Consider the following 63469-nt stretch of genomic DNA (forward strand, 5'->3'; position numbering starts at 1 on the left):
GACAAGCCGCGCTGTGTGGGCTCTGCCCGGCCTTTCCAGGAGCCCCTGGTGCCAGGCCGCCCCGGGGCCGCATTCCGCCCGTCCCCGGCCATAGTGGCGCTTTGTCACGGGCCGGACACCGCGGCGGGCCCGAGCAGGCCGTGCCCACAGCCTGGCCATGCCCACGGCCCGGAGCCCGTGCCAGCAGCCCGGTTGTCGCCGCCATGGCACGGCCCCGCCAGGCCCCGCGTGGGCAGCGGCCACGGGGGAGCCGAGACCCCGCCGTGCCTGGGAAAGAAATGCCCACGGGTCTGAATGGAATCCCAGCCGCGGGCTGGCAGCGTGTCCCTGGCATTTATTGTTCCAGCACAAGGGCTCTTTGGGGAGAGGAGCTCCGGGGAGGCCTCTGCGGAGAGATTAGATCTGTTCCCTGCTCTGCTCTGAGATAAAACTGCCCCTGGCGCCGCCTTTGTGTGCTCCGGCCCCCACAGCAGGGAAAACGAGCCCACAGTTTGCAAAAAGGGACATTCTCCTCACGGGTGACAGCCAGGCTGCGGCTCTGGGGTGGCACCAAGCAGTCGTGGGTCAGTTAGAGCAAGGGTGACAGCAGTGATGACATCTGAACCATCTGGGAATCCCTCCTGGGAGAGGGGGCAGGAGCTGCTGGGAGAATGCTGCAGCCCACCCTGCTGCTTATGGGGATGGTGATTCCAGAGGGGATTGCTCAGGAACATCAAGGTTTAGTTACTTTGGACCAGTCACAGGGGTAGTGGAGCTGGGTAGCTCCTACTCAGCATATCAACCTTTGTCCTTGCCACGGGTCACTAACAAGCCAGTGATAAACTTAAATTCCAACCATTTCTTCTGTAAAACAAGCACATCACTGATCTCCTCCATGGAGATCAATCGTAAAACCCTCTTGGGAGATATTTTTTGGCTCTGCTCCCCAAATGACCCTGTATTTAGCACACACTGATGGAATAGAGCACGCATCATCTGGGAGACACCAGCCCCACACCACCAGTTCAACTCCAAGCCCTTGGCCCACAGAGGCAGAAGGACACGAGGTGAGACCAAGAGCAGCAAGTCCATAGAGCAGAGCCCTGCCAGGAACCTGCAAGATCCGTCTTGCTGCCACCCACCCCAGCACTTATTTTCTCCTTTCATGGTTTTGCCATTAAAAGCAATTACAGCCCAGTCATATTCACAGAGCACCCGATGAATTCATCAAAGCCGGGGCTCCACACAAGCCCAGCTCAAAGCCACGACACTTCCCTGGGTTGCTGGGGTGAACCACGGGGAGCTTGGATGTCTGCAGAACAAAAGCCCTGCACAAAGAATTCCTGCCCGACTTGAACGGCGGCCCCGGGTGCTGATACAGTCTCAAACGCAGTAATTATTGCTGGCTTTGAAGCCTAACGTGTGCAGAGTGCACTTTCCACACCTATTTCACCCAAACGACAGCACTTACCTCATCCCCAGGTACCTGCTCCTCCGGAGCCCTTTGTAGTCCTGCCAGGGCCTCTCACTTCTGCTCTCAAGCGCTGCTGCTGCTTCTGGAACAGGAGACAGGGGGAAATGCAAAATGAAAAAAAGCTGCCCTGAATTACAGCTTGCATCTCCATGAGAAAGCCTTTATTACATTATTTTGACCTGCTTGATGAGGGGAAATTAAAGGATTAAGTTTCCAAATGGGTGTCTATTGTGCACAACTCCCACATGTCCAGCCTGGCTTATCCTTGACCTCCACCCTGAAGGACCTTTCTCTCCCAGGCCTTCTCCCATGTCCTCTCCAGCCAAACCCTCTGTTTGCTTTGTCAGTGCCACTCTGATAAATCCAACCCAAGTCCTCGTGGAGATGGAGACCTCTTGCCATTTTACCACGGAAGAGCAAAGCTGTAAATCCAAGGTGGGCTTTCCCAACATCAGCCTTGCAAGACAGCAGCCAGACACAGAAATCCCCCTCTGCTAAACCCCCGAGGCGATAAGGAAGGTAAACTAACTCAGAGATAACATCAGAAAGCCCAAATAGCTCCAAGCTGGTGAAGACGAAAAGCCTGTTTGCCCAAGAAAATGTTCCAAGGATACCCTAAAGATGGCCTCAGCCGCGTGGGGCTGAGTGTCAGCAGTGGAAATCAGCTCTGCAGGGCAGGCACACTGCACCAGAGCAGGGCTCAGCACAGCAGCACAACCCAAATTCCCTGCCCAGAGCCTGCTCAGGGCCAGCTCATCCCACCACACTCTGCTCATCCTCATCCCCACCCAGAGCACGTTCACACACCGGGGGTGGCCTCAACAGACAAGGTACAAGAGATAAAGTTCCTTCATCAGATAAAACAGGACAGATATATTTGGTATATCTTGTCCTCCAGGAGCTGGAAGAGTCCTTCACAAAAGGCTTGGCACCCACACACAGAAAGAGCAGGAGGTGACACACAGACCCTCAGGGAAGGAGAATTTTGGGATTCTGGTTAAAAAAGAGCATCACACTGCCCACAGCTGGTGCTGGCAGAGGAGCTGCAGTGCCCACCTGGCACGGGTGCAATGAACAACGTTGTGTCTGTAAAGCTCTGACAGCACTGGTGACAAAGGAACCACACAACCCCTGCAAGCATTTCAGATTTGTTCTGGCCCCACAGAGCCCTGGTTAGGAAATAAATCCCACAGGGGTTTTCCCTATCCAGGCTGATGTCTGGCAGAGCTAAGAGGTGCCCAAAGGCTGCTTTGGGGCTGCACCAGCTGCTCTGGTTGTGAGCACAGCAAACGTGCCAGGGCAGCTGTGCTCAGAGGGCCATGACCCTGCAGGGCTCAGACAAGCACAGAGGGAGGGCACAACACTCTTTCCAAACACCAGAAAGGGAATTTGGGAGAAAAGCCCATAAATCCCTATTTAAATGGAAAACATTCCATACAGTTTGTTGTTTTTTACACTGAATTTTTTGAAAATATTCAGAAGGGCAGAATCAATTGGGTTGGAAGGGACCTTAAAACTCTTCTCATTCCAGCCCCTGCCAGGGGCAGAGACACCTTCCATAAGCCCAGGTTGTTCCACACCCCACCAACTCCCACAAATTATAAAGAATAAAACAAAACAGATGCTCTTCAATATCATCATCTGTCCCCAGCATTAACAGCTGCTGGCACATTAATGAGTCTAACTAACAGAAATGCTGCCCATCCACCACTACTTGGCTCTACATTTTCAAGTCCTCATTGATGTTTGGATTTTAGAGCATATTTAAAACCCCCTCCTAACCCCATACACCAAGCACAAAGTGACTTATTGCAAGTAGAAAAATAGCTCTGAGGCATAGCTTGGTTTAACATTTTAGGGATGACACCTTGAGCTCTCAGAAGTCATCTCTGCTCCCCAAAGCAGCTCCTATCCCTGCAGGTCTAATCCACACCGACCAAAAATATCCTCTAGGTGTCTATCAATAAATTTCAGCCTTAATTACAGAGCACTGTTAAGTAACACCATTGTTCCCTGACAAAGCCTGTCGAGTTATTTATTAGGGGAGGATTTGGCAAATTGAGCCAAACTGCCAAAGCTTTGATAAATGGAACAATTCAGCTTCTTTGAACACTTTCAGTTATAAATTTCTCCCACCCCACCAGGGCAGAAATGCCTTTCCCCCTCAGCCAGTGCTGGGATGACGATGACATTCCTGAATGGAATCACTGGTGGTTGATGCAGGCAGCATCCCATGAGGAATCCTGCAGTAACTGGCTGGATTTCCCTCCCTGCACTGCCCAGGACAGGGTGGACCCTGATGGGCAGCTCTGCTTCCACCCAAGGAGCTGCTCTGCACTGCCAACAGCTAATTCCTAAGCAAATTCTTTTCAAATGTTAATTACAGTCCAACATGCTTGAATTTTACTGACCCCATCAAATTTGACAGGCAACTTCTCATGTTACCCAGAGCCACTTAAAAGCAAAATCAAGCTGAATATATCTTCAGGCTAAAATATTTGTTAGTCTAAAACCCTGCAAGCTTCAACCATAACCTTGCAATTTCCCTTGCATGTATCTCTGTTGATAACAGGTTCAGGACAGCAATTACTGGGCTTGTAAACACAGGCAAATCTCAGGTCTCAGGGCCAAAGGCTGGAACCAGAGCATGTCTGGTGCTCAGAACACTGGAACTGATTGTGCTCACTGACACACAGACAAAGGATTTCCCTCCTAGATCAAGGCAAAGTACGAGATAAGAAGTTGCCTGAAGATCAGGCAATAATATTTATAAGAGGGTGCTCTTGGAGTCAAATCTTTGCTCTTTTAGGAGCCAAAACCCCACAGGGTCAGGGCACCTTCCCTTGAGGGCATGGAAGGGGCTGACAGAGCATCCTTTTGGGGCTGTATTTTTTAAACAAAAAAGTACAGGTAAAGCTCCAGCCACCTGCCCAATTACCACCAGCACCTCACTGGGCTGTGAAGATTCCATGGGACAAATCCTGCAGGAAATACAGAAGGTAACCAGGACCTAACAGTTCTGAGATTTAAATCCATTAGCCTGCCCCAGGGACACTCCAGTGCTGTACAAACAGGACATGAAGTCTCTCCCAGCCTGACAGCAGCAGGTGGCCCAGTCCAAACTGGGCCAGATGGGCCCTTCCCATTCCTCAGCACTGGCCACACAGGCAGCTCTCCCACCCCAAGCTTAGCATCACCCTACAAACCTCAAAATGCCTCCAGGAATCCACTCACATGCCCACATTTGACATTCCTCCCACCTGCCAAGCTGAGTGCCAGAATTTCCCTCGTCCTTCCCCCATCTTTGGAAGAAGCTGCTCTGTGCAACCACCCCAAAGCCACCCTGTGACCCCGAGGCTCACCCAGAGTCCCCACACTTCTGGGGTGCCTCCAAAGCCTCCCCCCTGCTCAGGGTGCCAGATCAAACCCCAAAATCCCAACTGCAGACATGCCCTGTGCTTCACCCACATCTTTCACCCTTCCACAGGACAAAGGTCCCTGCTGCTCCCCCCGACCCCCACAATTCTGACAGATGCAATAAAACCCTGCCCAGTAAATCTGCCCCAGAGCAGCCCTGCAGCTGAAGTGAAGCGACACTTCCTCATGGAAATCCACAGCTGACAGAGGTTTGGGAGCAAACAGGTCAGGATATCCCTGGAAACAGCTCCTCTGACTGCCAGCTGCAGCTCCCTCCATTCCCAGTTCTCCATCCCTGGGGTTCCATGTGAGGCCAGCACGAGCTGCTGCCCCATTCCCAGGGCTCTCCCACCCCGAGGGCAGCACAGGGAAGCTTTTCCTGCTGCATCCATCCCCACTTCTCTTCACTCCCATCTTTTGGGAGGTAAGAGCTGCAGGTTGCTCCATGACCTTCATCAGCCAGGCTTCTCCTGGAGATGGGCAGAGCCCCAGCAAAGCTCCTGATCCCAGAGCCCAGGAATGCCCCTTTCCCAAAGGGAAAAGCACCAGCTTTTGTGAAATGGAGATTATTTTTTCCCCCAGCATCCCATAAGGCTGGTGACCAACATCTGTCAGGAATCCCACCAGCTCCAGGCTCTGCAGCACAGCTCCAGGCAGGGCTCCCATCTCACCCTCCCCATCTGATCAGCAAGAATTCAAACCATCTGCACAGTCACCGGCTGAGTGCTAATGGCAACTGGCAGAACACGTTCCTGTTTTATCTCAGAGGCTTCTGGTCTCAATGTGAGTGTTGGATCCATCACCAGAACTTCCCACCAGGCTTCCTGCACTGCCTGTCACTGCACAGAAAAGCTTTTCCCACCAAAAGGGCATCCCAGCCCCTCCTCTGCACATCCCCCAGCCAGGCTTTGCTCTGCCCCTCCACAGGGAGATGTTTGGAAGCGTCAGGCACTCACTGCTTTGCCTTCTGATATCCCCAAAACCCAATCCCAGCCTCAAATCCCTCCAGGCCCTAAAGGACAACTGATGACATCAGCCCAAACTGATTTAAGTAAGTTATTGCAACTTGCACAGGGAGGCGTGGCCTGATAACGGCATTTTTGGCTTTCTGACAGGAAAAGGGAAATGCAAACCATGAGATGCCTTTTTTTTGAAGCTTGATAGGAACGAATTTGGGAGTGGTTTATCAGACATATGCACGGCACGTGGCCTCTGGGTTTCCCCGTGGCTGAATTCTTTCTTGAGGTTTCTGGTTTGGGCTGAGCAGCCTTTGAAGCTGCTGGCTGAGGCTGCTCAGCAGGAGGAAACGTTCAGGACCCAGAACCTGGGGGAGCTGAGCCCACTCTGTCAGGGGAAGCCACATCAGACACATCCCAAATGCCACTTCCATCATCCCTCAGTGCTTCAGCACAGGATGTCTCTGCCCCCAGCACAGGAGCACTGTCCTTGTGCCAGAGTCCCTCTCGTGCACTCCATGCCTTGATCCAAGCCTCCCCAAAGACAGCAGGGTTTCCTCAAGTTCATTTCCAAAAGGCTTTTCAGTGCTGACCACAAGTGAAACAGGCCAAGAACTCCCCAGATTTATTCTGGCTGGTTTCAGTGTGAGAAGTAAGAAATTTTCCAGTTTCCAAGCTGTCCCTGCTCACCTACTGAGCTAAACAGGTTTGTAAAGGAAAAAAAAGATTAAAAATCAGGATTTCAAGCCCAGCACTGCCACAGCTCAGGAGGAGTGATCCCAGCTCTCCTGCCCACACCCAAGAGCTCCATCAAAGCAGAGCTGACGGGTGATGGGCAATAACCACGGGGCTTTTCACCAACCCTGCCCTGAACCACATCAGTCTCCTGCCTGTTTATTCCACACCCAGTCTGCAATCAAACACCTTCTGGCACTCCTGCTACTCAAGGGTTAACATATTTGCTGCTCACACACCTGATGAGGTTAAGACAGAGGCTTTGGTGCTGATTAATCATTAGCAGTTCCCTCAGCATTATTAAAAAAAAACCATTCACACCCAAGCAGCTGCTCTAAGAGCCTTTGTGGTGCTTTAAGTAGTGAAACATCACAAATGCAAAAGGAGCTTTTTTGGGAAAATTTAAACGGATTAAACCCCCTGCAGGGCCACCTCAGGTGCAGCACCTTGCAGCACAAGGCTGTTTGCTCCACAGGGACTTTGCAGATAGATTCTCACAGTGATTTCTGCAGAAAAATGCTGGGAAATATCTTTTTTTTTGTATTGATGTTGCTATCAATTGCTAGGAAATATTATTGCTATCAATAACAATATATGATATTGTTATGTATAGTAATATATATAGTATCAATAACAATAAATGATATTGTCAAATTGGTATTATCAATTTTACAATTGATATTTTCGAATGCTAGGAAATGCCTTTTTGTATTGTTATTATTTCGTCTTTTTTTGTATTGATATTGTTACCAAGGACATTCCTGGCCTCCAAGTACAAACCTTGGCTCCAAGGGGGACCTTCAGCATCCCTGGAGGGGCAAGAGCATCTCAGTGGATTAATTCTCATGATAAAGCTCCATCAGTGCTGGAGCTGAATTCCATGGGAGACTCTGCCATTTTTAGCAGACAGATGGTTCTAAAAAGAAAAATCCTTTTAAAATCTCTTTGGATCATTAATACAACTCTACACTTCCTGGAGGCTTTTCTGGGGCACCTTCAGAGAGCTCTGTGGGTACATTGCAAACAAATGGGCTGGAAAGTTGGGTGTAGCCTCCCTCCTGGCAGGGATGGGTCTAAAAAAGGGCACTTTGCCCCTCCAGTGCCACAGGCTGCACACCAGGACAGAGCTGGAACATTTACCTGTCCCTACAGGCACAGGGAAAAGGAGGTGACTGATCTTATGAAATCTGCTAATTAATGTTTGTGATGAGTCTGAGATGAGAGTCCCTAATTATTTCACAGCACACCCAGTTCCTTATCAAGGGACCTGCTCATAACCCCACAGCCCAGAACACTGCTCTGCTTTCATCCAGCCCTTTTCCAGCCCAGTTTGGGAGTGCCCAGCCCGGTGCAGTGCAGAACATTTCTTCTCCAAGCCAAGCCCTTGAAGAACAAATCAGGGTTTTAGAGGCCAGCCTAGGCAGGAAGGTAAAACCAGATTCAAAATGCAATGTATGCTCTCCATGAAGAGCACTGGGACCACTGATCCCATCTAAAGCCACCAAACCCCTGCACAGCCCTTTTGTCCCCAGCCTGGTGGGACTGGCAGCAATTCCATTGTGGTGTCTGCCCTGGCATCCCTGGAGAACCTGCCCAGCTCCAACCCCAGCTGTTCCAGCAGAGCCTGGAGCAGCTCCCGAGGGTCCCAGCGGGGACAGAGCCCATCCCGGCCTGGCATCTGCTGCAGCTGCCAAGGGGGGAGGGCCGTGAGCAGGGTCCTGCACAGGAGCATCACAGGTGGGCTCCCAACGTTCTCCATGCTCTGGGAACATGGGATGGACACCCTGGGATGGACACAGCAGCCAGGTGATTTTGAGGGGAAGGTGGTTGCTCAGGTGAAGTTCCTCACTCCCAATTAATTTTTCTTGCACTGCTCAGAACACCTCTCCCTCTGCTCTTGGGAAAAAGGCAGCATCAGATTTTCCAGCAGGACAAGCCCTGTGTGGCAGGAACATTTTCTTTCAGCAGTGTGCTAAGAAGTGCAAAGGGTCACGGGAGCTCTGGGATGACATCAGCCTCTTTACTATTAATCCTGTGTTGAATATTATCCAGGAGAGAGTAATTTTTAATGGGGCCCTGGTTCTTCTTGTTTAAACTTGCACATACCTGAGCTACTTTTAGGCCTAAACCCAGTGAAAAGAAAATAATGCAGCTTGGCTTTAGTGCAAGCAAGAGAAGTGCTAATTCCACCTTCTTTTATCTCCACATTTACTCAGTAGTACAGAGTAAATAGACCAAAATGGAGATTGTTACATTAAGGCACACCTAATAATACTACACCATCCTTAATGCCAATTAACTCTGGGGCCTTTCAACATTGCACTCCCTCAGAGCACCCTTCAGATAACACAGCTGATAGAGGAGGTGAAAAAAGTGGTCTGATCAGCAGCAGCGGGGAAAGCTGAGCTTCCAGGAGCAGAATGAAAGCCTTTCTCCTGGCAGCACACAGAATTTTTTGTCCTGCAGGTCTCCAGGGCTTTATCAATCTCTAACCCATTTCCAACCCCTCCACACTGTTATTGAATACAAGAGATGAGCCCCGAGCTGCAGGAAAGGGACTCAGGAACCCAGTGTTGGTGCTAATCCCAGATTTACCAATAAAGCTGGGTGTAAAGGAGCTGTGCTAGGCTTGCCCAGAGTCCCAGAATCACAGCCTGGTTTGGGGGGAGAGCACCTCAGGAATCAGCTCCTTGCACTCCCTGCCATGGCAGGGACACCTCCCACTGCCCAGCTGCTCCTGGCCAGCCTGGGCTCTCAGCTGGCAGTGGGGAGAGGGGGAATCAGGGATCCTGTCCCCAGCACAGCCCACAGTTCTCCTATTCCACGGGAGCAGAAACTGCCAAAGGAGACACAACCCTTTGTGTGAGCAAGGCACCAAACTCCAGACACCAGAAATGGGTTTTCCCTGCCAGGATGGAGGCACACCCAACTTTCCAGCCCATTTGTTTGCAATGTACCCACAGAGCTCTCTGAAGGTGACCCAGGAAAGCCTCCAGGAAGTGTAGAGTTGTATTAATGATCCAAAGAGATTTTAAAAGTAATTTTTTTTAGAACCATCTGTCTGCTAAAAATGGCCAAGCGTCTCCCATGGAATTCAGCTCCAGCACTGATGCCCAGTGACACAGCTGGACACCAGCAGCAGAGGAGACTCTGGTCCCCACGGCTCCTTCCACACATTCCTGCTCCCAGATAAGCCCAGGATGGCCAGAGCTGAGCAAGAGGAACCCCAGCCAAGAGGGGAAAGCAGAGCTGACAAGGAGGAGGCTGCAGGGCCTGAATGCTCCTCAGTCAGAGAGGGAGTTTTTAATTTTCATGCTCTAAATTAAGTCATCATTGGTTATTCCTGAGATGGAAGGTATGATCTCCCTTTCTAAATATACACCTGGAAGGCTGCCAGGGGAACACAGCCTCCAAAACCAACAGGCAATGCAGCCTGGAGGAGAGGAGAAGCCCTCAGAGACCTCGGGAGCTGCTGGAAAGGTTTTCCACAGCAGGGAGAGGAAACCTTGGCTGGGGTGTGGATCAGGAGAGCCTGTGGTCCTGAGCAGGGAGGAGCTGAGGAGGCAGAGCAGCCCTGAAGCTCAAAGGAGCTGCAGAGGGCTCCTGGCATGGTGGGATGCTCCTGAGGAGGACAGGAGGAGCTGGAGCTGCTCTGGATGAGCTCAGCTCCTTCCAGAGCTGCTCATGGCAAGGGCACAGCTGGCACCGGCTCCCCAGGGGGACAGGAGCTCTCTGACAGGCTCCAGGCTGGGACAGAACCCACAGGAGGAAGACCCAGGACCCTCTCAAGGGTGGGATGTTCCAGGAGCCACATCCTGGGATCCACCACACCAGGGGCAAGAGGGGCTGTGGGCACTGCAGGAGGCCCTACAAAACAGAACTCCCAACTTCCTCCTTGCTCATCAAGCCCAAAGAGTGCTGATTAATCAGGGGAATGACCACTAATGGCACCACCCTGCAAGGACCCTGAAATTCTAAATATTACCTTCATTTTACAACTCCTTGAAAACAAGGGACGTGCCTGAAACCAGATTTAGGATTTGGACCATAGTCCATTGTTTCCCAGTTTAGCAAACTGGGACGTGGCTCACTGCAGATTTCCTATCGCAGCAGCTCCCCCCATTCTGTGCTGCCAAAAGCTTCTCCTCCACACTTGAAAATGAATTAATGTAATGAATAATGCATTCATATTTCCATTTAAAAAATGATTCTCCCAAATGATGGCTGGATTCCTTAAAGACCGTCCCAAACGTAGGTAAGAGACAGGGCCACTCCAGCTCCCTGCTAACGGGGTGTTAAATGATCCCAATTACGAGTGCTGCAATGTCACATCTTTAGCTCCATAACAAGCAGCAAAATCTTGGCACGGCTTTTGGCCAAAGGCAATTGCTTATCAAAGCCAGTGCCAGAGAAGAATGATTACTATTTCCTAATGCATCAGAGGAATGCTGCAGTGGGATGCAGAGCTTCATTAGCCAGAGACAGGCCCATTGTGGTGGCAGGGAGGTCTGCGGGAGGAGGCTCCTGATGGAAGGAGAGGAGCAGAGCCCAGCCAGGGCCACCGGGCCGTGTAAACTCACTCCCTGATCCTCCTGATTTGTTTAGAAAGCTCAGGGGTTCGTGTTCACCGAGATGAATTCAGAGAGAGGCCAGCAGCAGCACAGAGAGCATTTCTGAGTGGAGGATTTATGGAATTATGGAATCCTTTAGGCTGGAAAAGGCCCCTAAGGTCAAGTCCAACCATTAACAAACACCACCCAAAGCAGCCTGGCTGCAGGAGGAGCCAGCCAAGCTGGGATGGGGGTCCCAAGGGCTGCTGCCTCCAGCCCCACCTGAAAAAGGAGGAATAAAGATCTGCTATCCAGAGCAACACCCAGACTTTGCAGGATACACAGCACACCAAATTATCCTGTTTGGAGGGCCAGGAGCATATCAGGATTGCTCTAAGTGCCACAGACTCCCAGATTTAGGGATTTAGACTTGTCTGGAAATCCTGCAGCACTCAGGCAGCCATGCATCCCAGTCCTGCTGGAACCTGGATGAGCAGAGCTTGCACTGAAGGGAAAAATAACAGGGGGGGAGGAAGAAAGTCAGCTGAACTTAGTTTAACCCCACAACGAGTGCAAAGGGATTTCTTATTTTCTTCCCTCTGGTTTGTCCATCCCTAATTAGTATCTCAGAGAAAGCCATGTTGGAGTTGTGTAACCCCACCAGAGCTGGGAGGCTCGGCCAGGGCTGCCTGGGGTTGCAGAAATTCAGAGTTTTTGCTCTGTCCTCCCAGCACTTCTCACAGGCCAGACCATGGAGTGTGCCAGGGACCAAACTGCCAGACATCACAGCCCTCTCTGGCCCAAAACATCCTCAAAGGGTGACCAAAATTGGAATGTCTGGAGGCTGGAGCTCCCTGGCCTGCAGCCAGCACTGGGAACATGCTGGATTGGACCAGGCAGGAGGGATAAGGACCTCACCATCCAAAGATGGCCCATAAAAGATGTGACTGCAGCCTGCAGCTCCCCACATTTTATCCATTTAATCTCAAATTTGAGGAGCTCAGCTTTGGAAGTTGCATCACCCCAGGCAGAGATCCTTCAAGGGCAGGAGACTGAGATGGAGCGGGAAGGATACAACCCCCTCCCCATCCCAAACCCCAGGGCCAGCAGCTCTCTCAGGGGATGCAAATATCAACTGTCAACCACCAAAACTCAGGATTTCTCACCCCAATGGGTATTTATGGGTGCTTCCCAGGAGCTCTGAGGCAGGGAAATGTGGACACTGCCTGGAAAGCTCAGGGAAGGCTGAAGTTGGATTTTAAGGGCTGTTTCCTGGCACTGGGTGTGTCAGGAATATTCATTCATAACAGCCAATTCACACCAAAAATCCCAGACTTGCCATCAGATATCCACAACAGAAGTCAGGCCTAAGAGCACAAAAAGGCCAGGGAACAAAATCAGTGCTGAATGATCCATTATCCAGCCAAGGGAGTTAAATAAAACCACCGTGACTTCCTAACAAGCCAAAATATGAGACTGCTCACACAGAAACCTTTGATCCTGGAGGACAACAAGTGCTGAAAAGGAATCTCACCCATTCACCAATTTCTCCCACTCATGGGCTACCAAACCTGGCCAGGACATTCCTTTGTGGAGGGAGAGATGAAGATTTTACACCAGATGTTGGAGAGCCCCACAGAGCCTGGTTCACCAGGACTTGGTGCTGCCTGGAAGGTTCCAGGGGTGTCCCCAGCCCACATCAGCCCCAGAGCACACCCACCACAGCAGGGCTCACAGCTGGCTGCTCCTGGAGCCACCAACAGCCCCAGGAGGGGCTCCTTGGGAGGGATTTACTCCAAAGGAGACACATCCTTCCTGATAATGTGTTCCAGCTTCCTTTTCCCTGTTCACATCTGGGCTGTATTTCTAGGTAGCCAATTTAGCTCCGTGGTTCCACACATGGCACCGCAGCATCGCCCTCCCCACTCAGAGAAAACCTTTCCTCTGCTGAGAAACAACCCCCAGCAGCTCCTAAAGCTCGACAAGGAGTGGCCAACACGAAGAAACAACAGAGCAGGGGGGAGGAAAAAGGAATAAAACCCAGAATGAAGCGGTGTGACAGCTCTGGAAAAAAGCAAGCAGCAATGATCCCGTTTGTATAAGATATTCCGAGGGCTGGTGTCAGTCCATCATGGTTTGTATTAAAGCCAGATGGAGATCATCTCCTCTTCAAAGAGAAGTGGCTGTAGTTGTTACAGTCGGCCAGCTGGTTCTGAGCTCCCCTTTTCCCTGCAGTGTAATATATCCCGTGCTCGTTGGAGCTCACGTCCCATGGAATATCTGTGCAATTTGTAACCAGCACACAATGCGGCTCAGCTGTAATTCCATAAATCACCCCGCAGCCTCCGTTTAAGAATAAATCTTCTGATGGCTCTGCCTTGCAAAGGACCAAGCAAAGGTTTGAAAGGGTTTGGGTTTTTTTTTTTTTTTTTTTTTTTTTTTTTTTTTTTTTTTTTTTCCCCTCGCCTTTCGAAGAGGAAAAGAGATTCAAAGACATTTGCAAAATCCACAAGGGGTCAGTGTCTTGGCAGAAATCCTCCTCCAGCGCTGAGGAACACAGGCATGGCCCCAGCTCCAGGATGTTTTTAATACTCCGAGACAAGGGAAGGATTTGTGGGGGCAGGGGGTTGATTTTGATGTTTCTCCCTGCCTCCTTGTTTAATGAAAAAAAGCAACTCAAGCAGCAATTCTGCTTTGCTGCACTGTTTTTCTGCTTCGGCACGAGTGACCTCTGGGGAGTGGGAGAGCCGGGGGGGGGGATGCTGACCTTGGAGCTGCCCTGCCCAGCCAGGGGGAGGCTGGGGCCAGGCAGGGAGGGGCTCAGCCCCAGCAGCTTTCCCAGGGCTCGGGAACGTCCCCTGTGGGGCCAGGGTGGTGCCACACAGGGACAGTGGGGTCACAGCCCCATGGCAAGCTCAGGGTGCTCCCAGTGCAGTGGTGTCACCCCCACCGTGCCTGGGGACATCATCACCCAGGCAGGATGGGCAAGGTGAGGCTGCACAGCCAAGTGAGAAGGGTCAGTAATAACACCCCAAAGCTCAGTCCAAACCCACATCCCACCACAGGGCTGGTGTTGCACTGAACCTGTGCACACACAAAGCCTCAGAGCCCTAAATAAAGTCCAGCCCCAAATCCTTCCTTCTCCTGATACCAAAAGCAGGTCTAAAGGAGGGATGGAAACTACAGAACCTTCAAGGTCCCTTCCAACCCACCCTGGGGGTGCACAGAGCATTTCCCAGCCCTTCTCCAAACAACAGCCCCAGAAATGTTTGTAAAATAAATAAAGAACATGTCCAGTGTTGCTGCTGAAGCTCATTCATGACCACATAAGAAGTAGGCTGAGCTTCCCAAGTCCATCTGCTGCATTTTCCTGCCCACATGGAGGATTCAGGGCTGTTTTCTGATTTGCCCCTGACTCACGGGCTGCTGCTCCAAGAGGTGATGCCCAGAGGCTCACGAGCCTTGGCTTGGTCTCCCCTCCTCAGGCGTGTGGCACCAGGGCAGCCAAAGGCACAGGAGGGGTCTCTGAGGGGGGCTGTAGGCTGGTGAGACAGGAATGATTGCCCAAGTCTTACTCAAGGAGCAGCTCTGACCTCCCACCCTCCCTCCACACACCACACTTACTGATCTTGGAGGAAACATTTCACAACATCACATTAAAAAATTCTGTTACATTTAATAAACCAAAGTTTATGACCATTAAGCTGCTATCAAAAGCCTTCTGGAAATCTCATCTCAGCTTGTCTAATTTCAGGCTGAAAAGCTCCAACTACGTTGGTAACTCCAAAAATCACCACAAACCCCCTTTCATCTTGCTGGATCCCAGCTCACATGCACATTTCTGTGAGAGGTTTCCTAAGCAGGAATTCAAGGCTATCAAGGGTTTTTTAAGGGAAAAGCAAAGCTGAGCTCAGTTCCCATCCCACCTCACATGAAGCCACCTCAGGTGCTGGGAGGCTCCTGCCCGAGTTCCTACAGCTGCACTGCAATCCCACAGGTTACTGATCCCAACAGCAGCAAAACTCCTGCTCATTTAACCCCAGTTAAATGGCTCCAATTTCAGGGATTGATAAATCTGGGAAGGGGAGAGGAACAAAGTTCTGCCATCACATTGCCACAGATGGAGGGCGATGTCAGATGTTCCCTCCAGCCTTTCTGGAGAGCAGAGCTTGGATCCTACCAGGGATTTCTCTGCCAACACAACCAGCTGGAGGAGGGGAGGATTTGCCCACAAGCAGAGGGGATCTCATGCAGCAGAAACACATCTCAGCAGGGACTTTCCTGTGGGAGGCTCAGAAAAGCAGAACAGCCTCTGTGACCATCCTCATGTAGCTGCACCTTCAGATCCTCACACCCAGAAATCCACCCCTTGGGCAGTTCCAAGAAGCAATAATGGGTTAATTATGGACTTGCCAAAGCTATTTTAAACTGCTGCTGTGACAGAAGAGCTGCAGAAGCTGCTCCAGCACCAGCTTCCCTGGGCTGATGGTCCCATCCATCCCCACCATGAGAGCTGCACCAAGGGCTGGCTCAGAGTCCTCAGAAGAAAGAGAAAAACATGCTGAATTCCCCAGCATTTGAATCACAGAAGTGTTTGCCAAGAATGGGCCTCCCTCGTTCCAGTTTCATAATTCCTCAACGCTCTCAGCCCCGCTCAGACCCCGTTTGGGTAATAATTAACTGTTCCCAGCACTGCTCCAGCTTGGCACACAGGCCTTCCAAATTAACAGCACCGAGGAGTTTATTTCTGTTAATTACACTGTTTTGGAAGGAGGAGAGGAAGGAAAGCAATTTCCAGAGACGTGTGGGGGTTCTCTTCTCACCCTTCCCCCAGGCATCCTTTGGGAGAAGGCGCTTCACGCCCACCACGGAGCTTCCCCAGCAATGGGCTGTGGTTTCCATCCTGCATCCCAAAGAGAACACAGATCCCTGCTGCCAGGGAAAGAGGAGGCCCAGCCCTGCTCCACACACAGCCTCAGGGGGTGGTGGTGACTCAGTTCCCTTCCTGGAGGGGTTGGTGTCCCAAATGCCACCCACAACCCGACTTGCCCAGTGCCGGGACCATCAGGGATGGACAAGACCAGCAGGGACCAAACAGAATCTTCTCCCTCCAAAACCTGTCAGGGAAGCCCTGGGGACCCTTCCCTTTGCTCCCATCCCCGTTCTCCCCCACTGCCCATGCTTGTCCCTGGGATGCCAGGCTGGAGGGCACGCCCTGGGGACAGAGCCAGGCTGTGACACGCTGCCACTGTGACTGAATCACACAGGCAGGTGATCAAAAATGTTTTGTGGCCACTTCATTTGGTTCCTGCCCCACCTTGGGGTGCAGAGACACTGGGGGACCCAGCAAGAGCCACTGTCTCCTGCCCCACTATCACACATTCCATGGCAATGGAAAACCCATCCTGGGAAGACAGACACTTTATTATTAAAAAAAATTAAAATTAATCAATAAAGAAGCTTCTGTGAGTGTTTCATAGGAGAGAACAATCTCCTTTCCACTTCCCTGTGGCACAGGTTAGTGCCCACTCTCTGTCAGCACAGTGGAGTCCCCAGACAGTCCCACCACGCCTGGCACAAGGCCACCAGCTTGTCACCCAGGCTGAGGCTCCCAGCACTGCCAGGGAAGGAGCTGGGAAGCACCAGCCTCTGAGGAAACTGCTGGCAGCAGTTTGGGAGCAGCAGGGAAACCCTGAGCTCTGGGGTTCCTCCTGACCACAGCACAGGGAGATGCCACCAGCCCATGCCCTGGCCCTCCCAGAGCAGCTCCCAGTGCCAACCCCTCCCACAGATGTGATCATAGCAAGCACAATCCCATAAACAGCATCCAGATGTGCTTTGGGAGGCTCCATAAACCTTCTTGATCTCCTGACAATGGTGCCCAGAAGGACTTGGAAAGCTGACAGAACGCTTTGAAGTTTTATGTGATGTGCTTTGGACATCCACAGCAACTGCTCCATGTCCCCTTCCCACGTCCCCAGGTGCTGCTGGGGCAGGAAACACAAACCTGACAGTGGTTGGATTCAGGAACTGGGGAGCCTGGAGGCTGTCCCACCCTTCATCTCCACCCTGGGGTCTGGAAACCACTCTGGCATCACCCGAGGAAAGCAGCACTTGGGACACTTCCTCTGCTTCCCTGTCCAGGCTGAAAATACTGTGGGAAAAATTATTCCCAGGGAGAAATTTGGGATCTCCAAGCCTGGCAGTGAGCAGAAAGTGAGAGGGAGGAAAAGCAGAGGAGCAGCACTTCCCAAACCCAGAGGGGACCTGAGGGGGTAATTTTTAACAATTTCCTAAGGAAACACAGGAATGAGCCACCCTGCCAGCCCATCCCCTCAATCCCTGAACCACTGACTTGCTTTTAACCAAAACTGTGTGAGGATGAGCCCCTGCCAAAGCCCTTCCTTGGGGTCTGAATGCCACCCCACAGCCCCTCCTGTCCCTGCAGGGAAGCAGCACCAAAACCCTGCTTCAGTGAGGAGCCACCAGAGATGTCCCAGCCTCAAAGCCACAACCAGAGCTGCATCCTCTCAGGCCAGCAGGAAAATGCAACCCCCAGATGCAATTCCACGGCAGCTGGAGCCCCCCAAGCCCCTCCTCAACAAAATCCTTTATTTTCTCCAAAGCTCTGCCTTTCCCCCAGCCCCCACAAGTGGGGTGCACATCCCACCACCCTCCCAGAGCCCCATTTGCAGCTTTGTCCCCCTCAGCCCCGTGGCAGGGCTGGAGGAAGGATGGGAGAGTCACATTTCCCCAAGAAATTCCGGGAAAAGCACTCCTGCTTTTAATGAGAAGGCTTTTTTTTCTTTCCTCTGCTCTCTTCCATAGCCAAGCTAATAAAAATGGAAAGCACTAAGAAATTCCAGCAGAAGGGAGGTATGGGGGAGGAGCAAAGGGAAGATCCCACTCATTTAAACCTATCCTAAGCAGAAGATAATTAGCCACATATATTCCAGAAAGAATAGCAACAGTATATGCAATTATTGGGAATGCACACTTTAAGAGCATTTGCCAAAAATGCTTATTTTTATTAAAAAGGAATGGTTTCACAAAGGCCCAACTGTAAGAAAGGTTGTAATTTGCCCAAATAAAACTTAATTTGATCCATGAAATAGCTGTGGTTTATTGTGTAATATATGTGCTATGTGTTTTAATTTAATAGAATCCAATATAATTGTAAGCCAGTTGAGTTTCAGAGCAATTTTGGGTTGTTCCCACAGTGTGCAGAGCACAGATGCCACTTTGTGCATCACACCAGCACATCCATAAATCAGGAATATAGGAAGGATTATCCACAAAGCAGCAAGTAATGCTTCATCACGCCCCAGACAGAAAATAAGGCCTTTGAGGGGAGCAAAAGGAGTCATTCACAGGAAATAGCTCGGGATGCTCTGCACTCAGCCAGGCTCCTGGATGCAGTTTTGGGGTGCTGGAGCAGCCCCAGGTGTCACCCAGCAGCCAGTGATGCCATGGGCCCCTTGCAGAGCCCCCAGCCCGCCCCAGGGGAGGGGAGATGGAGGTGAATCCTTATTTTTGCTTTCTAGGAAGGTTGCGGTCCCTCCTGGACACTCACAAGAGTCCTGCTCTCCCACCAGGCAGCTCCTGCTCCCAAACAGCTCAGGACACACTGAGGGGACGGTACAGGCTCTCCCCTCCCCAGCACAGCTCTGCAGCACCCAGCTCCCATTTCCTCCAAAGCTGAGCTTAAATGAGCCAGGGAGCAGCGGATTCACCTCCCCAAGCCCCCAGCCATGCCCTGCACCAGTTCCCCACAGCCCTGTGCCCCCACCAGCTCTCTCCACAGGGCATTGGGATGGATGAGAGAGACATTTGATTATTTTGTTGTGGTGTTTGTCAGGGAAAACCCCACAACCCCCCCCAGCTCCTGAGGCTCATCCCACACCCCTGAGAGGCACCAGCAGCTCCATCCTCTGAGGCAGCACCACCCTGGGCACTGTTAATGCTCCTCCTCCACCTCAGTCCCACCCCAGAACAGGCAGAGCCCCAGCCTGGAGCACCCAGGGCTTTGGGAAGCACAGGCTGGTGTGTGAGCAGCTCTGCTAGAAGCATTAACACACATCCCAAAGAGCTGGAGACCTTCCACCGCTCACAGCCCGCGAAGCCAAGCAGCATCACACCCCAAACCAAACCTCAGCTCCCTTTTCTACCCCAACAGGGATTTTTGTCCTCTGCCTTGGTAGCCCACATAGAGCCCTGAATTTGAATTCCAGCTCTGAATTATATATTGAACAAGCCCTTCCACTGTGGAGATAAAGCCCTGAGAAGGAGGATTATGGCCCAAAGACTGGCAGCCCCCATAAAACTGTGGCCAGACCTGTGCCACAAAGGGCTCTCAGCCTTTCTTTTTAAGAAGAGCTGAGAGTAGATGAATTTAGCAATAATTTCTTTTCCATTCTGGCTGCTGAAAAGCATTTCTCAGTCATAGCAGCAATGAAGTCAAGGACTGGGATGATGAATGTCTGCTCACAGGGGGGAGCAGCAGCCTCTGGGACCCACCAGCAGCAATTGGCTGCTCCTCCCCAGCCCAGTGCACAGACTTAAACCCCATTATTGCTAAATTAAGAGGATCCTATCAAATAAACACAGCCCACACACCAAAGCCTGCAAGGACTCAGGTCCAATCGGAGAATTACTAATTCAGGACTTCCACTGGAGTGGACTTGGGGTACACCCACAACACACCAGGAGAACCCAGCTGGTGCCTCCAGCCAAGCCTTGGCACTCACAGAAATGCCAATGAGTTTCAGTGCTCAAACACCAGCTCAGATGATCTCCCTGTCCCACCACCCCTCAGGTGACCCATGGGGAGCCAGGTGAGCCACTCCACCCACCCCAGGCTTTGCTGCAGCACCGAGAGAGCTGCCTGCTCCTGCCAAGGCCGTGCCGTGGGGCAGCTCCACCTGAGGAGTCACTGCCTGGGAGGGGTGACAGTCACAAACCCACCCAACAGCCCTGGCCTGCAATGAAACCATCCCCTCTCACCCATACAGCAGAGCAGCTCCGGGTCAGTGCCCAGCTGGGCCCTCAGCACCAGGACAGAGCTCTGTTTGCTGAGGGACCCCTGCCCCGGGCCCAAGGGCTCTGAGGGATCCCTGCCCCGGGCCCCGAAGGCTCTGAGGGATCCTGGCTCTGAGGGATCCCTGCCCCGGCCCCGAGGGCTGCTGCATACTCTCGGCCTTGGCACCACAACAGCAGAGGCTCAGAACTCCCTGAGCTCAGTGTGAACCCTGGGTGTTCCAGCACTGCTACAGGGAAAAAACCCCTCATTTCCCCACTGCACTGCCCAAAACAAGCCCCTGGTGATTTGTAAACACACGGGTGACCCAAAAGCCTCCTCAGGACAAAGCTGAGCCAGCGCCAGCCCAAAAGGAGTCACAGAGACCCCACAGATCAGGCCAAGCACAGGCCAGCACCCGCCTGTGAGGGAGCTCTTCAATTTCTACCCTTAAAATGCTCTAAACACTACACAGACCCAACAACAGGGAACATTCCACTTACCTCAGGTACGGGGAGAGCACAATTCCTGCAGAAAGGAGGAAAATCCCACATGGAGACACTCAGGAGGCAGCTCAGAAAGGAGCAGTGCTGTGGCCATCCTGCTTTTATAGGGCTGGGGCAATTGGCAGCAGCTGAGGGTGCTGCACAGCCGGATCCCATCAGCTCCCTAATTGGCCCCAACCGTGCCCAGCTGCTCCTGCAAACCTGGCAGGGAATTCACTCCTCCTTCCCCACGGCAGTGCCCTCCACCCACAGTCACCCCAGGGCTGCTCCAGGTGACAATTCCCAGCCCCAGGTCCATCCCCACTGCGGGGAAGGCTCCAGCTGAGCTCTCAGAGGGTCCAGTGTGGAGATCTATAGCTTTGAAGTCCTAAAGCTCCTGTAAAGAGTTCTAAGTTTCAATGATTATAAGGTATTAAAGGGGCAAAATGACACAGAAAAGGATACTTGATGTCATATTTTGTTGCCTCACCATAAAATCCTTTTTTATTCCCTTTAAAGCCCTGCTGTCAACTGAAATAAAACTCCAGATTTATTCCTGGGGAAGTGCATGAGTAATGAAAAAAAAGAGAATTAAGCACCATCAGTGGATTGCACAAGGGAAAGCCAGTTAACCCTCAAATCCGTCCTTTGGTGCTGTTTTGTCCACAATTATGAAGTGGGTAGAAAGTGGAAAATGGTGGCACTGCTCCACAAGGAGAACAGGGAACAAAGGTGTCAATGTGGTGTGGGAAATGCTGGGGAAAAGAAAAGGAAACAAAAAAAGCAATGTTTGCTGGTGCTCCCCAGGTAAAATGAGGACAGTATTGAGAAAAATCTCTTTTAAAAGCCCCCAAAACATAAAAATGGCCTCTTGATAGACTGTGTGAAAGCGATACAGCAAAGGAGGTGGGTGGTTTGGCAGGGCCCACCAAACTTAAGCCAAAGGGATAAAAAAACCCCTGCAAAGCTCTTGAAAGCTGCTTTAAATGAGAGTGACATGTTTTGACACCGTTCCCTAAGAATGGCTGTAACACAAACAAAAATTAATGATGTCAAGTATTAATACTGATGCTGCAGGAATTCAACCAATGTGGTCCCAATTAAACATCAAATATGGTTATAATTTGAAAAATGACTGCGGGAATGTCATTGCAACATTCTCTGCTCAGATCTCTCCAGCATCCACCCAGGTTCCTGTTTCCCTGTGGGATGCAGCCCCCACCTTTCTCCATCCCTGGAAGTGTCCAGGGCCAGGCTGGATGGGGCTTGGAGCACCCTGGGATGGTGGAAGGTGTGCAACAAGGTGACATTTCAGGTCTCCTCCAACCCAAACCATTCCAGGATTCCACAATTCTGTCATTCCCCATCCTCACTCGAGCTGTGGCAGGAACATCAGGGCCAGGTGCCAAAGTGCAGGACCCTGACATGCACCAGGAGGCTTCTGAGTGATAAATTTAGGCCATATTTAACTCTTTAAGGTCTCATTGAATCTTTTTCTCTGTGAATATGAAGGTGACAAAAATATCCTCTGCAACCTTGAAAGCTTCCCAGTCACTGGGCTCCAGAGGCTGGGATTTTATGGAAATCAAAGGCACAGACTGGAATTGTAGCAGAACTCCAGGACTTGGCAGAGCTCCTCCCTGGCAATAAATAACTTCCCTGACCAAGCAAAGCCCATGTCCAACCTGCCCCTGCCAGGCCCAGCACAAGTCAGAGCAAAGGAGCTGATTTTATCCAGGATTTCCAGGCAGAGTAAATCAGCTGAGACAGGCACATCTGACCAGGACATTTTTTTGGCTGCAGCTGCTCCTCAGAGTAAATATATTCTTCCCAAACACTCCTGGATCATTTATTGCCTGGATGACAGACTGGGAGATCTACGGGACAAAGCTGCTCATGGCTCCTCCGAGGCACTGGAGACATTCCCAAAATCCAGGCCATGCTCCAGTGGAGGATCCACCCAACCATGAGTTGTCCAAAACCTCCGTTTGTTTCTCAACCATCAAACACGTCTGGGACGTGCAGGGCTCACAGACAACCCCTGGGTAAGGCCAGAAATCCAAACTGGTCCTGCTGGGCAGCTTTGTGGCCGTGCAATATTCTGCTTTTCTCCAAGACCTACTGATTACCACTGATGAAGATTAATCTGCACAGCACGGATGTGCACCCTCATTCTCACCATGTTCTGTGTTATCAGAGAGGTCAGACAGCCCTGGGTGAGAAGAGCAACAGATCTGCCTCTCACCTCCTCCCAGTGCTCCCTGGCTCTCCAACTGGCCTCACTCACCCTCCTCTTGAAGCCAGCTGCAGCCTTCCAACTCATTTACTGCTTTTCCAGGGTCCTGGCTGAGATGGGAGACAGCAGCTGCCCCCTGGAACCCCCCTGACTGCTGCCAACTTCAGCTGGGGGGGGGAAGAAAAAAGACAAATCCCCCCCCATAATGCGAATACTTTATTATCAATGAGTGACTGGTATTAGCTTTTTGTCTGGGTATTAATAATATTTCAAAAAACCATACATCAAAATTAGGGCTTTCTCCTATTTTTGCTGTATAATTTTTGTTGTTTTTTTTCTTTTTTTTTAAAAATCTGTATTGAAAGAATTATATAAGCCAAAGTGCATTTTCTGTTTTTTGTCCATATACACATTGCACCATACATAAATAATTACATTGTAAAAATGACTCCATAATTACAAGTATAATATATATTTTCATATAATATATAAAACTTTATATTAAATCTAGGTAGATGATATTTGGGATAGTCTGTGTCTTTTTTTTTTTTTGTCTTTTTTTTTTTTTTTTCTTTTTGAGTGTGTGTGTGTTTTGTTGCCGTCGATGTTTTCCTTTCCTCGGAGGGTTACCGGTTGTTGCTGAGTAAGATCTCCAGCCAACACGGACACGACGTGATGAACTGTCTGGAATAACAGGGCCCCCAGCCCTTGGCGAAGCTGATCCGGACGCTGTTGGGGTCGTAGGGCCCGTCTGCATAATCCAGCTCGGCCGTGTGCTGCAGCAGGCAGGACTTCTCGTAGTCAAACACCTTGATGGAGTAGCCCGGCATCACCTTGCGCACGATCAGAGTCCTGCAGCTGGGGATGTCCAGTGTCGGGGAGTTGACGAAGATGGGATGCTCGCTGCGGTTGTAGGCCCACACCCCGTCCGGTTCCTTGCTCAGTAAAATCCCGTAGCCAATTTTACTTCGAGTCCTTCTCACAGTCTCGCTCCTGTTGTCCAGGTTTAGCTGTCCGAGGCAGAAGCCGTTTCCTTGAGGTAGGTCGTAGAAGATACTGACAGACTGTTCGTACACTGTGTAGAGGCGGCCCACGCGCGTCCGGTGCTCCCAGTAGGCCACGTTGCACCAATGGCTCCTCTTTACGGCATCGGGCGACGTGCTGGCGTCTGTGGGGACAGAGAGGGAGTCAGGAGTGCTGGGATCACATGGGGATCCACAGGGATGGAGCCTGGGAAACAGCTCCTCACACCCATCAGCTCTGCTCAGTGAAAACTTGAACTTGTGCTCAACCCAGCCCTTGCGTTCAACACAAATCTCACGTTCAACCCAAAGATGGTTCTCAACCCAAAACTTGTGTTCAACACAAATTTCACACTCAACTCAAAACTTGTGTTCAAGCCAAAGTTGGAATTTAACTTGAAGTTCATGCTCAAGCTAAAACTTGTGTTCAACACAAACTCCATACTCAACCCAAACTTGTATTTAACCCGAAGTTTGTGCTCAGCCCAAAACCTGTGTTCAACATAAATTTTGTGCTATTCCCAAATCTGTGTTCAACCCAAAGATGGTGCTCAATCCAAAACTTGTGTTCAGCACAAACTTCATGTTCAACCCTGTATTTGCGTTCAACCCAAACTTGTATTTAACCCAAAATTTGCTTTCACCTCAAAAGTTCTGTTTAACCCAAAGCTTGTGCTCAACCCAAAAATGTGTGCTCAACCCAAAGTCCATCTTCAACCCAAAGCTTGTGCTCCACCCAAATCCTGTCTCCAATTACATCAAATGCCACCAAGACTGGTGGCTCAAGCCCAGGCTGGAGACCTCAGAGGATGCCCACCATTTCCCACGAGCTTAGCACATCTCTCTCTCCATTTAATGTCCAACCCTGCATCCACAGCTGGGCCTGAGTGCCCTCAGGATATTTGCATTCCTCCCAATGGATCTGGTTCCAACAGTGTCCCGGTATCCTGAGCCTGGTGGCTCCCCAGCACCCCTGCAACCCCACCTTCCAAGGCCAACTTGTGCCGAGCTGAGCCCCGGGATGTCCAGGATGTGTGTGGGTGAGTGACCCGCCGGGTGTCTCCTCAGTGTAATACTCTCTGACAGCCATGCTGATGTTCCCACGGGGAACATGAAATCTGAGGAAGTGTTTCATGCCAAGGGGGAGTAGCTGTTATGAACTATACATGTCCTTCTAAAAACCCACTGGAACTCTCTCCAGACAATGAGAGATGTCTCTTCTTTCTAGGAATTACACTCAGGGAAGACGGGAGGGACGCAGGCTGCCAGAAATCTGTTTAATCTATGATGCCTCCAGAATTTATGATGTCTCCAGAAGGAAGACAGGAAAAGAAGGAGCCCCAAAGAGGGCGAATTAACCACTTGCTGAACATCATTCCTGCTCCTGCCGCACCGTTAAGGGAAAACCGCCGTGGAATTTCCAGCCAGGAGCTGTGCTCTGGCTGGCCGTGCTCCGTGGCCGGCATTAAGCTCCCTGACAATCCCTCACGTGCCCGCGGCCTGCTGACCCCGGTGCCTCCGTGCCATCATGTCCCATTAACTCGCCCGCGGGGTGATGCCATTATTTTGCTCCAGAGCCCCCATTGACACACCGGATTTCAGGCCCAGCCCTCCAGCCCCGCTTCTTTTCAGGCTCAAATTACCCCGGAGGAGAGCGGGCTCCCCTCCCCATTAACCAGCTTTGAATTAAGCGGCTTTGTTGGAGTTTAACTGGAGTTGTAACAATACAAATTTAAGGGGAGGGCTGTGGGGGAGGGGGTGACGGGGCAGGCAGTAGGATGCCCTTTGCTGTGGGCAGTGCTCATCAGCCTGAAGCAGCCCCTTCTCCCACCACAGGTCACATTTCTGGGGACACCATCTCAGTCCATCCCTCTGTCATCAACTGGGACAACTTGCACTAAACCGAGGTGCTAAGACCTCCACCCATCTTCCACAGCATCCAGTTTCCACAGTCATTTTTCCTCTGGGACATCCTACAGATGCTCTCAGTGCTTTCCCAAAGCTCTCCCCAAACACTGAACTTTGCTGCTGTTCCACTCAAGTGATCTGGGGGCTACACACCAGCTCAGAGCCTTTCATGTGCCGGGGCTGGAGGCTGGTAGCAATTACTGAGCTCTGCATCTGTTTAACCTCCCAACCTCCTCAAAGCCCTCTATGCCCATTAGCTATGTTGGTTTTGTTATTACATTTTTGAGAAACTACTGCTCAACCCCTGCATTTCCCTTACAGATTAAGGATGGGACAACTTCAAACCTCCAGTGTCCCCAGCAGCTTCATTAATCAGGGGAACAGTCAGCAATAAACATTTAAATAGGAGTTTCTCATGGTTTAGTGCAAATTAATATACAAGGGGGGGAAAGTAAAGCTGGAGGAAAACAGTGCCTATCCTACAAAAATATTTTGATGGAGGTGCCAACAGCCCTGGTGCCATCTCTGCTTTCCAGGAACTGAGAAATATCTAAGCAAAAGCAGGCATAAAACATGGATGATGTTCACATGCATTTGAAATACCTTTATTAAAAGCATTTCCATGCAACTTAAGGCAGGAACTTCCCTCCATCCATGCCTGAATGCAGCCCCCTGCCAGTGAGCTCCTCATCTCTGTCATCCCACACCCCTGCCTGGCAGTGCCAGCTCTGCCAGCTCACAGCACTCCTGGAGAACTCCCGTGCTCCTTCAAACAGGCGTGAGTTTCAGGTAACTGCGCCTCAAGAAAGGAGAAGTTTCCTTTCAACCCACTTCTTCTGGCCAAGGGACAGGAAAGTCTTCAAAATCCAAAACCAGCAGCCCACAGGGAAGTGACCCCTGGCAGGGGACGGCTCAGGGCTCATCTGAGCAGCCCCTGCCCACAGGGTCCCTCTCCCAGCGCTCCCGAGCTGCGGAGGGTTCCTCTCCCTCCTTTTATCTCCCAGTGCACTCAACCAATTCCTGCAAAGATGAACTCATCCCGCAGCCCTGACATAAAACAAGCACTTCAGCAAGCCCCCAAATCAGGGGGGCCTGTGCTGTGTCTCATCCCCTGCCAAGTATTAGTTTCGCCTCCAGCTATTAGCCACTACCACTCTGCAGAGAGCAGGGGTGGCTGGCACACCACCACCTCCTCCTCTGCCTTTTAAATAAATATTCCACTTTTCCCTCCTCTTTTTTTCCATGCTGCCCTTTATGCACAGACAAGAAAATCCACTTTTTGTTCTGTTTTTTCCCCCCTCCCACTTCTGCTGGAACAGAGGCGGGCTTGTTAGCGTTCTTTTTGAAGAAAGGAAAATATTTGAGTCCCGCCGTGGTACAGGAGGGGTTTTTAACAACTATCATTGTAGGCAGCTACAACTTGTAGCAGCTCCAGAGGGGCTGGCGTCAGGGCGATCTCCTCCATCAAAGCCACCTTCATCCATCAGATGGAGGGGTTGAAACTCTGCCTCATGTTTACTCCTTCCTCCACCACTGCTCCTCCATGCATCCCAGCGCCGCCTCCCAGCACATCCCAAAGTGAATTCAAACAATTAGAGATAAAGAAACAAGATAGGAAAATCCAGCCTAGAATTTAAAGGGAAATGGCTCCTGCATGGCTCAGGCAAAAGGAATCTGGCTCTGGGAATAAATGCAGAGAGCAAACACTGTAAATCCTCCCGGCGTTAGCAGCACTGCTGCTGTCACTCCCTGCAGAGTGTGGAGGTAAAGAAAATAACTTGAGGTTTGAGACTATTTGTGATTTGACAGGGTTTTATGCCAGTAAAGTTCAAAGGAGTGCTTTAAAAGAGAAAAGAAAGATGCTTTTTTCCAAAACAAAACACTGCACAGTCCCACTGCTTGATGTTGCACTTGAAAGCAGGATGGAAAACATGGGCAGATCACGAAGCACATGAAACAAACTGCTCTGATTCATTCCTTGGCTTTTCCACAGCCACCAAACCTCCTCCCAGCAGGTCAAATGGCCCCCTCAATACATGGCTGCAAGGAAGAGCTTCTCAAAACACACTGAAGAGGTGCCCATAGGGAAGACCACGCACATGAAAAATAAATCACTGCACTCTCCAGATGTGACAGGGACTTAATGCACATCTGGGCAACCTGGAAATGAAGCGGGATATTCAAAAGTCCTCCCACCACAGAGCCCACTCCCCATTTCCATGTCCCTCCTTCCTGTACTCCTGTGTCACAGGGCAGCCTCACACTCTACTGGCCATGGAGCTCAGGTACACCCTGTCTCAACACCTCTCCATTCACTTTTACTCCACTTTTGGACTATCAGGCCCATGCTCAGTCTTTTTCCTCCTCTCTGCCACAGCACAGATCTGTATTTACACTGCCCAACACACAGGAGCAGGGAAGCAGGAAGGTTACAGCCATACACAGGTCACTGTGAACAAGGTCCAGATAAAAGCCCAGCACAAAGAACACACACATTTCCCCAAAATCTATTAACAGTTCACTGGGGAGCCATCAGTTAAAATAATTCCCCATTAATACCTAGAAACAAGCACCAGGGTAAGGAAGGGGTTAAAACTTTCCACAGCAGAAATGGAATTTTTATGGCCCCGCAAAGAAAAAAAAAAAAAAAAAAAGAAAGAAAAAAAAGAGAAAAAAAGAAATTAATTGTCAATCTGCCCCAGCAAAGCTCACAACCATTTTCTTTAAGCCAATACATTAAAATACCTCTGCCTTACAAGTTTCAGCTGGAATGCGTCACTGTGCCCCCCAGAGCCCCCCTGCCACCAGCACCAACCCCAGCACGGCCCCTTGGGCTGGGGAGGGGCTGGAGCTGTCCCCAGCACGGGGGCCCCTCCGGGGACACACAGCAGCCCCTGCTGGCTGCCCATGCTCGGGGGAGCTGTGAGTGGCACCCTGAGGGCACCTCGGAGGGGCTGGGGACCCTGTCTCGGTGCCACCATGGGAGCGCCCCGGTGTTGGGCACACTGTGTGCATTCAGGGCAACATCCTAACCCCAGCAGGGCACAGACACAGGAGGCTGGGCAGGAGCTTCTCCAGGTGAAAATCCTGGTGAGGACAGGACGCTTCAGGCCCCTTCCCTAAGTGCTCCTTGGTTTCTCCAGGGAAGCTCCTGCTACAGCAGGACAAGGGACTCCTGAGGGGAAAAGCAGGTGGGAAATTTTTGCCCATTACTGCAGCATTTAGAGAATCCCCCTGCAAAAACCCTGAAGAATAACTGGGTGTAAAACCAGGGTTGGATACTTTTCCAGAAATACATTCACAAAGCTCACACCAATTCCCACTTTGGGTAATTTTTGCCCATTATTGCAGCATTTCACACTGTTTTTGACGGGACTGTGGATGATATGGAACCTCATGGTCCAACCCCACTCCTACATGGTGCAAACAGATATTGGTGTTGGTTTCTGGTTTACTTCACTGAATGTAAGGATTCAGCCCAGCTCCCATCTCAACTGCAAAACAAGGATGTGATTTTATGGGTCCCAACCCCTCCACCCCCACAAGGCACCTTCCTCGTGCTGGATGTGGCTGTTGGGCAGCCATGGACTCCAGTTCAGCTCATTTATCCCAAAAAACCGTGGGAAGACAGCTGGGAAGAGCCTTCCCCACCACCATGTCCACCATCCTCCTCCTCCAGGCCTTGCCTTGGAGCAGAGCTCTGCTGCTCCCCAGCCTCCTCCTCCAGCAGATTTAATTTGTTAACCCAGGAGATGATTAACTCCGAGGAACACTTGCGCTGGGTTAATTAATTAAATTAGTTCAAAAACAAGGGTCTGACGAGCACCAGAGCCGGTGCAAGAGGTGTGTGGAGAGGCCTGGGGGGAAAGGGGGACATTTCCATGGCAGCCCAAGAAACAAAAGCAACACAGGACAAGGAGCCAATGCCAAGAATGAGGATGAAAACAATTTTCTCTGCATAAAAGAAACCACTCTGCAAAATCATCAGCTCATGCTAATTTTTTTTTTATATCCTTCAAAGCAAAACACATGCCATGTTTAGTTCTGCCCGGAAATTTGGAAGTCATCATCAGTTAGCTTATTTTTAAGCTAAACTCAAGGAGTTTGCTTCTAATGGACCTTCCCTGGCCATTAAATCCACCGTCCAGAACATGATTTTAAGGTATTTTAGCACTGTTTTTCTCCCCAGCTCCCCTGTTTTAGAAAGGGCTTTTCAGCCAAGGGTGAAAACTGGAAAAACCCAACTTGGGTATTTTTCCCTGACATTTTTATGTGTTCCTTCTAAAGGCCAAAGTTTTCAGAGATTTAGGTGATATTTTTAAAATGTTTTTGAGTCCAACAGTCTCCATTAACCTCAGCCTGTCTTGCTCGGAGCTTTGAGGCACATCCATGGCTTTTCCAGCTCCAGGTACCTGCGTTACACCTGGCACATCCAGGGAGCACAACAATGTAAATAGAGCTTCAAAAGGAGCCCCGAACGTCACCGCCCACGCTGGCTGCCACTTCTGAGAGCTCCAGAGCTGTCATCAACCACAGCCTGCCTGGCACTTCTGCCCTCTTGGAAACCAGCCCTGGATAAACCCAAACCCAGCAAAATCCTGGGGTCGTGCTTGGCATCTCCGTAAGCATCCACCCCTGTGCCCCAACCAGCTGGAAAACGGGGAGGAAAATGAGCTGGTGAAAACCACAGGGGAAAGGTTGGGTGAGGGAAGGTCCCCACTGTTTGATTTTCTGTAAAATCCAGAGGTTTGATCAAAATCTTCTGTGTCTCATCTGGTTGGGATTGGCTTTTTCTTCTGCCTGCTCCTGGCAAGGCACCAGCTCCACTCACAGGGGAGAAGGTTCATTCCCAAAAGTGCCCTCTGCAGCAGGGTGAGGGAAGCCAGGAAAAAAATGAGGGGTAACCCCCCTTTTTTCCCACTTTGAGAACTCGCACATTTTCTGGTCCTCCACCCATCCAGAGCCTGAAAATCGCTGAGAATCTGGGAGAAATCACCCGATAAATCAGGGGATGGCAGAACTCCCTTCCAGCCACAGCTGTGATGTCCAAGGCTCCTCTCCCCACGCCGCTCCCGCTGCTCATCAATCTGGGGGCTGCAATCCCGGCCACATCCCGTGGGATGGGCACAGCCTGGGATGGCCCAGTGGCATCTCCTGGGCTCTCCCTGCCTTTGGGAGCCGTTCTGGCTTGGCACAGCAGCTGTGGGCGCTGCCAGCCTCCCCTGGGGCAGCGGGATAATCCTCCCAGCGGCCGGAGCGCGGCGGGGCCGGGGCGCTGGGAAATGGATAAATATAAATAATCATGGTTTTCGCTCCCAGAGAAGTTTCGGCTGAGCGCTTCAAAGCCTTTTAAAAGCAGAAACTAATTAGTAGGTCCCTCAGCAGAGAAACAGGAATAACACCCCTTCCTCCCGCCTCCATCGCGCCGCTCGCACTGAGCACGTTGGGCGCTGGAGCCCAGCCTGGGAACCTCCTCAGCACAGGGCACGGGCAGAGGCTGTGCTGCACCAAAGCAAGCCCTGCTGCTCCACACCAGCACTAATCCTCAATCCTTAATGATGGCAAAGACCTCCAAGGAAGGGGTTTCTCCCAGGGTGGAGGGCTCTGAGTGCTGGAGCTGGTTTTGAAGGCAGAGGCTGAGTTGGTGAAGATGTCATGAGGAGGCTGCAGTGGTGCTGCTTGAGCCTCCTCATTTCCCACACTTGCCAAGAACATCAGGGTGTCCCAGCAGCAGCAGCGGGACCACTGACCCAGCACTGGCTGCTTTTTATGTCCAGTTGTTGGATAATCCATGGGCACTGAGCTCTCCAAACCAGGAAGGCTGTCCTGCAAAGGCCAGGCAGCCCATCACCACCTCCTTGCACAGCCCAACCCCAAATTACAGCTCAGCTCCCTCCAGGAACAACCCAAATTTGCCATTTCCAGAGGAGAATGCTCAGCTTCCCCTTCATGAGGCCTCCTTCAGATGACCCAGCTGATCACAGAAAATCCACTTCCCAAAACACCATGGAAATGGGAACTTTGGGCTTTGCAGCTTGGACAGGACACAGGACCCTGAGCAGGCTGTGGCTGCAGCAGATTTTTAGTGTCCTAACCAGAAATGAGTGGAGCTGGGAGGAAAACCAAAGCAATACCAAACAAAACTCCACCACCAGATGGAATTTGAGAGCCTGCACTGCTCCAGCCCCAGCCATTCCCTTTGGAGCAAGAGCCTCTCCCTGCTCTCACACCTCTGTGGGATTTACTCCTGAGAACAATGATTTCCAGAGGTTATGTGAGGAGCAGCAAATGGGTTGAAAAAACCCAAGGCCACCCTGATTTCTCAGCAGCCACAGTGGCACCTTCAAGGGCAGCCCGAGTGTTGGCTCCACAGGAGTATCAAGGACTGAGTTTTAGGAAACCATCCCCGACCTGGAAAACAACCTGTGACAAGGAGGCTCCCTGAGGGGGCACAAACAGCAGCCCAACAAACACTTTTCTCCATACAAGCTGGGAATGAGCTGCTTTGCTCCTCCTTGGCCAGGTGGCTGTAGAGTCTGGGCTGGGCAGACACCTCAATTTGGGAACTCTGCCTTTCAACCCAGCCCTGCGCCAGAGGGCTCATCCCAGACCCCAGAGAGGCTCTGGGTCCTCTATTCCAACCCAAACCCCTCTCCAAAAGGGCTCCAGCTGAAGCCTTCCCACATCTGATAATTCATGCCCAGCAACCCCAAAAAAAGGCACTTTTCCCCAGCCTGGTATCAGTGCCCTCACATATATGGGAAGCAGACAGGGGCTGTGAGAGGAATGGGAATTCAGGCTTTGCTCTGCCTGGCCAGAAGCCAAGATCCTGCTCCTGATAAAGCTCTCCCAGCCTCCCTGTCTGCGCAGGCACCTCAGAGGGAGCCAGGGCTGCGGGGCTGCCACCGTGTCACAACGCCCACGGCTCCTGCAAGTCCCCGCTCGCGGAGGATTTGCTGGGCTTTTACAGGGAATTAAAGGATTTTGGGTGCCAGCCTGGCCTCTGCAAGGAAACAAATCCCTCTGGTGTGCTGGCCAACCTGGTCATGCTGAAAGGCTGAACGTGTACGGGGAGGTCTCGGGCTCCTGCCTGATGGAGGGACTGAAAGGGCTGGGGTGGGATTGGGGTGAGCAGGGATGAGAAGGGGCTGGTGCAGGAATCTCACCACAGGGATGGTTCCTGCCCTCCTGCAACGTGCCCAGGGCTGCGTGGGCACCCCCACGGGCCAGATTTTCCGATAGCTGCTCCATGGATTGTGTGTAAACATCTGCTGGGGCCGCCCCAGCCCCGCTCCAAGCAGGCAGCTGGGCCACTCACCACTGCTCGTGGCCAGCACCCACGGGCCCCGAGTGCCACTTCAAGCAAAGACTAAACAATGACTTCAGCAAGTCGGGATTTAGGCCCCCGGGTCGGTCCCTGACGTGCACAGAGGAGCAGGGAGGATGCTGGGCTGGCGTCTCCAGGAGGATCTGCAGCCCCTGTGCCATCTGTGTGCATGGAGGGGCCCTTCTCCTGCAAAATCCACAAACCAGCAGCCCAGAGACACATGCCCAGAGCACCCATTTCTGCTAACCTGGGACAAGACCATCCCTGAAGATCAAACAAATCTTTTCTCAGAATTGTAGAATTGTCACAGCTGTAACTCTAAAATCATTGAGTCCCATTGTCACATTTTTATACTCCCTGGAACGGTGCTGGAAAACCTGTTAAAGTGCAGATAAACAGCAAGAAAACTGGTGGGGGATGAAAATCAATGTATTTGCATGAAACCCACACCACTGAAGAGCAGGACTGCAGCCCAGACCTCTGCAAGTGCCCATGTCCCAGTGTCATCTCCCAAATTCCTCACCCTGTACTTGCCCGGAGACTGGAGGTGACTCACACCAATTACCCTCCCTGGCCAAGAAGGACTTGTTTTCATTTCTACAAACCACAGTTTCTTTAAAAAAAAAAGAGAGGGGGGGAAATAGGAAAATGCCAAAATACACAGAGAACTCCATGGAATACATCCTGTCCTGCTGCACTAATATGAATCCCAGACAACTCCAGCTTTGCTTGGGATATTCTAGGAGAAAAGGATTAATGAGTTATCACAGAATGGTTTGGGTTGGAAAGGAGCTTTAAGCTTATCCCATGGGCAGGGACAGCTTCCACCATCCCAGGCTGCTGCAAGCCCCATCCAGCCAGGCCTTGGACACTTCCAGGGATCCAGGGGCAGCCCCAGCTGCTCTGGAAAATCTGTGCCAGGGCCTGCCCACCCTGCCAGGGAAGAATTTCTCCCCAGTATGCCATCCATCCCTGCCCTCTGGCAGTGGGAAGCCATTCCCTGTGTCCTGTCCCTCCATGCTGTGAGTTATAGCAAGGACACAGCCAGTGCACCTGCATTTTCAAGCTGAAAAAATAACATTTTCAGGATTGCTCTGTGCAGGGCTTGTGGCTGCAACTCCTCCACGAGCTGCTTTGGGGCTGAAAGCAAAGGCTGAACTCAGAAACTGCAGAAGAAGCAGCAAAGAAATGACAGAAATGACCTTCCCATGGAGAGGGAAAGGAAGGAGAGGAAGGGGAGCAGGTCGGGCTCTTTGTACATCAAGGCCAGGGAGATTAAGGGAGCACGTGAAGGCATCCTTAGGGATAATGAATCCAACACTGCATTCCCTCAGCTCAGCACTGCAGGAGAAACAGCAGATTCCTCCCCTGCCTCTGGGGAAATCTGTTCTAAAAAATAAAGTGAGGAAAACTGGGGGAAACACCAGGCATTACACATTCAAAAGGCAGCTTGTCACCAGCCTGAACCAGACCCCTTTTTTTGCCTCATTCCATATATATCACACATATAAAGAATCCACATGGATGTAGAGAATCCCCCTGCAAAAACCCTGAAGAATAACTGGGTGTAAAACCAGGGTTGGATACTTTTCCAGAAATACATTCACAAAGCTCACACAAATTCCCACTTTGGGTAATTTTTGCCCATTACTGCAGCATTTCACACTGTTTCTGATGGGGCTGTGGATGATGTGGAAGCCTCATGGTCCAACCCCGCTCCTACATGGTACAAACAGATATTGGTGTTATAAACTCTGTCAAGTCCTACACTAGAATCTTTAAATTGTTAAAAATAGGAAAGAAACTGCACAGTTCACATATTTTATAAAGCTGGGTTAAATCAACATCTGCAAAAAATATCCCCGTTAAACGAAATAGCAGGATTTCATTAAGTAAATTGCAAGTTGGCAAAAATTCTGAAAGAAAGGGAAAAAGCCACAGCCAGCCCTGTAATTTAAACCTTATTTTAACTGTGACAGCATGGCTGTGAGAGGCTGCATTTCCAAAGGAAAAAATAAAATGAAGTTTAAAAAAAGTACCTGTTCCCCCTGTACCTCACCTCAGTGTCTGCAGTCGTCACTCAAATGAGTTTTTCCACAGGGAGATGAAGAGGGAGCAGGACACGCTGCCACCTCTGCATCCTCTGTGTCAGACCTACAGCCCTGAAAACCTCAGCGTTTTCCAGCACAGCAGCACCTGGATGCTGGTGGGTGCTGGTGTCTGAAAATCCCTCAGAGCCCAGAGAGCTCAGGGACACCCCAGGGAGGAGCAGCCCCCCTTCCACCCCTTTCCCTGTTAGCTGAGCAGCTGAAACGCGGGATGAGAGGCTGCAGAGCTGTCAAACAGCTCAGTCTGGGTGATGCTTCATCACTTGCTGTGTTTCGAACACATCCTGCTCCCCTGCACGAGCCTGGGGTGCCACAGGAGTGGCAGGAACCCAGAGCAACCCCTGAAGCGCTCACCTGGGGAGCTCCCTGGGCTCTCCTCTGGGGTCGCTGCTTTAGGGTGGTCCTGGCCCCGTTTTGCAGCTGTGGGGCAAAGCTGAGCCCTGGGGCGGGCAGGGAGTTTCCAGCTGGTTTTCCCAAGCTGCTGAGCCTTTCCCTGCCCGGGGTGACTCAGGCAGGCTGGGCTGGGCTGCGTGGGGAAGCCGAGCTCTTCCCACAGCCCCGGCCAAGGCCCTGCAGGAGCCATCCCTGCAGGAGCAGGGACAGGGACAGGACACCCTGAGGGCACCGTGCAGGGCCACCTCCTCCAGGCCAACACCCAGCACATTTTAGCTCCAGAAACTCCAATTTCCCACCCAAAAGCTCTGCCTGTCCCAGGGGAATCACCTGGAAGCAGCGCTCTGGGATCAGTAAAACCCATCTGGCACATACTGGATCTGTTTGCTTTGAGAAGAATTGCAAAACCTCAAAACAAAACGTGAAAAGAGCAGCTCTGATCTGCAAACTTGGAGCTCAAGAGGAGCCCTCTCACAAAAAGGCCAATTATTTGCTTACAAGGTTTTGGCTTCGCTGTTTTTCCTGGCACTTACGCCACTGGAGTTATTTTGAAGGGCTGTTTGCTCCAGGAGGAGCCGAGCAAACAGCAATCCCATTTCCTTTCGGATCTAAACATCCGTTTGCCGTGCGAGCGGGAGGAAAAACCCAGCCCCGAGAGGCTCAGGAAGCTCAGGGGAAGGGGAGGTGGGTGCTGTGGGGAGGGGGCTCAGCACCCACCCAGCCAAGGGGGTCCCACCCACTCCCTGCGGGCCTGAAACCAGAGGGAAAGGTCACCCAAGGGCTCTGGGATGCTCTGCTTGGAGCAGAGCAAGCAAAGCTCCAGCTCTGGGCCCTCCCACCTCCCTCAACACATCCACGGGGGCTGCACTGGATGATCCTCACAGGTCCCTTCCCACCCAAACCGGTGCAGGATTCCACCCCTACAGTGGGATGGAGCAGCTCCTGAGGGGGGAATCCCGGGCAATGTCACAGCCTGGTGCTGGATGAAGCCAGAAGCAAAAGGGGCTGCACGGGCCCCTTGGAGCTCCCTGGAGATGCAGCATCGCTGGAGCCTTGCAAGAGGAAATTTGGGAGCAGAAGCAAGGTGGTTGTGCTGGGGGAAGTGCAAGGCAAAGAAGGACCTGGAGCTGCTGCAGCAATTCCAGAGGAGGCCATGGAGCTGCTCCAGGGCTGGAGTCTCTCTGGAGCCAGGCTGGGAGAGCTGGGAATGTTCCCCTGGGGAAGGGAAGGCTCCAGGGAGAGCTCAGAGTCCTTGCAGGGCCTGAAGGGGCTCCAGGAGAGCTGGAGAGGGACTGGGGACAAGGATGGAGGGACAGGACACAGGGAATGGCTCCCACTGCCAGAGGGCAGGGATGGATGGGAGATTGGGGAGGAATCCTCTCAGCTACACCTTCCACCCTTCAGTGAGCAAAGGGCCAGCTTGCCGGCATTCCTAAATTTCCTGGCTTTTGAGGATACAAGCCAGGTCATTAACATTATTTATAGGTTCCTGTGTATGAGTTTCCATTTGTTTGCCTGCTTAAAACCAGTTAGGTGGAAAAAAAAAGCAATTCCTGGAGGTCAGACAGTTAAAAAACCCTTATGTCCATGGTCTGATGGACCCAAAGGATCAGCAGCTCCTTTAGAGGCATAACTGTTTCCTTAAATGCTTATTGTGTAAATATTTAAGCTACTTTATAAAACTTTTACAATGTACTTAGGAAGCATAAATCTCCCCAGCAGAGCACGGCAGGGCCCGGCCGTGCATGCTCAGGAACACAAACAGGGACATTTCCAATGCTAATGCTGCACCCAAGGGGCCCTGAGGTCACAATCCCAGGAAAATCATTACTGAGCTGATCCCCTGGGCTCACCCCAAAAGGAGCTGCTTACGTGCACTGAGTCATTGTGGGTGACTCCAGCCTGGCTGCCCCTGACAACAACCAGGGATTGATGGCTGCTGGGTGGTGGTGTGCAGGGAGCCCTGAGGTTTTTCCTCTTCAAAGCACGGCTCTTACACTCCAGAATTATGTAATTGACAAACAATCCACTGATGCTCATCCGTTTTAAGAATGAAATTATTTTTTTTTTCGCTGCCTGTGGAAGGTTTGAGGTCAAGCCCAACTCGTCAGAGCCCACTGCTGCATCCCTCACCAGTCCACACCAGTGCCACCCACACATGGCAGCCTCTCTCCTGGTGCTTTGTGGGGAGATGAACTTCCCAGAGGTGAATATTCCCTTGCACTGGGAAAAATCCCTCATGTGCTGACGGACACATCTGTATCCAGGCTGGCTTCCACAGGGAAACTGCAGCTTTGTGGGATTTGCTTGGACACAGCACTCACCAGCAGCTCCAATTCTTCAAAGAAAGAGACCTTATTTAACATAGGAAATAACATGTTTAGGATTTTTCCCCAGAACAGCCTCTCTACTGTAATTTAGGTGCGTCTGAGGCAACAGCCACAAACGGAACCAGGGAAATGGAAGTTTATTCTCTCTGCAAAGCACAGCTTGCTGTTGTATATGATGAAGTACATAGAAAGTCTGGAAAAAACTTGGATGGGAGTTCAAACACTGATGTTTTAAAGATGAAAGCGTGTTCTGCGATTAAATGTTTAAATAAAGTTTTCTGGTACTAAATCATTTAAACATTTTTACATTCCTCACATTTCTAGAAGTGCTGTTGGCTTTTATTTATTGTCATAACCCAGTGCCCTCAGCAAGCCACCAGGGCCACTTGAGGCAACCTGCCTTCCAAAGGGAAAGTTCTTTCCGCATGGTAAAAAGTCAGGAAGAACAAGGGAGCCTGAGCCTTATTCTCCACCCCCCATTTATTCTCCAACCCCAGTCATATTTTCCTCTTTTGTTTTACAAATAAATCCTCCCATGCTGCACATGGGCACAGCCAGGTTCTGCTCCAAATATTGACCAGAAATTCAAAGCAATTCCACTGACTTCACCATACTTAGCTGAAAATCAACAGAAATTGGCCTGGGTGTTCAAATTGTTTTTTTTAGCCGCCCTCAGGCTGTTCCAGGCTGCTGTCAGTGATGGAATCAGAATTGCCCATGGGGACACGGAGCAAGGCTCCACACCAGTGCCTCAAACAGCCCCAGGAAGAGGAAAACCTGAAGTCCTCGAGCTTTTTAAGAAGGTACCACTCATGAAACCACCAAGCCCAAGGCTGCAGCCCAGCACTGCAAGGAAGCTCCAACCTGGCCTCTCCCAGCTCTGCCACAAAGCTTCGAGGAACTGCAGAGAGATCCAGGAGAAATGGGGATAAACCTGCCACCAGCCAATTAAAAGTGGAAATGCTGGCAAGGTTTTTCCTGCAGGACAACACAGCAGTAGCAGAGGAACGAAAATCTGACTTTCTCCTACGACAGAGCTCAACAAACAAAACGTGGTTTCCAAAGCCAGAAGATAACTGGGCTCAGTCACCCAGCACGCTGCTGATGTCCTTGTTTCCTTGTAAATCCATCATTAAGGAATAAAAACACCAGCCCAGGCTCAAGGGGACGTTGATGAGCCGCGGGTCCTGCCCGGCGCTCCGGGCTCCATCCCTGATGGTTCCGTCCCTGCTGCTCTGCACTGAACCTCTCCCCAGGAGCTCCAGGGCTGTTTGGCTGACACGGCCCAGGATAAAACTCCCTATTTATCTTGGCTCCCTCCGCTCCCAAGGCCCTAAAACCCAAATAAAGTCCGTTCCCCTCTGTGTGTATCTCCAGCTATTGACACTGCTCGGGACCAATTTGCAAATCCAAACAAACGCGCTGTTGTGTAATGGGGCTGGAAAAACAATCAGGAAGGGGCTGGGGGTGTGCTCACAGGTTCCTGCTGAGGGAGGGCTGGCAGGGCCAGCAGCCCAGGCAGAGATTACAAGAAATTCAACTTTTACTCTGATAACAACAGGGGCTATTTTCTGCCCATGACATCACGCTCCCAACCTGCCCCGAAGCGGCGGAGATGGTGCTGGGGGAAGTCATGGAGCAGTTTGCTGGTTGTTCCAGTGGCCAACATCCTACAGTTCCCTCTTTTTAAAATAGTGATTTTTCTTGTCTTTTGCAGCGCCTCACAACCACCAAATCCCCTCTGCTGACTCAGCTGATCTGAGGATAAATCACAGCACCCCAAATCCATGTGAACAAGCATGAAATGATGGGGACACAACTCATCTGCCCTGTTCTGTAGAGAGAAGATGACCTGTGCCCCTCAGCTGGCTCTTCCTCCCGGTTGGCTGCAGTTAAGTATCTAAAAAAACCATCTCAGACATGGACATCTGTATTATTCTGAGATTAAGTGCAAGAATTGCTACCCAAACACCATCAAAATGGTCCAAAACATTATTAGCTCTTTAATCACATGCAAAAGCAACATCTCACTAAGGGAATTCAAATCTTATGGGCAATGTGTCATTGCCTGGATGACTCTGGATAGGAAATGGAGCTGGAAATGGATTGTGACAATAAATACATCGGTGTGCTCTACCTGCAGACACAGAATTGATGTATAAGTGGTGGCATTAAGCTACACCTACATGACTGAAGGATGTCAGGGGCTGGAAAAGCACAATGCTGTGCAGGGCAGGGTGAAGTTAAAACTCTTATCATGAGCCCATTATTTCAGAATCAATGCTTAAAACTAAGAGCTGCCACAAACTTCTGAAGCTTGAAGGACCAACCCAGAGCCCCATCCCAGCCACCACAGAGGCTCTGCTCAGCAGAAAAAGGGTCTCCTTTCAATGCAATGGAGAAGGCAGAGCAACAACTCTATTTTAGCCCTGTTGCTATGAAATGTCTACAAAAATAAGTCCTGGTTGTGCCCTCCCTGAGGCACATCCCTGTCCCGCTCCTCGCAGCCCTGTCCCAGCCAGAGCCTGGCCTTGGCCAAACTCACCTGGTTTCAGGTTTCCTGACAAACCCCGAAACATAAATACATCCCTAATTCTGCTGGGGAGGCTGAGCCAAGTTTCTGGCAGGGCTGTGCTTGGGATTGAAACAAGGGGGGGAACAAAACCACAGCGGTTTTGACCCAAAACCAAGACTCCCCCCCCTAACTTGGCACTTCCCACTGGTTTTTATTTTGACTCAAAACTCAGAGCTCCAACACCCCACTTGGGGAGGGGGATTTTCAGAGCCCTGCAGGACATGCAGCTTCCTGCCTGACACTGGATATCCTGATGGAACTGTGCTGCAGCTCTCCAGTGCCATGATGAGGAAATCCCTGCAGCAGAAACCCCAAAACCTGGGAGGCTGTCCCTAAGCCCTCCCTGCAAATCCCATCCATGCCCAGAGCCCAGCGCTTGGAGGCTGCACACAAACAGAGCTGCAGGCATCTTTCTGAGTCTGAAAGCAGGATGTTTGGCTGAGCTGCTCTTCCCTCAAATAAACACCCAGGCCCTCACTCCAGCAGAGAGGCACCGCTCTGGGAGCGCTGCAGCCGCTGCATTGCCACAGAGCCAGCCTGGATCCCCCTGCTCTGGGAGTGCTGCAGCCGCTGCATTGCCACAGAGCCAGCCTGGATCCCCCTGCTCCTGCTCTGGGAGCACTGCAGCTGCTGCATTGCCACAGAGCCAGCCTGGATCCCCCTGCTCCTGCTCTGGGAGCGCTGCAGCTGCTGCATTTGCACAGAGCCAGCCTGGATCCCCCTGCTCTGGGAGTGCTGCAGCCGCTGCATTTGCACAGAGCCAGCCTGGATCCCCTGCTCTGGGAGCGCTGCAGCCGCTGCATTTCCACAGAGCCAGCCTGGATCCTCCTGCCCTGGGAGTGCTGCAGCCGCTGCATTTGCACAGAGCCAGCCTGGATCCCCCTGCTCCTGCTCTGGGAGCGCTGCAGCCGCTGCATTTGCACAGAGCCAGCCTGGATCCCCCTGCTCCTGCTCTGGGAGCGCCACCAGCCTGGGGGGCACCTGGGGAAGGCAGCCATGGCCACAGCTCTCCAGGGGCCACGCTGCAATTCTGGCACGTGTAGGGAAGTGTTTGCTCATCCCCCCTTTCTCACAGACCTGCTGGGTTGAGTTAGTCAGAAAAACTCTGCTCTGCAAGCTGTGAAATGCTGAATTGGTAAGAATTTCTTTCTGCATCACAGCTCAGGGAATGAATCCAAGGTATCCAAGCTGATGCTCCCAGGCTGGGAGTGCATCTTCATTCAACACTCATTGTTGCCTTTGTAGTTTGGAGACCACCAAACCTCCAGTGTGTGCAACTGCACCACTCACAGCAGGAGCCAGGGTCTCACCCCTGAGCCACCACTAACCCAGGATAAAGACACAGCACTTTGGAGAAACATTTCTGCTGCCTGCTCCTCATACACCCTACACACTGCTTCAGGTCATTCACGTGGCACAAGCATTAAGCACAACTTCAAAGGAGAAATGAGGATCAGAAGCTCCAAGATAGGCCTGTGCTGTTTCCCTCAGGTGGCTGCACTCACCCAGGCACTGCAGAAATGCTCCTTCCCTGTTAAACCAGCCTGTGCCCACCCTCACCACTGCCCTGAGCCACTGAAGGCTGATGTGAGGAGCTTGGTACTTACTGCAGCTGGCACATGTGAGTTGCTAATGACTGAACCACTTTCAGTCACTTGCCTGCCTTGGCAGCACCCCCTGAATCCCTAAAACCTTCCTGGGGGTTTGAACAGGGTGGAAAACATGACTCCAAACCCCAGGGAATGCTTCCTGTGCTCAAGACACACCAAACACTCAGCCCCAGGGATGTGCACCGAGGCAGCCTGACCCACAGAAACAAGAGAGAAACTAATAAAGGCAAAATTTAACAACCTCTAACCCAAGCAGGGCTGTGCTGTGATGGCTGGAGGTGGCAGGGCCATGGCACATCCCAAACCCAGGTACTCCCTGTGCCCACCCCATGATGCTCCAGGGTGGGACGGCTCCAAACCCAGCCCAGATGCCAGAGTACCAACACCCCTGAGGGAGGACAGAGGCAGCAGGGAAGGCTCAGTGGGCTGGGGGAGAGCCAGGCAGCCACGGCCCCCCCGTGCCAGGGGAGAGGGCTCTGGGAGGCAGCTGCTTCTCATTGAGAGCCCTGAGCCTGCAGGGAAGGGCACGGCGAGGAGGAGGAGGGGCCACAGGATGGGGATTAAAATAATATTGTGTCGAAATCTCAATGAGAGGGAGCAAAGGGGGAAGAGCAGGGGAAGCAGCGCCAGCGATGCGGCCCGGGGCTGAGCTGGGATTATCTGCTGGCTCCCAGCAATGTCCTGGTGCTGCCTGGTTTGTCCTCAGCTAAACCTGCATTGGTCCTGCTGCATGCACCCAGCCAGGGCAGCTCCTTCCTGCAGCCCAAGGCTCCCACAGGGGACAAGGCACTCACAGAAACCTTCCACGGCTTGTCTGGGCACAGACAGCCCCTCTGTGGGACAGCCCAAGGCTCTGGGAGGTGACAGCCCTTCAGCCCTTCCATTAACACCTTCCATTTTATGGGCTTTTTTTCTTTTGTGCTGTAAAGTGATCAGTTCCACAGTACAGCCCGCTGGGATGTGCATGGATACACCAGGCTGGAGGGGAAAGGGCTCCAGCCCCACTCCAACAAAACCTGGTTGGTGACAGACCTGATCTAAACATGCACAAGTCCGGGATGTGAGACAGGTTCTCTCCCATTTTCCTTTCTAAAATTCAATTTCTTTGGAAAAAAAAAATAAAACAACCAACCAGATTTGAAGCCAAGAATCAGGAGATTTCACAATATTATTTTCACTGTTTACCTTTGTTTGAATACCAGCTCTAGTCCAACCCAATCTCTTGTGTTTGGTTGTCACTGCCAAGATCTCAGCTGAATTTCCTGGGACCAGCTCTCCCCGATTCTCCAAACACACAGGGGTTTTCCCTCACCCACAGGGAAGGGCCATGGAACCATTCCTGGGGCTGCAGCAGTGACACACACCAGCACAGGCAGCCCCAGCACCCGTTTCCTACAGCAGTAAGCCCTGGGCATCCAGTTTCCTTGAAAGCTTTGAAAAGCCAGGCTCAGCTTTTCCTTCCTGCAGGTTTAACACGAGCTGACACTTCCCAGCGAGGCTGCAGAGCTCGGGGGACTGCAGAGCTCAGCACATAAAACACCCAGAGCTGCAGCCTTTGAAGCACAGCCCTTCAAAGACAGGCACATACCAAATCTACTGAGGTTTTCTACACAAACAAATTCAGCATGGCAAGAGCAAAACTAATTTGCAAAGATCTTTTAATGTTGGAAGTCTCAAATGACCGACCCTTTCAAGCACAGCTGAATTCAATCCTGCTCTGAAGGTCTGCACTGGCGATTCAGCATGGAAAAGACACGGAGATTTCAAAATATGTGCCTGTAATTACTAGGGAATAAAGAATGACTCCAATTTTCTTGTTCCAGTGATGAAGAAGCTGCCCAGTGTGCTCCTAGTCTGTAACCTGTGAAATGTGACTTTTTTTTTAAAAACATAATTCTGCTGACATTTCCCTTCCATTGAAATAACCCAGCAATGGGGGAAGAGCAGCTCCCCGAGCTCACAGGATCTTCACCTCAGTTTGTACTCTGCTGGGAATTTCCTTGTTCTGCTGGGGTGGAAGTGCCCTCAGTCACACACATCCCTTTGTGCAAGCACTGCACAGGCCTGGTGCAAATGAAGAGTCAGATGAATTCCCATGCTGGGAACCCCTGTGGCATTTAAAGATGAGCCAAAGCAGAAATGGGCCCGTTCTGGGGTCTGCTGCTCCACACAAGCCAGATCCTGACTCCTGGGACACCACCCTGGGGCTTGGGGGGCTGGGATGTCCCCACCAGAGACAGGAGCAATCCCACAATGGGTAAGGCTGGAAAAGCCCTCTAAGATCAGCAGCTCCAACCATTCCACTTGTCCCCGTGTGCCACAGCCACATGGCTTTTACACCCCTCCAGCCATGGTGACTCCACAACTGCCCTGAGCAGCTGTGCCAGGCTGGACAGCCCTTGTGGGGATGAAATCTTCCCAAATATCCATCCTAAACCTCAGCTGGCACAACACCCAACAGCATCCAACACCCCTGAAGTGGCACAGCCACACTGACCCAGCTCTTCCCTAGATCAGATCCAGGAACAAATCCAACATCCCACAGATACAACTCCATCCCATGTCCTCACCTGCACCCTGCAAACCCACAGGAACCCACCTGAGATGGGGCAGGGAGCCCCCAGGCAGGGCTGCAAACTGCAGAGCTGCCACCCAGCTCAGGCCCCAGCCATAAAAAGAGCTCCACAATAGTGTTATTTATTTTTTTGGAGCCACAAATGATTTCCAGCAGCAGGAGGGTGAGGGATGCGGCGCTGGACCCGGCACCCGGCCAGTCTCATAAATGGTTGGCAGCCAGCAGAGCAGCAAACCCATTTCCATTGAAATCAGCTTGTTGCTACTAATTTTTACTGGCTTCCTGGTCGATTCATAAAGTTTTGTTGGGTTTTTTTGTGTTCTGTTGGGGTTTTTTTGCAGATCTCAGAAAGCAACTCCACGATGCTTGAGGGAAGCTGAGCCCTGGCCTTGCCCAAGGGCTGCTCTGCACCAGGCAGCACCCACAGCCCCCATGGAAACACTGTCCTGCTCCAGGGCTTCACAAAACCTCAGCAGAAAGAGCTCTGCAGAACAGCCACAATCCAAACCTGCTGGGCCCAGAGTTACAGTGACCAGAGCAGCCCGAGCCCTCAGTGGCAGCTGCAGACACACAATTTATAGGGCAGGATGGGGTCTGAGACATGTAACTGCCCATTTTCACATCTGCCCCTTATCTCCACAGCTGCTGCGCCACACAAACCCAACCAGATCCAACCTTGGAGCCTGAGCTTTTTATAAGCACCAGTGGCTGTTTGCTGTGAGACTTGGCCAAGCTTTGGATCACAGAACCATGGAATGGCTTGGGTTGGAAGAGACCTTTAAGATCATCCTGTTCCATCCCCTCCATGGGCAGGGACACCTCCCACCACACCAGGCTGCTCAGAGCTCCATCCAGCCTGGCCTTTAACACTTCCAGGCTCAGAGCTCCTGTTGGGCTGTGTCACTGCTCCTCTGGATTTCAAGAAGAATGCTGGAAAAAAAACCTACAGCTTTTTTTACCTATAGCTTGGATACCTTTTTTGAGCTATAGTTCATTTTTACCTACAGCTCTCACTGTAGGGTTTAAAGAGCAACAAATAACAAAAAATAAACAGGCAAAAATCAGGACACAATGCCTGTGTTTGCCACAGAGCTGAGGGGAAGATGCAGCATTGCTTCCAAAGGAGCAACATTTATTCAGGACTGAGGGAAAGCAGAACCCTGGGAGTTCCCAGCCAGCAGAGCCCATGTTTGCCTTCCCTGTGGAGGACAGGGATGCTCCCAGACCCCACAGCCTCACACAGGGGGGGGAGAATCAAGTGCCTCATTCTTCCCCCTGGACAAACTTGGCTTTTCCCAGCACAGGCTCGCACAAATGGGGCCTTGTGTGAGCTCCACGCTCAGGAACTGCACAGGCCAGGCCTTGGAGCAGCCAGGAGGGCAAAGAAAGAGCAAAGGGAAGCAAAGGGATGCGTGTCCATCCCAGCAGCAGCCTCTGCAGACAGGTGGGGTAAATCTGAAGATCTCAGCAGAGAAACAGAACGGGCTGGGCTGGCTTGGGAGGGCCCATCCCATCCCATTCCATCCCATCCCATCCCTCCTTCCACGAGACCAGGCTGCTCCAAGCCCATCCAACACTGCCAGGGATGGGGCAGCCCCAGTTTCCCTGGGCAGCCTGTGCCAGGGCCTTGCCCAGCTCTCATCACCCACCAGCTCCTGAGGTGCCTCTTCCCTGATTAAACTGACAGCTTTGCATCACTCTGTGAAAGCACAAAGCAGCTGGCACTTTTTTTTTTCAAGTCTTTAACATTCTTTGGCTTCTCTCATGGAAAAATCTTAGCAAATGAGACCTTAATAAATGGAAAGAGCTGAAAAATAGCCTTGCTGCTGGCAGGTTCTGCTCCTGCTCATGGAATACACAGATAAAACCAACACAGTTGTGTCTCCCGCCCTTCTGTGGAGCCACTGTGAGAAATCCTGCCCAAGCATCCCTGGCACCCAGAGATGCCCCTGAAGGCTCCAGCTTCTCCAGCCTGGAGGAATGGGCAGCCTGATCCTTGGGCCACAAGCACTTAGGAGGAGGAACATCTCCAAAGCCATAAACCAACCACAGGAGCAGGAAGGGGACGTGGCCAAGCTGCAGTGGGGCCAGCAGAGCAGCAGTGCCCAGCTGGGACAGCAGAAGTGGCACCAGGGCACTGCCATGAATTGCCCTGGGAAGGGAGGGATGGCTCTGGTCCAGCTTTGGCTCTGGGAATGCCCATGGAGCAGGTGGAGATGCTGCAGGACAGGAGCACGTGGGCTCCTTGAACCCTCAGCAGAGACCCCCTGCATCCCCCAGAACACAGAACTGCTGTCAAGGGCAAAACAAACTCCCCACACATCCCTCTCCCCTGCACTGCTGGGATTTGACTTTTTGGCAGGTTCCAGACATGGGATTGTATAACCTGAAAGGCAAAATGCTGAGGGCAGGGAGCAGCATCCCAGGCTGAGCCTGCTCCCGGCAGGGCTGCATCCCTGTGGGGAGCCAGGCTATATTTTGGGAGGGTTTGCAGGCCTGGGAATCAGAGGCAACTCTTTGCCATTTAAAGAATAAAACTAGGAAAATACAGTAAAAAAAGAGGGGGAAACCTGGGGTGTGGGGCTGATCAAGGAGGTGCTGGGGCAGGAGAGGAGCTTTGGGTTTAATTCTGTTTATGTCCTCTGATGCTGGTGGGTTTTCCCACATCCAAAGCCTGGGATGAGGAACCAGCTTCTCCCTGAAGGAGCAGCTTCTCTGGGACAGCAGCACAGCTCAGCACTTCCATGCCAGAGCTGTTTGATCCCTGCTCCAGCCCCAGGAGCTGCAAAGGCCATTTCCAGTCAGCATCAGCAGCCCTGCCAGAGGTCAGCCAAGACAGGCATTTCCATGTGAAATGGTTTTGTTCTTTCACAAAAAACACACCCAAACAGGAATCCAACAGTGCTGAGCATCCCCAGCCCAGACCCCAGTGCTGCACATCCTCCCCTCTCCATTCTCCCAGCCCTGCCCTTGGCTGATGCTCTTTCCCAGCTAAACTCCCATTTCCTGGGCTACAGGAAACCTGCAGGAGTTTTGACAAGGTTGGCACAGTGTCCCAGGCCAGGCTGGATGGGTTTGGAGCCCCCTGGATGTGGGAGGGGTCCCTGCCATGGCAGGGGGCAGCAGGATGAGCTCTAAGCTCCCTCCCAGCCCAAACCAGGATTTGATGAATCAGCCAAGTGAAAGGCACAGAGCAGGGGCAGAGCAAGAGCTGGGACAAACCCCAACCCCAGGAGCCAGGAGGGACCTCAGTGAGGCAATGTCCCCCCTGCAGCAGCAGGAGCCCGGGGCAGGGCTGGGAATGACAGCCCCAGGCTCTGGGGAAGCACAAAGAGCTGAGTCTCCTTTGCCAGCAAACTGAACCTGGGCTTCAGGGGCTGGGGACACTTCAAAGCCCTCAGCAGCACTGAAGGGATGGACTTTTCAGCTGTGGAGCAGAGAAAATCCACACAAACAAGCAGTGTTCCAGAAAAGCAGGTTTAACCATCAGCAGCTCCCAGCGACAGGGGGGATGTTTTTCCTGAGGTTTTTTTTTCCTCCTTCTTCCAGTTTGCCTTTTTTTAAAATTTCTTACTAAAAGCCAGCTCGAGCTCCCACAACACACAGCCCTTCTGGGTCTGAGCATCCTGCAGAGGTAAAATGCTGAGTTAGACCTTGGAGCTGGGGAAGGAGGTGCCTTTGATGAAGAGCAAATCTCCAGACTTCAATGGCTCCGGTGAGCGCCACACATTTAATAAGTTATTTCCGTGGAAAACCTTGGTAACTCAGTTATGAATCAAGCCTATAAACACCTCTCACTCATCAAAGTGCCACAAAAAAATCTATTACTGGGACTGTGAACACAAGCCTCTCTCTACAGGTCCCCTATAAGAAGCCAAAATTCCTCCTTCAAAACATTCCCCGTTTTCAAAGGTCATAAATACACTGTGTCCAGTATTCAGCAAATCCCTTTAAAAAGCAAAACACAGGCCCAGGGAAAAAGGAAAGTTCAAACAAAGCTGGATCCACGGATCCATGCTGCTTAAAGGACACAACCAGAGCTACATCAAAGGAACTTTTACTACCTAGAAAGTCGTATCCAGCCCCTAATAGGGTGCAAGAATGTAACATTTAGGCTACAAAGATTAAACTAATTTACTTTTAAGTAACTTGCTTACTTCCTGATGTTTCTTTTTATAAAGAGTGATGCCTAGGTGCTTGGAGAAGTGAGGGATGTGATTATTCTGCGATTCAAGGCCAAACATCATAACTACTCAATGAAGCACAGACAAAAACATATTTTATCTGCGTCTTGTGCTTTCTCCAAGAACTTCTAGGTTGAAAACACCCAGGCTAGCTGTGAAAACCCATCCCAGTTCTAGGTGACAGAGGGGGAAAAAGCAACTTTCTCCTCCTCTGCTGGAATATACTGAGAACTTCAGAGTCCTGCCTTCAAGGGAACCCAAATTCTGCCCATGGAACTTTCCCTTCAGGGCATCATCCTGCCTGGATCCCTGATGGAAAATTTCCCTCTGGGGCTCTGGAGCTGTGTGTACACACAAATACAGAGGCATCATCTGCAGGGCAGCTTTCATCTCTGCATCAGGCACGGGGTTTCACCAATATTGGTGAGACCAACCTCCTCCCACCCCTGTGCAGCCTGTGCCTCTCCAGGCAGATGATGCCAGGCTCTGGCAGCCAGCTTGGCTTCTCCCCTTGCTTCTTCTGAACAAGGCCCAGCTCCAGCTGCCCAGATTTTTTAGGGACAGCTCTGACTGTCCTCATGTCTAAAGGGAGGCTGTTGGGTGGGTTTAGCAACAAAGGGACATTGCCCACCTCCTGCCCTCCTGTCAGCTGCTGCTCCTTGTGCACAGGAGCAAAACCTCAGAGGAACATCAATGTCCCTCCTCAGGAGACCTTCAGCACAAACCGCCCCTTCCCACCTGCAGCCTGTATGAAATGAATTTCCCCAAGCCACATCACTGCCTGGCTGAGCCCTGCACCCCAAGCCCGTTACCCACGGGGTATCTTACACAAACAGCTTCACTGGCTTCAGGAACAGCTCTGGAGCTGCACAGGCACTGCCAGAGCTCCCTGCTCTGCATGGATGGAGCCACGGGCACCTCTCCACACGATGCACAGGGTACAGGTGGCACCACAAAGGTGCAGGGCCACCAAAGCACGGGCACCCAGCAGCTCAGGGACAGCTCAGTGCTCCAGCTCTTGGTTTGGTGGCCCAACCTGAGTTATCCCACAGGGTTTTAATAGAAAAACAACCACATGCAGATAATATCTCCCTCCAGCCTTGATCTAGGGTGATTCTATTCCACTGGCAAGTCATCGAACTCTTAAAAAATTTTTCTTAAATTGCTGCTTGCTCAATGCCCTGAACAACTTCATCTGTGCATGATTTTCCCAGGTGGAATACTCTCTGCTCTCAACAGGATTTGGACACAAAGAGGAGCCCAGCTGGCCCCAGAGTCAATGATCCCTTCACCTTCTGCTCCAAAGGAATGGCAGAGCTCCAGGAGCTGCCACCTGAGCCCCCCACCATGGTAAGCACAAATGGATGTGGAAAACCCCCTGCCCTCCATAAATCCTCTGGCTCCAGGGGTTTATCACCACCCCAGACACACATATAAACTAAAGGAGCACACCTGCACCCCTGTGAAAGGGACAGCCCTGAGAGCCCAGGGAGCTGCTCCCAGAGCTTCCCCACCTCCCCTTCAGGGACAATCCACGATTCACCCACAGCTGGAGAAGCTGCCTCTGGTGCCAGCCCCTGAGCAAAGCCCCAGGGAGGGCAGGCTGGGCTCTGGGGCTCTCCCATGGGGCTCCAGCACCCACGGCCATCCCCAGCCAAGTGGGAAAAGCCTCCACAGCGAGCAGAGAACTCCTCTCTGAAGCACTCTGGAAAATAGATGCACTTTATTTCCCGTTGGCAAAGTGAAACTATGGAGGAAAGCTGTTTAATATAAAAACATTTGACAAAGCACCTCCAGGATGTATTTTTTCGCATCAAAGAAGTAGCTCTTGGCAAGGGGCTCGTTCCTCCGACCAGGAGAGGCTGCAGCCAAACCCTGATTGTTCTAGACTGCACAGGGGAAGGCAAGCCAGCAAAGCTACAGTTAAATGTGAAAGAAAAAAAGAAACCAAAACCCAAACTGGCCCAAACAAACATCTGTCTGTGATTAAACTGGATGCACAGATAGGTTGTGTCTTTCTAAAAGGATTTGTTCCTGCAGGAAGGGAGGGGAGAAGGGATGAAAAGGCTCCAGGGTGGTGCTGGCCAGTCCCAGCCCCCAGCCCAGAGCTGTCACTGAGTCTGTCCTCAAAACCCAACATTTTCCCCCAGAAGAAAGTGCTGTCCCATCACTAACAGAAATACCCTTTTTCTATGAACAGGTAATTCCAGAACCTCTCCCCCAGCCCGGAAAGGGCAATGTTTGCCCAGTTGCCACACACATCCGCCTGACACATTTAATGGGCTCCTTTTTTTTTTTTTTTTTCCTACTCCTAACACACAGGATCTTCATAAATTTCCTTGTTAGCATAAATCCTGCAGCCTGTTATTTCTGGGGGGGAGAGGAAGGGAGACGTTCACTTTCTCCATTCAGTGGGTTTTAAAATATGCTTCCTTAAGTTCATCCTAAATATTGCTGGAAGCAGAAAAAACCCTCTGGCTCTTGCCTGGAGCTGTGGCATCACCTCAGCAGGGCTGAGTCACCCGCTAGGATGGATGCTCCTGCCTTCTTCTCCCTTTGGGGATACAGGGACCCTGCTCCCCTAATCCAATAATCCAGTGTCCCCAGCCCCACCACTGCCCTGCAAAAACTGCCCCATCTTAAAAAGAAAAAAAACCAATCAAATCAGAAATAATTTAAATAAGCTCCTGCCCATTCAGTCTCTGTTTTTTTCTCTCTGTTAATTCTCAGCTTTCCTCTGCCACCATCAGTCACCAAGCACAGCTCATCTTCACATGAAGCTCAGCACCTTCTGGACATCAGCAGAGCTGGTGGAATAAACTCATGCCTGTGCTTCCACTTCAGGGTGGAAAACACCTTCCTGCTGCTTTGGAGCACAGACAGAATTCATCTCTCCTCCAACAAACCACCAACGCAACATTTCTTCTTTAGGATGCACATTTTCAGCTCGGATTCATCAGAGCTGAAACTCTTGGAGAGTTTTAGCACACGGGAAGCGATTTCAAAGTTTAAAAACACCCAAAACAACTATTTTTGGAAAAAATAAATCAGCATCTTCCCCGGGGATGGTCAAGCCAGCACAGAGACCTACAGATGCAAGGCCACCTTTAGCTCTCCCACCTGCCCTCCCCTATTTGAAGTCAGCACTAACAAGAACTTTGCCCAATGTTCACAGTGGGGCTTTTCCAACCGGAATGGGGCAATTCCATGGGTTTTAAGAAAAAAATCCTTCCCAGGACCAGTGAGGGAGAGCCCTGTGGGACTCAGAGGAAAGCAGGAATCCCAGAGCCCACAGCAGTGCTCCATCCCATCCCATCCCATCCCTGCAGAGGCTCAGCCCTCCCCATGCCTGGCAAGTCCAACGGGTGCAGCAGCTTCTTGGCAAGTGCTGGAGGAGCCAAGTCTGAGGGGAAGGGAAAAAAAATTACTACAAATGTTCCACCAATTATGAGTCACGAGGCTGAGCTTTGTTCCTGCCTCGCTGGGCTTTGCCCTTTCCCTGGTATTTCCCCAGCCCTGCTGGGACGCCAGGGCTGGCCAAGGCTCTGCTGCTCCCAGGGGACACAGGCTCAGCCCAGGCCAGGGAACCACCTGGGCTTCAAACACGACCCCAAACAGCAGGTTCTGCTCAGCCCTGCTGCCCAGGCAGGAATGAACCTCAGGAGGAAAGGATGGAGCTCTCTCTGTGCTGAGTGTGGCACTGCCTGAGCCCAGGAGGAGCAAACTGCAGGCTCAGACACCCCCAAGCGCCTTTGGCCACCAACCCAGACCTTCCCAGGCCACTGCACCTCCTGGGGAAACAGCAGCACCCCCATTCCAAGGCAGAAGCTGTGGCTGGACACTGACCCTTGCACGAACAACTCTGCTCCAAGACCCAAATGTCTGAACAGGAGATGAAGAGGGCTCTGGGGAATCATCCATGGGCCCAGGTCACATCCAGCCACCCACCTGTGGCACTGACTGCTCCTCTGAACTTCACACTGAGCCTGACACTTCACTGTTTCCCTCTTTTAAGGGTAATATTTTAGCCATGGAAGGCCCTACTTCAAAAAAAAGGGTTTGTTATTTTTTTAAATTAACACACATGACAGAGATCATCTTTTGCCTTCGCTCTAAAACCTCCTGTTTGGAAGTTCATCAAGTAAAGGAGAAACAGGAGAAGAATGGTTCTCTTTGTTACACAAAATTGAATTTTGTGGCTTTAGTAGGAAAAGCCTTTTTGATTATCAAAGCTGGACCAATAAACAGCAGTGGCTTGATGCTAGATCCAAAATGTACTTATTTTGGAAGACAAGCTAAATGCACACTGAGTACACAAGAGGAGGCAGGGAGGACCACGTGCTTGGTGTATCCCTCCCACAGACATACACTTCAAGCAGAGCTATTAAATGAGTTGAAATGGAGAATAAACAAACTGAAACGAGGCAGGTAGACTGGAGCCTAAGTGGGTTTTTCCCTTGTACTTGCCCATGATGACATGTATGGGTTAACTTCAGCAGGGCTCTTATCCTCTTTCAGCAATCCTGAGCACTGGGGAAAAATAAATCACCCAGCCCCAGACTCTTATTAAAAGTTACACCATTGGAAACAGCACAGGGGGAGAGGAGGGATCTGGTTTCAGCACAATCTCGGTCACATGTTATCATTATATTGTTCAAGGAAAAGTTAAAATCTCTCTTCTCTCCAGCAAACCCACCAGATGTCCCATAAAGGCTGAGCCATGAGCGAAGCTAAACCATTACATCTTCAGGAACCTCACTTTTCCAACTTGGCTGCTGTAAATAATGCCAATTATCAAGTTACAACAAAAGCCACGGGCACAGGGGGCTTTAGGGATGTGCATGCAGCCCTAGGAATGTTTGTTAGGAAATGCAAACACACATTTATTAGAGCACGAGGCTCAATGATCCCAGTCCTGCTATCAATTGTTCCCCTGCTCTGGACACTTGGCAGCACAGCAATGTGGGCCCAAGCACAGGGACACCTGAAAGGACAAGGGGAAGGGAAAATCCCCAGAGGGAAATGAGCCACTGTGCCATGATACAGACCCTGTGCTATCTGAACTCCCTTTGGAGCTGGGATCAGCCTAAACATCCCCAGGAATGCCCAAGCCTCACCAAACTTCTCACCAGACTGACCATGAACTCTTGCAAGGGAAGAAAATGAAGAGAAATGCCACAGCCAAGGGACCAGTACCCAAAGTTCCCCTGCAGCCCCTTCCCTGACCCACAGCATCCCCAAGGAACAGCACATCCCATCCATGTGCTCAGCAATCCAGCCAGGAGCCCCCGAGGTGCCCCAGCCCCACCCCAGCTGCTGAAGAGGTACAAGGAGCTCCACCAAAATCCATCTTAGTCTGCCTTCATCTCAGCTCTCAGACCTTGAACCAGGCAAAGGAATTAAGCCTGGTCCTACAGGCAGGCCCCTCCTGTCACGCAGGAGCCCCCAGCAAGGACAGAGATGTGGGATGTGCTGAGCCAAGGCCAGCCCCAGCTCTCCCTGCTGTCAGGGAAAACCACCCCAGGCCTTGCAGAGCCCCATTAAGTGAATGAAAGGTTGCAGGGTGGGGCAGAGCAAAAACCAGGACCTAATTAAGCCAAGCTTTGTTCGGGATCTTTAATGGCTCAGTAGCTGGGAGCCTGCTCATGAAAGCAGGGAGTGCAGCCCGGGGCCAGGGCCCAACAGGTAACACCAGCCCGACGGTCCCGGCAGGAACCAGAACCTCCCCTCAGCAGCAGCGCTGCAGGGCCCCAGTGCCTGCCACGGAAATGGGGAGGGCCCACGGCCCTGCCATGGAAATGGGGAGGGCCCACGGCCCAGCCTCAGTGCCTGCCATGGAAATGGGGAGGGCACACGGCCCAGCCCCACAGCCTGGGACCCATCCTGGTGGCCTCCACACAGGACACGAGTGGCCCTGTGGCCACCTCCAAACGTCCCTGCTCACCCCACAAACAGCATCTTATCACACAACATGCACAGCATGGATGTCTTTGAAAAACCAACTCAAACAACTGCTCCTTGTCCTTCTCTGCACACCCAGAGCACAAACCAAGAGCAGGACCAGGACCCCCATCCCCTCCTGCCTCACCACCAGCCCCCATGGAGGGGGGAAAGCACCAAGAGCTGCCAACCAACCTGAGAAATCTCCGGGCGTGACGTTGGGAGAGTTTGTAGCCTCTGTTTCAGTGTAAGACAACGTGGAATCTGATAGATCTGGGGGAGAAAACAAAAGAAAAAAAAGCACTTTTAGTCCTGCTGCGTTTGCCAGTGCTACGTGAGCACCCGTGGCTGCTGGGCTTCCCAGCACCTCCCCAGCAGAGAAACTCTGCACAGAGCCAGAGAGCAGCCATTAACTTTGGAGCTCCACCACGCAAATGCAAAGTTTGAATTGCCTCGACCACAAAAATAACTCCAGTTAAGTTGATCAAACAAGTAGGAACTTGGTGCTTACTGGATAAAGTTACATTAAGCCTCTAAACAAGTCAGAGTTACTATACTTAATTATCACCATTAAAATTCTTGAAGCTGTTTATTCTTGCTTCCTTCCTTCCTCTTTGCTGAAGCGAAGGAAACTTTGTTTTAACAAGTTAAGAGTCTTTGTTATTCTCTCTTGCTTACACCCCTCTAATTAAGTGCTCAACTGTTTGCTCACAGATTAACTATTATTTTTCCAATCAAACAAGCCAGTGAAGCAAATTTCAACCCCTGGCTGTTGTTTTAATAAAGTCACGTGTCGCTCACTATCATCTCTCCCAGCAGCACAAGCAGTTTCTAAAAGGAATTAACTTGGAATGGGGAGCGCAGGGAGGGACAACTCCTTTTTTTTTTGCCTCCACACCTAACAAAAAAAAAAGGAAAAAAAGCCACCAGCAGCCAAGTTGGCCTTGCAGGCTGCTCTGGTCACAGCCCTGTGGCGATGGAGGCGCCGGGCACGGGGTGCACACGCGGCTGAGCTGCTCCCAGGCTGGCAGGGCAGGGGCAGCAGTGCCTTCCCCCGGGGCTGTCCCCTCCTACCCTGCCAAACCCTGTCTGTCTCCTCCCTGTCCCTGCCCCATGGCAGCAAAAGCAGCTCCCCTGGGCATTAACCCCGGGAAATCACTGACCAAAAGCTGCACTGATCCCAGCAAGAAATCCAAGAGGGATGTGGGATTCCTCCCTTCCCTCCCGTGCTCCCAGGTTTTGCTTTCCATTTAATTCCACAAGAAGCAGGGCTGAGAAAGGATGGTGAGGATGCAGCAATGGCAGCTCAAAACATCTCCAGGCCAGCGTGCAGCACACAGGACCAGGATCCAGGGCTGCCAGCCCAGCACTCCACACCCAGCCTGGCCACCCCAAAGCTGCTCTCACCAACTCTGCCTGGAAAACCTTCCATAATTCCCCAGGAGAAGTGACACCCCGCTCAGAAATGACACAGTGCTGAGTTTCAAAGGGTTTCCATCTCTTTGTAAGGAGCAGAGGAAGGGTAATAGCTGGTTCCTGCATGGAGCAGCACAGCCAGGCCTTTATGGAAATGGCACCAGGAGCTCCCACTCCCGCAGATTACACACGCAGACAAAACATGACGTCTGGTAACCTTTCATTACGCCTTCATTAAAAATAGAGCTTCATATTATTTTGGAAAATATGCATGTGTCTGCACGGTAATTTGGTAGGATAAACTGGCATCCATTTACTTCTTAAAACTTGTCAGCTGATGCTTGCTCAGAAATAATGAGCAGCCATAAAACCCTGACTTGTTGGCTTTTGCCTGGCGTGCCAGGCAGGGCTGTCTCAGAACCAGCACCGGGGCTGCGCCATGAAAGAGTTCCCCAAGATCAAAAGACACAAAACACGTACCCAGTGGCTTTTGCTCATCATTAGGAGACAGCCGAGAGTAGGGAGGTGGTGGAGACTCTGGAAAAACAAAACTTCAGGTTAGTGCTGTGCTCAGTTTATCAACAAACCCTCTTGCTTTCTCTTTTGGGGGGGTAGGAACTCTTCCAAGGTTATAAACACCCAGTGGAAAACAAAACACTTGGAAGCAACTGGAGACCATGGGTTCCCTAATTTTTGAACAATGGGAGTCCCACCTCGAACTTTCAAAGTGGGCTTTGCTACTGAAAGTGCTGCACCCCTGTGCCCCATATCTGTGCCTGGACACCCACAGATCGAGTCACACAAAACATCAAATTGCTCTCCAAGAACCCCAATTCCATCATCTGCACTGGGAGACAACCTTCCATGGGTGACGCCAACACACAGGGCTCGACAAGAGCTCGCCAAACACTTCCCAAGCACTGAAAAGAAGGATTAGGTGGTGAGGAGGCTCCTCCTGGCACACAGGGCTGGCACCAGAGCTGGGCTGGTTGGCCACCAAGCCACCCCATAACCTCAGTCCATCCCAAAAGGCCTTGGCACTAGAGTGGCTCAGGAGCAGAGGCCACCATGATACCCTCACCCTGAATCCATCCCACAAAGCTCCTGAGCTCGGCTTTAGGCAGCAGCACTGAGCAGCCATGTGCTCCAAGCCCAGCAAATCCTCAGAGGTGCTTTGCTAGACCAGGTCGGTTATTCAACCATTCTCGCTGTTCTTGGAAGGGTCCAGGCCCTGATCACAGGGGTTTCTTTCCCCCTTCCATAGTATGGCAGTGATGTTTCTTGAACTGTAACTTGCCAAAACTGAGCGTGCAGCCAGCTGGGCTGTACCAGCATTGAGCAGGCACCGGCTCTGGTGAGAAATCGCTCTGTGAAGTCCCTGAGTGGCACCAAACCCACCCCAGAGCAGGGAAACACGGCAGTGCCCTCAGCCCCCACCCGGAGCTGACAGCAGCACCCGCAGCTCACCCTGCTGGGCTCCCCAAAAAGCACCTCAGCATCCCCCGGGAGACGGCTCTGGGCAGGTCATCCACTGCTTCTCACAAAAGCTTCCCCATTCCCCCCAAGGGAGCAGGGTGCTCTTCTCGCAGGGTGCTTATAAATCCCAAAATACAGAAAAATAAAGGTGCTGGTGTCCCTATGTGGAGGTACCAGGCAGACCTGGCTGTGCTGGTGCCACTCCATCCTGCTGTCACCAGGGACTCGTTGGAAGCCCCCCAGGACTTTCACACCCCAATGGGTGGGAAACAGCAGCAGGATGATCCCTGCAGGGAGCCACTTGTGGAAAAAGGGCATCAAGGCCTTCTCCTGGCTCCTGTTACCAGCGCCCAGCCGGCGCGGGTGGGGTCCTGGCACAGCCGCCCGTTATCAAGGTGATAAGGAGCCACTCGATAACAGCTCTGCTTTCTACTACTCCCAGCACAGGGCTGGCAGCCGCTCACCGCTGGGAAAACCACCCCGGCTGCAGGACAGACACTGGGAAACTTCTCCCGTTTCTACGAGAAATGTCCCGTTCCTAAAAACGCAGCTCAGCTCCAGCGGGAGCAAAAGAGCTGCCTCCAGCCTCTAGCGACCTTCGGGAGAAGCACGCCCAGAAGAGAAGTTTCTTTGAAAGAAGTGATGCAAAGCGAGGCAGGAGCCCAGATTGCAACAGAAATAATAAAATCAAAGTTCTTGCCAAAAAAAGGGACAGTCAGCACAGAATCATAGGATGGTTTGGGTTGGAAAGGACATAAAAAATCATCTCGTTCCACCCCTGCCATGGGAGGGACATCTTCCGCTGTCCCAGGCTGCTCCAAGCCCCATCCAACCTGGCCTGGGACACTTCCAGGGATCCAGGGGCAGCCCCAGCTTCTCTGGGCACCCTGTGCCAGGGCCTGCCCACCCTGCCAGGGAACAATTCCTTACCAATATCCCATCTAACCCTGCCCTCTGGCAATGGGAATCCAGCTGTCCAGTCTCATTACAGTTTTTGTACAGCCTATTAAATATTATTTCCATTTCTGCACCTCAAACTCCAACATGTCTCTGCTCCATCTAACCATTCCCTGCTGACATGGACACACAATCGAGCGTTGCTGAAAAAAAACAAAAAACCCTCAACGAGCCCAACCCCACGCCTGGAAAACGCTTATCTCTGCCCACGGTAAAAAAACAAAAAAGAAAAAAAAAAAAAAAAGAGAAACGCTGGAGAATTGAGACTTGCAGGACCCCCGCAGTCCCCGCGGGTGCGGAGATCCCCGCGGCAGGGACATCCCCGCGGCCCCCCCGAAGCGCCTGCGGCTTTAAGCCGGCGGCGGTGACCGCCCGGCTCCGATAGGAGCGAGCCAGGCTGGCGCCAGCGGGATGGAGCCGCCGATTATCGCCCGTCCGGCTCCCGGAGAGCGGGGAAACTCCGCGGGAAGGGGAAGAAACCAATAAAGGGAAAGGGCTTTTTACGCACAACTGGAAGCGCTGGTTCCAGAGAGGGGGGGTGCCCGGCGGGGAGCCCGGAGCGGGCGCGTTCCCCCGGGCATCCCCGCAACACCGCGGGGCCGGGGCAGCGCTGCCCACCAGGGTTCCGATAAACCCCGTGAGGGGTCAGAAACCCCGAACCCCCAAATCCGTGCGTGTTTGTACCGGGGGGGAAGGACGACCCAACTCGCCGCTGCTCACCTGGCCCACAGAGGCGGCTGAAGTGGTAGGGGTTGCAGCAGACCGTGGGTCCGTCGGCGACGCCGAAGCTCTGGCACTCGCAGAGGGGCTTCAGCTCGGCGGGGTGCTGCAGGTCGGGCCAGCGGAACAATTTGCCCAGGAGGAGGTGCGGGGGCGCCGCCAGGCCCCCCAGGCGCACCTCGGTGCGGGCCACCAGGACGCAGCCGCCGGGCATCCCCCCGCGGGACTCCACCGCCTCCAGCAGGCTGTCCAGCGAGCGCTCCTTCAGCCGCTTCAGCAGCGAGTAGGTGACGGCCTTCAGCTCCTGCTCCAGCACCAGCAGCCGCGCCCGCGCCTCCCGGCCCCGCCGCTCCGGGGAGCCGCCGTCGGCCGCGCCGTCGGGGCCGGGGGCGGCGGCGGGGGGAGGTTGGGGGCCGCCCGGCTCCCGCTCCGAGAAGAGGCAGCAGGTCACGGTCCGGCCGTCGCTCTCCGGCGCGGAGCCGGGGGCGCGGAGCCGGGCCCCGCGCCGCTCCGCCATGGGGTCCCCGCGCGGCGCCGCCGCCGCCTCGCCCGCCGCCCCGCGCCGCTCCTCCGGCTCCCGCAGCAGCAGGCTGCGCGCTACCGCGCGGAGCTCCACCGAGGGGCTTTTCTCCGCGATCTTGCAGCTGCCGGTGGCTCCGAGGTCGTGGCCGCTCCTGGCGCTCCCATCTCCGCCGTCCCTGTCCGGAATGACGCGGCTCCTCCAAAGTCGCCGCACCAGCCCTGAGCGTTTGGACCTGAACATACGACCCGCGGGCGGCCGGGGGTCGCGTCGCTCTCCGCCGCCCCCCGCCCTCCTCCGCGGGGCTCCTCGCTCCGCCGCCGGCTCTATCTCATCGCAGCCCCGGAGCAGCCCGGACTCCCCGCGGCGCTGCTGCCCAGCGGATCTCCGACGGCCCGCGGCGGGGCCGCACCATGGGGGGGGCGGCGGGGCGGCGCGGGCATAGACGGCGCCGCGGGGGCCGCTCCCGTGGCGGCGCTGGGGCTCGGGCGCGCCGCGCCGTGCCCTACATCGGCTGCCAACGCGGGGCCGGGCGGGGAGCGGCGGGGGCGAGGGCCGGGGGGAGCCCGGGGCAGCGCTCGGCTGCGCCCCGCGGCCTCTCCACCATACAAGGTGGGGAGGAGCGGGGAAGCGCGCTCGGCGCGGGGGTGCCGCCCGGCGGGGAACCGGCGCCGGGGGCCGCTCGGAGGCGTCGGATCCCTTCAGCCAAAAATAGTAAAAAAAAAAAAAAAAAAAAAAAAACAAACAGAAAAAAAAGAAAAAATAATAATTATAAAAAAAAAAAAAGAAGGGGAAAAAAATTAAATCAGAAAGGCGAAGAAGCAGCAGAGCCCGCAGCGCAGGCCGGTTGTCAGCGCGTCCCTTGTCCGCATCGCAGGGCGCGGCCCCGGTCCGGCGGGTCCCCGCGCTCCGTGCGCGGCTCCCGGGGCCGCCGCCGCCGCCCGCTCGCGCCCGCCCGCCCCTCGCCGGCTTTTGTGTGGCCGGGGCGCGCGCGCGGGGCCCCTCGCGAGCGGCGCCGCCATTGGCTGCCGCCCATCATGTGCCAGTCTAGACACTCCGGCGGCTCCGCGCGGCACCGGCCCTTGCGCAAACACCGGCTCGGGTTTCCGACCGCTTAAAGCGCCCCGCGCCCCGCGCCGCCCCGCGCCCGCCCGCCGCCGGCCCCGCGCGGCCCCGCGCTGCCGCGGGCCGGGGTGAGGGGGGGTCGCCCCGCGGGGAGCGGCGGCGCGGGGCGGGGGGGGGGGGGGCCAGCGCGGCGCGGTGAAAGTGGGTCACGGCAGCGAGGGGGTTAACGGCCCCCCCGCGGGCCGCGCGCCGGACACACCCCCGCGATGTATCAACTTGTCCGCCGTGGCAAAAGTTCAGGCCCGGCGCGCTCCCATTGGCCCGCGGCCGCGTGACGCGCGCCGCCGCCGCCTCCCATTGGCCGGCTAGCGGCGCGGGCCCCGCCCCGCTCCCAGCCCGGCGCGGCCGTGAATGAACGGCGGCCCCGGGACCGCGGCGGCACCGCGGGCTGGCAGCGAACCGGGAGCGAACGGGGAGCGAACGGGGAGCGAACGGGGGCACACGGACCGGCCCGGGCCACCAGCACCGCCTGCGGGAGCGGGGCGAGCCGCGGCCGCGTGTCCCGCCCCACGGCGGCACAGTGCCCGTGGGGAGCGGCGCCCCGGGGATGGGAGCCATCCCAGTAACCCTTCCCCGAATACAGAATAAATAAATAAATAAATCCCTGTAAAACAGCCATTCCCGCACGCCCAGGGAGGCGAGCCCCGGTTCGGAGCAGGACGGCTTTGCCCATCCTCGCTCCATGCCAGGGATGCGGGGAAGTTCCCCCACCTGCATGGATCGGTGGGAACCTGCTGCAGGAAAGGCTTGGGGCCAGCCTGAAGGCTTCGCTAATGAGCAAAAATTAATCTGGGCAATTAATCCCCCAGCAGTTGATCAGTTAAGGGAAAAACACCCAAAACCAAAGAAATCAAATTGTTTCTACCAACAGAACCTAGGCAACCTGAATGTTGGCAGTTTTTCTCTTGGAATCTTTTGGGTGGCTTTTTCCATACCTGAAGGCTTCTGCCCAAATTTCTGTCCACATTTCCCCAAATCTGCCCTAATCCACCCAAGAACATAATTTTTTTCTACTGGATGAAGACTGCAATTTTTTATTTTTTTTTACAGCAAACCTAATCAGTGCAGCATCAAATACTCCATTTAAAATCCATAGGTGTGTGCCACCAATGTTCGCCCCAACATAAACACAGAATTCAAATAGGTATTTTTATTTTGGAGTTACTTCTGCCCATTCTGACCTGTAGGACCGGGGGCAAAGCTCCTTTCCCCCTGCCATTTTGGGGTGGGGTTTAGGAAATGTGCAGCTTGCCTGGTTAAGGATATAAAGAATCCTACAAAACCTGTGGGGGACTTGCTGCCACTGACTGCAGGCACGTTTCACACCTGAACCATGGCTTGGGCTGAAGTCACCCAACACCCCACTGTGGGAGGGAAATGCCTTTTTTTTCACAGTGAAAAGGCACAAAAGGGGTAAAAAAAGAATAATTCAGCTTCAGACATGGAAGTAGAAACTGGGATTGCCTGGATCTCATGGAATCGTGGTTTGGGTTGGAAGGGACCTTAAAGCCCATTTGGCTTCACCGCTTACCATGGCAGGGACACCTTCCACTGTTCCAGGCTGCTCCAACCTGGCCTTGGACACTTCCAGGGATGGATCTGCAGCCCTGGTGGGATCCCTGCCCATCCTGGGGCTGCTCCAGAGAGGTCCCAACCCTTGTGTGAAATCCCCACGGATCACCCTGCCCTGTGTGACCCCAGGATTCTCCTCCCTAAACGCAGCTGATGCTTTTCTTCCCACCACTGTCCTTCCAAGCTGTCACCCAAATTACAATATGTCCCAAATGTGCAATTACCAGCATTTAAATATATATAAATGTTAAATATAGCAGTGCTAGAGCCAAGAATAGGTTATTATTGCAAGCAGGACTCATCCAAGGCTCTGTAATCACGGAGTGTGCAATATGGCAGCAAGAACAATGGGGCTTTCATGGGCTGTGGAGCAGCCCAGCATCTCCACGGGCCCAGGTATGCAGGAGCAGCCCCAGTGCACCCGGAATGCCATCCATCCCAGCCCCTGCAGCAACAACAGCACATTGTTCACCTTGTTCCTGCTCCTGCCCAACAGGGCAGCCACAACAGAGCCCTCGATTGTGCCCCCACAATGCACGTACAATTTATAGTAATAGTGCTTATTAAAGGATTGCTGCTGATTAACAGCAATGTCCTCTTTCACTGCCTTTTTTTTAAAGTCATAATAACAAACATTCCTGGGAGATGCTCTGGAACACATCCTATAGGTCTTGGCAGGGAAGTTGGAGAGAAGCTTTTGAAAGCCTGCCAGAGTTATCTGACATGGATCTCCCAGGTATGACACAAAGCCAAATCCTCCTGGGTCCAAGAGGACCGTGGGTGGCCAGGAGGGCACCAACCTCTTCCCAAAGCCAAACTGCAGCTGGGATGGGGGAAAAAGGGGGACAGGGACCAGCCCTGCC

General features: G+C 52.5%; 1 protein-coding gene across 1 annotated transcript; it reads right to left on the reverse strand.

The window, feature by feature from the left end:
• Positions 1 to 23051: 23051 nt before the first annotated feature.
• Positions 23052 to 60653, reverse strand: SMAD6 (SMAD family member 6). Its single transcript, XM_059482273.1, has 4 exons — positions 59390 to 60653; positions 56717 to 56773; positions 55016 to 55093; positions 23052 to 24016 (listed from the first exon to the last, which is right to left on the reverse strand). The coding sequence occupies exons 1-4, from the start codon at positions 60150 to 60152 to the stop codon at positions 23475 to 23477; spliced, it is 1440 nt and encodes a 479-aa protein (XP_059338256.1). The 5' UTR covers positions 60153 to 60653; the 3' UTR covers positions 23052 to 23474.
• Between the last annotated feature and the right edge of the window lie 2816 nt (positions 60654 to 63469).

This window comes from Ammospiza nelsoni, chromosome 14 (assembly GCF_027579445.1).
Source record: "Ammospiza nelsoni isolate bAmmNel1 chromosome 14, bAmmNel1.pri, whole genome shotgun sequence".
NCBI classification, from domain to species: Eukaryota; Metazoa; Chordata; class Aves; order Passeriformes; family Passerellidae; genus Ammospiza; species Ammospiza nelsoni.

Excerpts from the sequence above, each read along its gene's own strand:
- SMAD6 (XM_059482273.1), bottom strand. The coding sequence starts at position 60,152 with ATGTTCAGGTCCAAACGCTCAGGGCTGGTGCGGCGACTTTGGAGGAGC. Across the intron at positions 56,774-59,389 it reads CAGCCGCCTCTGTGGGCCAG|AGTCTCCACCACCTCCCTAC; the intron begins GTGAGCAGCGGC and ends TTGTTTTTCCAG. Across the intron at positions 55,094-56,716 it reads TGATGAGCAAAAGCCACTGG|ATCTATCAGATTCCACGTTG; the intron begins GTACGTGTTTTG and ends TTTCTCCCCCAG.